This window comes from Corapipo altera, unplaced genomic scaffold, assembly GCF_003945725.1.
Source record: "Corapipo altera isolate COAL_440 unplaced genomic scaffold, ASM394572v1 249, whole genome shotgun sequence".
Taxonomy (NCBI): domain Eukaryota; kingdom Metazoa; phylum Chordata; class Aves; order Passeriformes; family Pipridae; genus Corapipo; species Corapipo altera.
Genome location: NW_020884982.1, coordinates 221721 through 293809, shown reverse-complemented (window position 1 = coordinate 293809; position 72089 = coordinate 221721). Strand labels below are relative to the sequence as shown.

Below are 72089 nucleotides of genomic sequence, written 5' to 3'. Positions count from 1 at the left end.
ATTCATCTTACTTACAAGAGTAACAGCCACAGAACACGTTTTTATGGCATCTTCCTTCTAAAGAGCTGTTTCATTATGTGGCAACAGCACCTGAAGAATGAACATTTTTCACATTTTGTAGTTAAGAAAACTAACACCTTTAAGTGTTAAATGACTGCTGTAGGACCTGCAGTACTTAAGACAGACAAGGATCTGTTGGACACATTAATTTGCTCATTGAAATCCCAGCAAATACGTGCTAAAATTCCTTCCTAACGCTCATCAAGCACCACCTTAACTAAATATGTTAGCTAGACCTTTCTGCCCCCATGCCTCTAGCGTGGCTGAGCCCCAGACTACAGTCTATATGCATTTATATAGGGCTTGGCTTATACACAAAATTAAACTGAACTGCGTTTCAGATTTCCTGCCACGTATTTGTGGAGGTTTAGCCCTGAAGCAGTAGTGTCTCTGCTTTGCTCAGCTTCCTGGAGGTGACCTCAGGACATGGCACTGCTCTCCACCAGCTGGTTGGAAGGCAGGAGGCACCGCACAGCCTCGCTGAGTCCCCCCCGGGTGCGGCTGAGTCACCCTTGGATCCCTGTATGGGTCGTTCCCAGAGGCCACCTGAGCTGCTCCGTGCTCTCCTAGCCCGGCCCTGCTACCTCCTGCACCTCAGCCTTTGCATTCCACACTGCCTGCAAGCACGTGAATAATGCATGGCATTCCTCGGGCTGTTCCCACCCGGCCTCCCCGCTTTACGGGAAATCAAAGCTTTTGCCGTAGGAGGAAATCCTTTGAGATCCAAGGAGAGGTTCCCTTGGCTGGCTGCTGTTAAGAATAAAAGATCTGAGAGCTATTTCCATTCCATTCCAGGGCCCCCGAGTTACACAACACAAAGCAAGTCGCTTAACCTTTCCATGCCTTGTTTTCCCTTTGGATGAAGTGAGATGTAGCATCTCACGTTTTTTTGGGATGGCTGTGGTGTAATACCAGGGCAGGGCTTCAGATACCTCTGGAGGCTGCCACTGATACGTACATAGGCTGGTTACCATCATATGGGCTATGAAGGACGCGCATTTTTCATGATAAAGCACCACCTTCCCAGGTATAATTTCCCAGGACTTCTGGGAAATGAGTTTTGGTGCAAAAAATGAAAAAAAAAGTGAGGCGAGAACTTGGCCCATATAGTTTCCTCTTCATTCTCCTGAGTTCATGTTAAACAGAGTGTTCTGTCTTCCTGTCACTGCTGGAGTCCTAGTGATATTTATATTAAAGAACAGATACACCCCTATCTCCCATCAGCAATGAAACTCTCATGGAAAAGGTATTCCAGTTACCTACGTATTCCTAAATGTCTTCAAAATCCTCTGTTTTTCATATGTGCCCCAAGTCCCCTTGAAGTGTTCCAGTTTATGACACACTTGACTCTCTGGCTAAATAAGGAACCTGTGGCTGCTCTCAAGCCCTGCCACAACACAGGACTGCAGTGCCTTCCACAGGTCTGCTCATGTCCTCCTCCTCCATCTCCTCCTCCTCTTCCTCCTCCTCACCTCCTCATGTGTCTCTTCCTGTAAAGCCCCACATTGCATTTATTTCCTTCCTATCATAGTAGAAGTTCATACATCCAAAGCAGAGCAGGCAGCAGGGGAGAGGGGGATTCTGCCCCTCTGCTCTGGGGACACCCCCCCTGCAGTGCTGCCTCCAGCTCTGGGGGCCCAGCACAGCAAGGACATGGAGCTGTTGGAGTGAGTCCAGAGAAGAGACACCAAGGTGATCAGGAAGATGGAGCAGCTCTGCTGTGAGGAAAGGCTGAGAGAGTTGGAATTGTTCAACCTGGAGAAGAGAAGGCTTTGGAGTGACCTAATTGTGACCTTCCAGGACCTGAAGGGAGCCCACAAGAAAGATGGGGAGAGATCATTTGCAAGGGCCTGAAGTGACAGGACAAGGGGCGATGGCTTCAAACTGACAGAGAGAAGGTTTAGATTGGATATTAGGAAGAAATTCTTCCCTGAGAGGGTGGGGAGGCCCTGGCACAGGTTGCCCAGAGAAGCTGTGACTGCCCCATTCTGGAAGTGTTGAAGGCCAGGTTGGATGGGGCTCTGAGCAACCTGGGATAGTGGAAAGTGTCCCTGCCCATGGCAGGGGGGCTTGGAACAAGAAGATCATTAAGGTCCCTTCCAACCCAAACCATTCCATGATTCTATGACTCCATATCTATTTTGCCCTTATCACTCTGGAGTCCCTCAGCATTGGTTGCTTTCCAAGTTCCACCCTCCTGCTGAGTAGTTAGATTTCTGAGTGTTTTCTCCCAGATGTTTGAGAAACTTATTTTTGCCTAACAGTATTTCCAGTTCCCTCTGTACTGTCTGTCCATCCCCACCACTGTGCAGTTGTATAATCTGCCAACATTTTGATCTTCTTACTCATTTCAACCAGCAATTACTTGCAGAAGTTTCAGCAGCTCAGGCTGTCCCTCTGTATCCATCCTGCACTGTAAGAGCCTGTAGTACTGTTTATCCCCCCACACCCCTCTTTACAGATACAGATAAAACCAATTTTAACAGCAGTCCTACTCTGACACTGTCAGACTCCCCTACAGTCTAAGTACCAGCCTTTGCACAGCAACTTTCAGTTCCCCCTATGTATCTGAATACTCAACTAGGCTGAATTTGGTTTTCACATTTCATTTCAGGGCTCTGCCACTCCTGCATCTTTGTTCATTAATTAGTTGAACAGGCTTGGACAGGCTGAGGCTTTTGAAAATTGAATTTCGATTTGGAGTTTTGAATGACTTGAAAACTCTCAGTTGGGTGAGACTTTCTTTGGGATTTGTCAAAGGAGAAATAAGCCAATAGAGAGTTTCCCATAGCTAGCCAAAGTGCAGAGGGGCTGGTTTTATGGGTAGATATTCTCACTGATTGCGGAAGGAACCCAGGAAGGACTACTAGGAGTGAACTTCTGCATGCCAAGCACCTTGACACCTATCCTCATCCCCTTCATGATCACTCTGCAGGCACCAAGGCAAAGTCCCTTGCAGTCCTGCATTTGAAGGCCTGCTGTTTAATAAGAGCATCCTTTCTTGAGCACCTTCAGGGATGGTGACTCCACCACTTTCTTGGGCACCCCCTTCCAATGCCTGACAACCCTTTATGTGAAGAAATTCTTCCTAATGTCCAACCTGAACATCCACTTGCACAGATTGAGGCCATTTCCTCTTATCCTATCACTTGTTACCTGGGAGCAGAGCCTGACCCCCACATGGCCACAGCCTCCTGTCAGGTAGCTGTAGAGAGGAATAAGATCCCTTCTGAGCCTCCTTTTCTCCAGACTAAACACCCCCAGCTCCCTCAGCTGCTCCTCATCACGCTTGTGCTCCAGACCCTTCCCTGGCTCTGTTGCCTTTTTCTGGACATGCTCCAGCCCCTCAATGTCCTTCCTGAACCGAGGGGCCCAGAACTGGACACAGGATTTGAGGTGTGGCCTCACCAGTGCCCAGTACAGGGGGACAATGCCTGCCCTGGTCCTGCTGCCACACTATTGCTGATCCAAGCCAGGTGTCAATGGCCTCTTGCCCCCCTGGGCACACCTGGGCTCATGTCCAGCCGCTGTCACCAGCACCCCCAGGTCCATTTCATCTGAGACGGACTTCTAAGATATGAATACCATGGGCTGGAGAAGTTTGCAGCACTTTCCCAGCAAATACATGCTTTCTTCAGTGAGTGAGGAAGCAGCAAAGCTGTGTTGCCATTCCAGAGGGTACTCTGGGATAACTGCAGGACACAGATGTGATGGAAGCTCAAGCTCAGCCCTCTCAGTAAGTGTTTCCATCCCTGCAGAAGCCTTGACTTCCCTGCTCTGTCCCTGGACTAGAGGCACACAGAGCAGTGTCCAGTTACGACAGAGCCCAGCGAGCAGCGAAGGTGTGTCTGTTCTTGCCGTTCCTGCGGATTGCTGGAACAGGCGAGTGCCCGGGCTGGACGCCCTTTCGGGCGGCAGCTCCCAGCAGAGGGCAGCGGTGCCCACACTAACGCACCCCCGTGACCCTTCGCGCCCCCTAAACCCTCCCAAAAAACACCCTGCGTTGCCTCTAGTCTGGCAAGCAGCCTACACGTGTAAACCTACTCTCCTTCCCTGAGCGACTGTAAGGGCGACCACCCAAGCACCGATATCTGCCAGCACTGGCCGGCCACGAACTGGGGTCATGGCTCGTGGTTGTACAGTCATAGAATGGGAGGGACCTTAAAGATCATGTCATTCCACTCCCCTGCCATCGGCAGGGACATCTTCCTCTACACCAGGTTGTTCAGAGCCCCGTCCAACCTGATGTTAGTCCTCCTGCCACTTGGATAGCCGTGGGTAAGAAAGATTCGAGATGGAGGAAAATGTGGTGGGAGTGCTTCTAAATGCCATTCCCATTCTGGGAAAATTGGTTTTCTCAGGGAAAAAAATAAGATGGTGACCCAGTGGTTAATGTACACGCAGAGGAGTCAGAAGCCAATTTTTATGTGGTTTGAACTGGTTCATTCGTATCTAATTAAAACCGAAAGGGGAGGGTGGCTCATTTTCTGCTCAGTTAATCAAAAGACTGCAGAAGCTACTTCTTTTCCTCTGGGGATATTGTTAACTGCTAGAGTCAGCCCTACGGAACAAGATTGGTTATACTGTTTTTCTTAAAAATCTCTGAATCTTAAATCCATTTGAAGTCTGATTCCAACCCTGAAACACATCTCATTCCAGACCTCAAGCCCATCTCTAATAGTTTAGCCTGTTATAGATGACTGGTCCTGTGCCTACCGGCGTATTATAGAATCACACAATGGTCTGGGTTGGAAGGGACCTTAAAGATCATTTAGTTCCAACCCCCTGTCATGAGCAGGGACACCTTCCACTAGACTGGGTTACTCATAGCCCCATCCAACCTGGCCTTCAACACTTCCAGGGATGGGGCAGCCACAGCTTCTCTGGGCAACCTGTACCAGGGCCTCACCACCCTCCTAGGGAAGAAGTTCTTCCTAATATCCAATATCCAATATCCTACTCTCTGTCAGTTTGAAAGACACTCATCAATACTTACCAATACTGGCATATTCAGGAAAATCATTGCATATCGATATTAGGATGTTCAGAAGGTGGCTAGAGAAGATCTGTAAAAAACTAATTTTAGAACTGAAATTAGCTGTGCTCTTAGTGGGGCTTTGGACTTCACACATGTCCATCAACCTAAATTATTCTGTCGCTTCCTGAATTTATGGCCCAGATCCTGCTATTCATGTGTATGCTGGACATACCATGCAGGGAGGAGGCAGTGAGAAAGAGCTTCAGCCCTTCCAGCTCTCTCTGCCCAGTCTCCTCATGCTCACAGTGTAGCCAAGTAAGCATTGAAGACCATTCCTCTGCTGAGCAGCTCTGCTAATACAACATTTAAGGAGATCCTTCAGTGATAAAGCTTAGGATCTTATAAAGACAATCCATCCTTTCTTATAAACTATAACATAGAACAATAAATGCTTAATTACCAGAAAAAATTTTTCTTCAGAAAGATTAGAAAAAAAATCTCTGGGTGCCCAACTTATCTGTTTCTTCTAATGACACCATCTGGGTTTATAAAGCATATTTTCTTTCCTTGTAAAGCTGACCTCACTTATAAGGACAATCACATGCAGAGCAGCAGAAGTGATCAGTAGACCAAAGTAAACTGATTAACTGAACTGATGAAAAATGGGCTCTAAATTCCACTATATTTTCTTAAAAGCTACTTCTCCCAGGCATATGTGAACAGCTTAGTAGAAATAGTTATAGAATCACAGGACCTCATTCTGATTTCCCATCAGAGTAATTCTGAAGTAATTCCATTAAAGTGAGCAGAGTTACACTGATGTGAGATCACAATCAGTCAGAAATGGAAAATTCCTAATTCCAGTTCATAACCCTAGGGCTAGTGTACAGTTATTCCTTGCACTAAAACCACATTTAATTCTTTCAAATATGAATAGTGGAAAATGATGCTTGGGAGGTGTTTTGGTCATTTGGTGGGATTTCTTTAATTCCTCATCCAATTTCTCCTCTTGGGAAAATCCTTGCTTTTGACTGAAAGCCAAAACCTCAGCTACATTGCCCAATAAATGAAATATGAGATAGATATGCCCCATTATGAGAGTGTAATTCTGGGTGCCTCATGTGCCCACTCTCCACCCTGTGCTGATTGTGGACCAACATCAGGCTTTAGAGAATTTATTGTAAAGACAAAGCAACAAGGCAATGCCAGACAGGTTGGGGTATCACCTCCAGGGCTCTATGGCAGAATTTCTTGTGTATTTTGTTGGGATAACACATGGCAGCATGTATCCCTCCATCAGAGACATTTCTTCTTTACAGTGAAATGTCTAAACATTCTGTAGCATGGAGACCTTCCCCAGTGAATCCACTCTTCTGTTAGATCTGCTCTGTCCAAAATACCCTTTCCTGCTGAAGGACAATTTCAATAAAAATGTTTTTATCAGGCCTCATGGTAAAGAGAGTTCAAACAAAACAGAAACTGTCTTTTTTATCTTAGTAATAGTTAAAGATGGCTATTTGTTTATTTTCAGGCCGAAGGGTTTTGCCGATGGTTTTGACACAAGAGCTTTGTGGTAGTGGAGCATCACTTCACTCTCTCCTTGCTTGCTTTGCACCAGAGATGTTTGCTAAGACCCATTTCTGGGGAGGGGCCTGAGGCATCCCATTGTCGGTGTGAGCTGCTTCCTGCATCCAAAGGGGTCTGTACCAGCTGCTTCAGAAGGAGCTACCAATCCCAGTCCCTGAGAACAGCAGTTTTACTGCAGAAATTAACCCTGACTGCTCAGGGCTAATAGACAGACAAGTACCAAGTCACCAGCATTACCTGATGCTGTTTGAAAAATACTTTACCTGACTGTCTGACTCTTCCCGTGACAGCAGAAGGATTCCAGCCCTTTCACGCATGGAGAACCCACATATCCCCAAACACCAGTTCCAGTGTTTTAGGAGAAATACACAGTCATCAAACCCAGGAGATTCTGGCACAGCCTTCTGAACAGTCACAAGGATAAAAACTCTGCCTACCTTTCAGATGAGCTTGATGCTGTTATAAAGAGTTATATTGTTATATAGACCTTGTTATTGTTACAAATAATGCAGTTGCCTCTGACACAAGGGGAGTGAAATCGTTTATCCATTCATCCCTTATCCTCTATACCCATAAACTCCAAAGCTATGAAGTCACATGATTTCTAGGAAAAAAACTCATCACCAGGAAGACTGACATGGATTGAAAAATAAAAATGTTCCCACAGAGCAAACTGCTTAGCAGTTCTTACAAATCAGGACACCTGCTTAGGTGAGAAACAATGTTTCACAAATAAGTTTTTTATGGATGAACCATTTGTCTTCCACGTTTAAAAGCTGGGGTCTAAAATCAATCTGCTTGTGAAAGTCCTTGCTGAAGCACGTGAGATAAACGCGACAGTAAATCACATAAGCCACTAAGCAGAATCTGAAACCATTTCCCTGTGAACAAAAAGCAGTAGGAAATCTCACAGGTGCCGTTCCTGCCCTTCAGCAACTTTTAATTTTTATTGATTGACACAACACCTACGCGCCACATCATCCACAAGAGGCATCGAGTCTGTTTCAGGAAAAGCAAATTATGTGGTATTGTCAACAGCTGGCAGAGGCCACCAGGAACTGCTTCAGCCTTCATTTGTTTTTCTCAGACACCTATAAAGAGCTGTCAGCACACATCAAACAGAGCAAGTATTGGGCAGCATGTGTGTTTCTATGCTGGCATAGAGCCCCTATTACAGGGAGGCACATCCTGAGGCTTGTCAGCCATAAGAAGTGAGCAAAGCGGGTACAAAGTGAGTCCTGGGGGCAGTTTTGGGCACCACAATGTAAGAAAGATCTAAAGGTCTTAAAGAGCATCCAAAGGAGGCTACAAAGATGGTGAAGGGCCTTGAGGGGAAGTCATATGAGAAGCAGCTGAGGGCACTTGGGTTTTTCAGGCTGGAGAAGAGGAGGCTGAGGGGAGACCTCATCAGGGTCTGCAGCTTCCTCATGAGGGGCAAAGGAGGGGCAGGAACTGATCTCTACTCTGTGGTGGCCAGGGACAAGACCCAAAGGAAGGGCATGAAGCTGTGTCAGGGGAGGATTAGGTAGAATATTAGGAAAAGGTTCTCCCCCCAGCGGGTGGTTGGGCACTGAACAGGCTCCCCAGGGCAGTGGTCACAGCACCAAGGCTGACAGAGCTCAAAGAGTATTTGAGCAACACTCTCGGGAACATGATGGGATTTTTGGGGCTGTCTTTGGCTGGGCAGGAGTTAGATTTGATGATCCTTGTGAGTCCCTTCCAACTCAGGATATTCTATGATTATAGGTGAGTTCAAGCACAAAATTTTCAGAGGTGGTTGTCTTCAAAAATCACTTTTGCTGTGGATAATAATGGCAACAGGACACAGAGAGGAATTTGGACTTATTCAGACCAGACACACTGCCTCAGGAGAAGCCACGTGTAGTGAAGGCTGTTGCCTCCCTGACACTAATACTTGCACTTCACCATGAATTTATGTGGCAAAAGGATTTTGCGTGACGAAATCAAGAGCTTTCCCTTGATATTATTGTCCCTGAGATAAACTGGGCTTTGAGGAGTGTGATGTTCTTTTTACCTGTGCAGATTTCCGGTTAACATTTGTGGAAGCACTGTGCATGTATAGCAGGATGACTAGGCTATCCCTCAATATGTATGAAAAATTACATATAAAAAAAGAGTTTTGTAATGTGTGTGCAAGCCATTTTGGCCAATATTAAAGCCAAAAGACAACATGAAATACTGCATGCATATTTATATGAGATACTAATGCATCATACTGCGTTAATGAAGAATAAACTGTTTCACTGAAGCAACAGAGGGAACTGGAAGTGAGTGAAATGCATTTTCCATGCTGGAATGTGATCAAGATAGTTGGTAAATGCCACTGCTGCTGAGGAAGGACCACAGACGTTTCAAAAGCCACAAGTGGTGGAGAGTTTGGTTTCTCAGTTGTGTCCAAAACTCAGCAGCTTTAGCAGAACAACCCCCTCAGTACCACATATGGGTGCTTGAGTCAGTCCTGACTCAGAGGGAAGAATGCTGCCCACTGAGTCACCAGCCCCACTTCCTCTAGCCCTGCTGGTGATCCACTCAAGCCCAAACACGTGGAGGAGACAAGAGCTGACAGGACTACAGCCCTGGAAAGGGTGGGTGGCACAGAAAGCCTTGTCAGAGCCAACAGGTAACCCACACAAGAGTGATGTTTATGAGGTCTCTGCTGTGTGATTTATGGGATGAACACCACACTCACCTCAAGGAGACACACTGTAGATGTGAACACTGTAGATGTTCACCTCCACAAACATGACCTGCATGAGGGTCATGTTGGAGATTGCTCAGTCCAAGCTCATGCCATGCAGAGGGAAGACTGAATCGCCTGAGGAATGCAGCTGTCTCTCACCCACCTCCTCTGGAAATGTCTGAGCCTCCCAGAAAAGATGAGGAAAAGCACAAACCCCATGCTGTGTTTGATCTGAACTGTGCTTAGCCTGTCTCTGTCCCCTGAAACTATACTGAAGTCATTTGGGGTGGTGAAAAGAGAGCTTGCACTAGAAATAGAAGATCTATAATTAACACATGGCCCTAAAACAAAATAGAATCTCAGTGGCCCCTCAAAGTTAGGAAACTTTGCTTGGAAATGCATTCCAAGTTTTATCAGTTTTCTCTCATCTGCAGAAACAACTTCCTAGATATGGTGTACTTGCACGCCCAACAGACTGGACCCAGATACATTCTTTCATTTTATGATTAAAAAAATCCCCCACTGACACATATCATGCACATGTAAGTAATTTGAAGCCTTGAAGTACTAACCCTTCCCAGCCCAAAGCAGGGGCAAGTTCCTGCTGTCTTCTCACAGGCCTGTTATCATTGTGCAAGCTTTCATTTTGAAACCCAAACTCATGTGAAAAAACACAAAGGTTAGTGAAAAGGAAACTCAACCTAAGCAACCCAGATGAAAATGCTGTGTGTCTGTTAACCCCATTCTTTATTTCTCATCTCAGGGAGAGACCATTTGTTCTCCCAGCAGGCCAGCTCATCCTGCCATATATGAAGTTTTCTGCAGGTATGATGTCCTGCACACTTGAACCTGTATCCTTCCATACCTCCAAGGAGGGATGTGTCCGAAATTCAACAAAGGCAAATGCAGGATCCTGCACCTGGGGAGGAATAACCCCAGGCACCAGCACAGGCTGGGGATGACCTGCTGGGAAGCAGCTCTGAGGGGAAGGACCTGGGGGTCCTGGTGGACAACAATCTGTCCCTGAGCCAGCAGTTTGTCCTGGGGCCAAGAAGGCCAATGGGATTCTGGGGGCATTGGAAAGAGCATTACTAGCAGGACGAGGGGGGTGATCCTGTCCCTCTGCTCAGGCCTGGTGAGGCTCATCTGGACTGCTGTGTCCAGTCCTGGGCTCCTCAGGACAGGAGGGACATGGAGCTCCTGGAGCAGGTCCAGCAGAGGCTGCAGAGATGATTCAGGGACTGGAGCATCTCCCTGAGGAGGAAAGGCTGAGGGAGCTGGGGCTGTTCAGCCTCCAGAGGAGACACTGAGAGGGGACCTCATCCATGTGTGTCAGTGTCTGCAGGGAGGGGGGAGAGGATGGACCAGGCTCTGCTCGGGGGTGCCCAGCAATGGCACAAGAGGCCATGGGCAGGAACTGATGCCCAGGAAGTTCCAGCTGGACATGAGGAAGAACTTCTTTGCTGTGCAGTGAGCGAGCACTGAACAGATTGCCCAGAGAGGGTGTGGAGTCTCCCTCACTGGAAATATTCCAGAGCTGTCTGGACACAATCCTGTGCCATGTGCTCTGGGATGACCCTGCTGGAGTAGGGAGGAGGGACCAGGTGACCCACTGTGGTCCCTTCCAACATTATCCATTCTGTGATTCTGGCATTCCGTGGAATGAAGATTCCCGGATCTTCACTATTTTTTCTGTACTTCTCATAGTATGCTCACAAGGAATGACCTCAGATGCTTTCATGCCCAGCCTTCCTCAGGAAAGCTGCTTCTGCTGCTGTTGCCTGGTGATCCAGATATGAGAAAGTTTGTAGGGCAAGTTTTAAGTGATGGAAGATGAAGAATAAAGTAGAGTTGAAGCTTGCAGAAGTCCAGTGTCTAAGTGCTTCCAGGAAGATTTGAAATACAGTGTCACAGCAGTAGAAGGATCATGGCAGCAGAAAGAGCAAGAGTCCAGTAGACTGACCATGGGATGGGATGGATGAAGGAGACATCAGATTTAATGGAGAATTGCTTCTTGACTTTGGCCAAAGTAATCAATATTCCTGCCTGTAGTTTTTCCACACATAAAATGGACACAATAATATTTACTTTTTGTGCTTTTGTAGTGTTATGATTAAAAATTACTTAACCTTTTAAAATCCCTATGGAATATGTGTTATCCAAAGAAACAGATAGGAAAGACTGCCAATAGGCATTAATATCTAGGGAGAAGACAAGGAAATGAAAGCAAGGGTATTAAAGGTGCCAGAAGGCATAAAAGATGAAACCAGGAAGGAACAAAGATATTAGAGACATATAACTGCTGGACAAAAAAGGGAGCGGAGGAATATGATAAGGAAAAGGTATAGGAAAGATAACTGTCCATAAAGATAAATGGAAGAAAACGAAGACTAACAAATATGAACAAAGAGAAAAAACAGTGAGGGAAGAACTGAGGAAGATGTGCTAGTTTCACTTAGTAGGACTTGTTACCGTGGAAGTACCACCAAATGGGCTGCACATGAGAAGGAGAGGGCAGAAAATAGAAAGAGCAGGAAAGCAGATTAGCAGGGGGGGAAAAAAGTGTAAACTGAGCCTAACATTTTAATGATTTTTTTAAAAATTATTTTGTCAGTAGCTGTGGTTTTCTTTGGAAAACCAATGTTTTTTGTTAAAAATAGTTTTCAACAAAAATCTTCAGTGTTGGTCAAAAAGAAGAACATAAAACCTTAGCTTGGTAACCAAAAACCTTTCTGCATTATGCTTAAAACTCCCATTTTTTCAGAGTTTTTTTATGAAAACCTGATGTTTCTGTGGGAAAATCATCACTTCCCAGACACGTCTATTTTTAGGCCTGTGTTCTCAATTAGCCTGGTACTCATTTGCAGAGGGGCTCTTTACAGCACTGCAGCAATGTGGTGTGTCAAAGGGTTACAAAGGGGCCTGCCTGGTACTAAAAAGCCACACCGGTGACTTTACAGCAGCTGCCAGCCAACCTTTCTCCTTCTCTCTCCATCTGGAAAGAGAGGCAAGAGGTGTCAGATGTTCTGGTGAGAATTTCTTGTAGCAGAGGATCATGATGTGAAAGAAAGTGAGTGGTAAAAGCACAATGTACAAGAATCACAGAATGGTTTGAGTTGGAAGGGACCTTAAAGATCACCTCATTCTAATCCCCCTGCCGTGGGGGGGGACACCTTTAAGTATCCCAGGTTGCTCAAAGCCCCATCCAACCTGGCCTTCAACACTTCCAGGAATGGGACAGCCACAGCTTCTCTGGACAACCTGTGCCAGGGCCTCCCCACCTTCCCAGGGAAGAATTTCTTCCTAATATCCAATCTAAACCAGCTCTCTGTCAGTTTGAAGCCATTGCCCCTTGTCCTGTCACTCCAGGCCCTTGGAAATAGTCTCACCTCATCTTCTTCGTAGGCTCCCTTCAGGTCCTGGAAGGCCACAATTAGGTCCCCCCAAAGCCTTCTCTTCTCCAGGCTGAACAATCCCAATTCTCTCAGCCTTTCCTCTATCCCTCTGATCATCTTGGTGTCCCTCCTCTGGATGGGCTACTTAGCAAATCCTGAATTGTGCTTTCAATATGTGATTGATCCCGGCATCAGCCACAAGTAATCCTTTTGCTTCTACTGTTACACGTCTGAATCATCAGCTAAACTCTGCACTCTGGGAGAGAACCTGTGGTGGCTCTGTCAGAACACACAACCACAGTACTAAATGCAAGTAAGTCACTCAAGCGTATCTGTTGCTTTCTGCCCACAGAAATTTGTCTTGGTGGCTCTGTTCCCACTTACAAGCTTTGTGCTTGAGGGGATGAGAAAAACTGTCAAAATGATCATGGGAAAGTTTATACATCCAGCGACTCAGCCAGCAAAGCTCTGGGCGTAACACGCTGCGAGTGCATTAGCTGCCCACGGATGGGCGTTCAGCCTTGGAGCAGGTTAGCTCTCTGGAGCCATGGATCTGCTCCAGCACCTGCCTCACATTGACAACCAGAGCAAAGCAGCAGTCTGAGGGGCAGGAGGGCATCATGCAAAAAATTTGCTGCCAGAGGACTCTGAAATATTTTGATGGACATGTGTATCTCCCTCTGCTGCGAAGTTGAATATTAAGATTTCTGATGGGTCTGGCATCTCTCTTACCTCACTCACTGCACCGAAGCTCTTCACTGGGCAGCCCCCAAGATTTCTGCCACCACTGCCAGAAAGATCACATCCCCAGTAGCAACAGTTCCTTGCTGCAATGGAAACCTAGAGACCTGCCCCTGTGGGCTTCACCGATCTGGCACAAGCAAGCTCTTGTATTTGTCATCAGCGGTGTTGCTATGGCCACGGCACACAGGTATAAACCTTGCCCAGGGGACATTGTTACAGGAGAGCAGGGTGCAGCCTCGGAACAGGTACTGCTTTACTCACATGATTTATTTTCATGACTGTCGGGGTCTCTGGAGTTTATCCATTCAGTTGCTTTTGCAGGAAATCTCCTTACAACAGAGCACTAGTGCATTTAGTAATAATATTTTACATCTATATCGGGCTCTGTGCATTCCAAGTGCAATACACATTCATTCATCTTATCTTTTTATCTCATGACAGTTGCCTGCAGTGCTGAGTTGGTTTGATCCCAGCCTCACAGACTTTTCAACAGTGGAATTGTTACCTGACTAATTATCCATCTAAGTCACGACGACGGACGACGGAGTGGTGGCTGGGCCCCACTCTCAGTTTTAACCAGCAGCTCCTGTCACTCCAGTGAGAGGGCTCTGGGATTTTCTGCTGTTGAAGACAGGGAAAAGAAAGGGTTAGGGTTAGGGTTAGGATTAGGGTTAGATCTTGGAGGCAATTTTCATTTAGTTTGTTTTCACCATGAGGGTGTTCACTAGGGGCAAAGTTGTTTCCGGAAATACAGATGCACTTGCTGTTGATTCACAGGAAATGCAATCAAGCATCTCTGTATTAATTTTACCCACAAGTAATAGGGAGATGAGGAGACTTATATCCCTTCTCCATTTGCTGGCTCCAAAATGATGCACTAATTCAGTTTGAAGTCTATAGTCATGCTTTTAGAGAATATTTATATTAAACTGGTAGGTCACTGGTTGCAAATAGTAATATTTTCCATATTAGAGGTCCTCTTGCATGCTGCAGGCAGCTCAGGTCACTAAAGTCCAATACCGATGAACTCAGACTGGAAGAGCTGCAACAAGGATTTCAATGAAGGTGTATGTGAAGTTGCTGCAAAGGATGGGGGAAAATTGTCAAAATTATCAAAAACTATGAGGTCCTAAGAGTTGGAACCATTATAAGGTGACAATTTTCAAAAAGCTGAACTGATTTAGCTCTATCAAAGGAAATTAAGACAAATGGAACAAATGATCTCACACTAAAAACACAAGAGAAGTGGCTTATTTAGCTATTTTTTAGCCTAGGGAAAAAGAATCTCAGCAGGTATATGACTTTTCTTTCTGAAAATATGTGAAAGAGAATAGCTATTTAGATTAAAGACCATGTTTGCACGTATAAGCTACGTTTAGAGAACTGTAAGCAAGAAATCAGAAGAATGTTTCAAACCATCAGAGGAAGAGGGTTTTAGAGGAGCTTCCAAGAGCAGCAGGAGGAGAAAACTTTTTACCCAATTTAAAAATAAAAAATTGGAAGAACCTACACCCTGTGTTTTCACATGGTGTCAGGGAACAGGACTCAGCTACTTCAGATGCCATTTCCAGGCCCATTTCCCATGTCCCTCCTCTTTCCCTGCCATCCCAGATATTTTTTCAGGTTAAATGTGTGTTTTGGAACTTTGGTGTTTAATATTAATGCTGACCGCTATGACAGATATAAGTGGGGAAAAATGCTCCAAGCTTAAGTTTTCAAAACTTGGTTTATTCTTAGGAATTAGAAAACACCTGGGAAGGCACTCTCACTACCCATCACCTCTCCCATCACGTTGGCTGCCTTCGGGACCCTCCCTCATAGCAGCAAAATGAAACAAATCAGCACCATAGTTACTGTTTTTCAAGTGACTTCCAAGAATTTTCTTATCAGGGTTGAAATGAAGCAAACCATGTTACATAACACTGTGTAGCCTGGATCCAGCAGCTCTTGGGGTTGCCAGGAACATCAGCTGTGTGACACAGACGGGGTTCTGGGTAAGACTGATGCACTTTTAGAAAATGTGTTAGAAGTCTTTTTTTCCTGAGAGGTTTTTTTGCAACCTGCTACCCCCAGTTTTTGCTACCTCAAGCTTCACTCGTAAACCTGGAAAATTGTTCAACAGGAATTTTATGTTCAACTAATGTTTTAAAAATTCCTTAAAACTTACCAAGCTACTTTCAACATAGAATCACAGAATGATTCGGGTGGGAAGGGACCTTGAAGATCATCCAGTATGACCCCCCATCCATGGGCAGGGACACCTTCCACTATCCCAGGTTGCTTAGAGCCCCATCCAACCTGGCCTGGAACACTTCCAGGGATGGGGCAGCCACAGCTTCTCTGGATAACCTGTGCCAGGGCCTTCCCACCCTCACAGGGAAGAATTATAATATTATAATAATATCCAATCTAAACCTACTCTTTCCGTTTGAAGCCATTCCCCCTTCTCTTGTCACTATAGTTCCTGATAAACAGTTCCTCCCAGGTTTCCCTGTAGCCCCTTCAGATACTGGAAGGTGCTCTGAGGTCTCCACACAACACATCTTCTCCAGGCTGAACATTCCCAACTTCCTCAGCCTGGCTTCATAGGGGGGGTGCTCCAGTCCCCTTATCAGCTTCATGGGCTCCTCTGGACTTGCTTCAACAGTTCCATGCCCTTCTTATATAGGTTCACCCAGCACATCACCATTATTCTGTAGTGAAAAAGTAAGTTTGCTATGGAATTTGGTATTTAAGACAGTATTGGATCTTGTGTCATCTCCTGATGAAGTCCTTGTGATCCAAGACAAACATAGTTTTATGCCACTCTTTCCAGTTCAATATCCGCTGCGGTGTATGTTGTGTCTTCTGCATCTCCTTTGTGGCTCTTTTCTACTTTCTTCCTCTAACTGAAAAACTGATCTGTAGAGAGGAACTCCAGCACTAACACTGTACTCTCAGCTCCAAAGATTTGGTTGGCTTACCTACCAAAAAAAAATTGTCTTTCTGACCTTCACTTAGTAATTTCATGATAGAGAGCATGATCAGAAGCCACATTTGTTGACTGTATTGTGTAAGACAATTTGTCAGGTACATCAAGCCCTAGTGCATTTGAGACACAAATGGACAAATTTAGGGAGCTGAAAAAAAATCATTTTATGAAACCAACAAAAGCTGCCGTGATTGACTCAGTATCTCAGTTTGTTTTTTTTCTTGAGAGGGGCGTTATCTTTTTTGCTCAAGCTATTGATTCAAGGCAAGGCTGAGTGCAATTCTCCACTAGGATCAGCTAGGATCAGCTAGAACTCTTCTAGCTTCAACATGGTGCTTGAGGAAGCTTGAAGTTTAAAACTCTAGCAGTCTCCTCTTAAAGGATGATCCACTGCCCCTAAAAACTTCCCATGTCCCACCCTTCTATCAGCATTTGAGATGACTCTTTTAACACCTGTGAAGAAGGCTGATCTCACTGGCATTTGATTTTGGCCTGAGTAGGGGCTGGTCTGTGGGACTCTCTGCCTGTGCTTTCCCAGCCTGGCAGACCAGGTCGGTGACACCTGAGCTTCCTGTGCTGGTCTGAGGGATGGCTTCTACCTGGGAGCCTTCACCACCTAGGTACTGGCAAGGTTTCCCCAGCTGGGGAGGCACTTGCTCTGGTGCCTGTGATGGAAGAGGACGAGGCTGGTACTACAGCTGGGCACCATCTGCTGCAGCCTTCCTTCAGCTGCCAACTGTGTTTGGGTGCCCGCGGGGATGTGAAACTGCTGTTTGCTCACAAGGTGTAACTGTTTGACAGCCCAGCCTTCCACGTCCTTGTTGCTCCATCTAGTACAGTTATTGCTCTCCCAGCCTTTGATAAGGAGAGGGCCTGAGATAGCTACTGTACTTTCAAGTCTGCCTCCACATCAGCGGCTACCTTTCATCTTTGTTTTATTGCCAAGGACAGAGACAGACAGGCCAGACCCACTGGCTGGCTAATAAGTAATAGGGAGCTTTGCTGAGCACCACAGTACTCCTCATCAGGTGGTATATTTTTTATACATATAGATGAATACTTTTTTTTTTTTGTATCTATAGCTTCCATAGCACGAGGAGCACCAGCCCATGGTGCATATGTACATCAGTGGAAACGCATGTCTGCAAAGGGACTCAGCTGCAACTGAGTAACTTGACAGGTAGAAAAAACTCTTTCAGCCCTTTGTTCTTTCCAGTCCTCAAATACGACAGCTTAATAATTTTCTAGACACAAAATGCCACAGAGATAAAGTAAAGTTTATAAAGGACAGCTGGTCACATCACAGAAAAATCTGGTAGTATATAAAAGCAAAGAAACTCAAAGTTCAGGAAACATTTGTTCTCCTCTGAACTTCCCTATTTCCTCTCTCCGAGCACTCACAAAGCTGGAATTTGAGCCTGAAGGTTCCTTAAACAAATATAGCTCTGTCCTGACATCACCATACAGTTCACCATCAATGCCACATTTGGTAAATTGTGAAAGTCAAAACCCAGTTGCTTTGTTCCAGCTCTTCAAATGTACAGAGGCACTGAAATTTTGCTGAAATAACCAAAAGAGGAGTTTCCTGTAATAATTAGCTTATAGCTTTGTACAGCTTATAGTGTCGTCGAACACATTCAAAGTTAGACCTGATTTATTCCCCACTAAAGTGAGAACATCTCAGCACTTTCAAAGCCCCATTTCAGCTGACAGAAGCACTGCCTTACCAGGAGGGATGGGGTCGTAGCATTTCACCTCCCATCACTTACAACTCTGTGGAGGCTCATCAGCCTCTTTGCTTGGATTTCCACCCCACTAATCCAGGTCGTATCACTAAATTTCATCTGGGAAGACAGGGTCAGGTCTTGCCTTTGTGTGTGTAACACAGTTGAAATACCCCACACGAAATGCCACCACACAAAATTCAGCATTGGCAGGGGGCAATTCTGATCTGCCACATTTTGGTCTGGGCTATTTGGGTTTTTTTGTTGCCTGGGCAGCTGTTGTGCCAGGTGCTGTGCAGAGAATACATGACCAAGAGAAGGAGCCCAAGAGGGGGAGTTTCAAGCAGTTCATAGCCTTCTCTCAATAACAGCACATTATTTACCTTGAGGACAAGGGTTGGTTTTTGTAAAGTGTATAATTACGTGTGTCAACTGTACAGAACTGTCCCTGACCTCCAGCATAATTAGTCATGTGGTTTCTTGTAAGTGCTTCTTGGGTGCTTGGATGAATCATCCAATTCTGAGGTTTGTCATCAGTAATTTTTGGTAACACATCTTAGCCAGCGGCATGATTATCCATATTTGTTTGCTTTTTACTTTACATTCCTTTACCAGAAGACCTTTGGGGAGATTGGTGGCCTTGTGCAGCTCACAGTCTGAACGTTAAGACGGGGCACACTAACCATGTTTGTTTGTGATGTCTTAGCGACCATACAAAAGCCCTGGGGCCTTCACAGATGTGTTGGAGGATGCAGTATGAACTACATGGAACTTTCATTCTCAATCAAGTGCCACAAGGTGTGGAAAAGCCCATAAATAAAGTTATGAGAACAAGGGTAAATTTAACGCCATTAACTTTCCAGAAGGATGTAGGTAGCGTAGAATCATAGAATGGCCTGGGTTGGAAGGGATCTTAAAGACTATCTCATTCCAACCCCCTGCCATGCGCAGGGACACCTTCCACTATCCCAGGTTGCTCAGAGCCCCATCCAACCTGGCCTTGGACACTTCCAGGGATGGGACAGCCACAGCTTCCCTGGACAACCTGTGCTAGGACCTCCCCACCCTCCCAGGGAAGAATTTCTTCCTAATATCCAGTCTAAACCTGCTGTTCATCAGTTTGAAGCCATTGCCCGTTGTCCTGTCACTCTAGGACCTTGGAAATAGTCTCTCTCCATCTTCCTTGTGGGTTCTCTTCAGACACTGGAAAGGCACAATTAGATCACCCCAAAGCTTCTTTTCTTCAGGCTGAACAATCCCAATTCTCTCAGCCTTTCCTCACAGCAGAGCTGCTCCATCCCTCTGATCACCATGGTGGCCTCCTCTGGACTTGCTCTAATAGGTCTGCCCCTCAGAGTTATAGAATCACAAAGTACGCTGAGTTGGAAAGGACCCACAGGTCCAGTCCAACTCCTGGCTCTGCACAGGACCACACCCAGGAATCCCACCATGTGCCTGAGAGCGTTGTCCAAATGCTTCTGGAGCTCTGTCAGCCTTGGGGCCGTGACCACTGCCCTGGGGAGCCTGTTCAGTAACCAACCACCCTCTGGGGGAAGAACCTTTTCCTGATATCCAACCTAACCCTCCCCTGACACAACTTCAGGCCATTCCCTGGGGTCCTGTCACTGATCCCCACAGAGCAGAGACCAGTGCCAGCCCCTCCTCTTCCCCTCTTGAGGAAGTTGTAAGTGCAGTGAGGTCTCCCCATTGCCTCAAAGATGTGAATGACACCATGTCTCTCAAGCAGAAACCTTGAGTTTGCTGTCTTGGAGAAGATATTTGGGATGGGGCAAGGGGGAGTGAAGGGTGCATAGTAGGAAAAAGGAAGGGACAACCAAGCTGTTCCAAGCAGGCCCTCACAAAGTCCTTGCCTGTAACAAGGCTTTTAAGCCATGCCATTGGAGGCCCGTGACTCCACAAGGGCTCACCCCCCAACAGGCTCAGGAAAGGTGTTGGAACTGAGACTGACAGATGGGAAATGGCAGGAGGGCTCCGTGTGTGGAGGTCTGAGGCTATGGAGGCCTGAGATATGGAAATACTTTGCTTAGCACGTATTCATGCTGGAAAACCTGCTACAGTATGTCTGTGGCCTCAGTGATTATGAAAGAAGGATAGATCCCACCACCTCATACATAACCAGACTCCTTCTCTCTGTAACATTCTGGTTTAGTTCAGACAGACCTCAGTATTGGCTTAACAGAGCAGATTACTTGGTGACACAGAAGAATGAAAATTTTTCCCCTGGGAAAGGAGAAGAAAACTTCGCCTGCAGAGTCAAGTTGTGAAAATCCAGGTTTTTACTCCAAACCTGTGCCTAGATTGGGTGGTCCAGACTGTCCTTGAAACAAGTCAAAGTGCAGATTGGAGAGTAAGTATCCTCATATCAAGCACTATAAGGCCAATAAAGTGCAGACAATGCTTAAAAACTGTTCTTTCTGGTGCTTTGAGAAGAGAAATGGAGAAGCTACACAGCTAATTATAGCAGGAGCTATAATTGCTCCTGCTGTGGTCCTTGTCCTTGTCCATTTAAATTGATCCATTTAAATTGGTCCGTTTAAAATGGACCAAATCAGGACAAACAGCAAGATGTCACTAGAGGTTGAAACACTGTACTTTCGGATTTGAAATTTCTATAAAAATTAAATACCTTTGTTTTGGAGAAGTTCAGATCACAAAGTAAGTACTTCAGCCACAGAGGCAGTCCCCTCCTTTAAAATCCCAATTTGAAGCAATGAAACTTGCTGTCCACTCAGTTTATTCTGAAGAGAGCCTTGGCAGGATGCAGGACTTGGCCATCCAGCCACTGGCTTTCAGCTCTGGATGCATTCTTGGTCTCTAATAATTCAGTGCTGACCGTATTATTTTACCTTTCTTTTTTCTTTTAAGTATGTGTGGGTGCATATGAGCTGTTAAAAAGCAATTTACATACCTTACCTACACTCAGCCACTAAGCAGCCACAGAACCCAACCCAATAAATCACAACAAGGGGAAAAAAAGAGGAGGCAATGGGGAGGTGCAGAGTGAGGGCAGCAGGGCGCTCACTGCCTTGGCCAGAGCTGCCAGCCACCCTCAGACTCCAGGAGGATGTGTCCACCAGCAAGGGTAGCTACCCTGTTTGAGCATGGCAAAGGGTTTCAGCCCAAAGGAAGGGGAGGTGGGAGTTTCCAGAAGTTTCTAATAAGCAGTACTCACTTATTCAAACTCTGCCCAGTTCTGCTCCAGTGTAGTCTCGCTATCTGGCCAGCTCCCATCAGTAATTTCTTCAGGACCCATGAAAATCAGGGACATAAAAGAAAACACCTTCCTGACATAGGAGCAAGATCTTTGCAGAAAAACAGATAAGAGGAAGAAAGAAATTGCTTTTTTGGAGCATGTTTGCCAACAAGTCCCCTTGTCCATTGTCCATTTCAGTGAACACATGTTGGTTCTTGGTCTCCCTTATCACGGATCCAGTGATAAAATCATAGAACGGTTTGGGTTGGAAGGGACCTTAAAGATTATTTCATCCCAACACCTCTACTATGAGTAGGGACACCTTTAAGTATCCCAGGTTGCTCAGACCCCCATCCAACCTGGCCTTCAACACTTCCAGGGATGGGGCAGCCACAACTTCTCTGGGCAACCTGTGCCAGGGCCTCACCACATTCACAGGAAAGAATTTATTCAGTATATCTAACCTAAATTTCCCCTCTTTCAGTTTAAACCCAACTGAAGGCACCACTGAAAAAAGGTGTACCAAAGGCTGGAGAAGAACTAGGGTGAGCCTGGCCACAAGTTCACGCATTTGCCACCATGTGGGGAAGCATGTCTTTCCATGGGAAAAGCCACAAAAGACTTTTTATCCAGTGTCTACCCTAGGATATAAGAAAAGGTGATTGGAAAGCTTTCCTGTTTCACCAGTGGTATCAGTGTCTAGCAAAAGAGATTGTCATCTCATACTCACCTCTTTAGTATCCTTCTTCCTGCACACCAGGACAGCGGTCTGAGTGAGACATTCCAGGTGCCATCCACCTTCCTGAAGAGTATCAGAGTGCTTCTGTGATTGGTCTGTTCCAGTCAATCTGCCAGAAAGCAAAGGGCAAGACAGTCAACACAACAAAATGCAACATTCTTGGCTTCTGTGTTAAAAAATAAAAGGCACAGAACATGTACTCATGCCTTAAAATAAATAAAAAAAAAAAACAAATATTTAAGATCTATGGAGACCCAAAAAAAAGTGTACTATATAGTGGTCTTCATGTAGATTTTGCTGATCTCATGAGTTTGATGGTGACCAAAGCCTTGAACTTTGGCCTTGATTTTAAAAACATTCTGGTGCTCAGGCTGTTTTTCAGTGATGCAACAAATCAGCTCTGGGGCTCCTGGCATTGGATCAAAAACTCCAAAAGAAATGAGGCATGAAGCTGTGACCTTATACAAAATTCACTCTGCCAATGCATTTTTGGCAAGAAAACCTGATAGTTAAGCATTCCAGGAACAGGCTTTGTGCTTGACCAGGGCAGGCCTGGGGAGCAATGACATTGGCATATCAGATACTCTGTCTCCTTTGGTAGGAAAGGCACTAGACATCCATGCCTAATTTCCATCTCTCAAGGAGGGCTATGAGCAGGGGATGCACACACCTAGTATTAATAGTGGTGGAAAGGTGGTCTTGTTGTGATGGGCAGGTAAAGATGGTCTTGTTGTGATGGGAAAGTGATTAGAGGCAGAGCCGTGGTCCCTGTGGTCTGCTGTTGCATGAATGTTTTCCAGTTAGAAAAACCAACATAAGGCAGTTTGACGCTAACCTTTTCTCACCCAGCCCATTCAACCCTTGTGCTGCAGGTCACCCCACCAATTCTGCCAGTACAAGATTGAAATGAGGTACCTGGAGAAGGGCACCTCTAACAGAAGTGATCATTTATTCATGTATTCATAGAAAACTAAACCAACTTAATTCAAAAATGCTGTTAAAATACTTACTTTTAGTTAAAAAATCTCAGACCTACAGCACCTCAATGCACAATATAGGGGAAGGTAGTTGCTGTCACATCTCATTCCTGCCCCTCTCCCCACATTGACCAGCCTCCTGTGCTCCAGCACTTCCCTCTTCCACCTCTGTGAGCCATGGTGACTAACTCAACAAAAACCACCCAGCTGGGCCCCAGAACATCCCAGCAGCTCAGAGAGCCAGAGAGATGGGCAGTCCCTGCTCAGTATCCCAGAGACCTCTGCCTTTAGCGTACAGACACCTCCTTTAGCCGAGACAGATTGAGAGTAAGCTGCTGTAAGTTCTCCCTAGCCCATCTACTCCCATTTCTCCCACTTGTGTTTAATGTAAAAAGTCTATGTAAAAAGTAATTTTGGTTCCCTAGTGGGAAGGAACTCTCTTATTTGCTGTTGCCTGATGGGTTTCCAGTCAGATAAATCACTTAGAGTGACTCACACAGCAGCCACTCGACAGCTACTTTCAGTGCAAGCTGAGCAGAGGCAGCACCTGACTGTGCAACTCCCCTTAAAAGTCACATCCCATCCTGTCCCCTGAACCTAATTTAAGAGCTTCTCTGGGCCCTGGCTCATTCCTGCCCATAGCTATGCGGTTTTGTTCTTTTCTTTGCACCAGCACTGATGCTGATCCCACACCTAACCATTCCAACTTGCTAAGCTGGAAAACTATTCCATTATTTTTTAGAAGACATTTGCAGACTTAGCAGGATGGACTAGCTTGCCTTGTGGATTACAGGAAGAGAGTGAGAAGGGGCAAAGCAGCCCTGGTTTGGATCAGCTGCGGCCACTGTGGAAGCTCAGCTACAACCTGAGCCTATGGCATGTTCAAAACAAATAATGACACTCAGGACTCACCCCCTTCATATTGAGGGGGATGTTAGTTCTGGAACTGCCCAGTGGTGATACAGATAAGCTCTCTGGCTGCTGGTAGTTTTATTAGAAACATCCATCTAACAGGATAATCCTGAACTCGAACAGCTCTCCCCAGGGTCAGAAGCCACAACTATGCTCAGCCCCTACAGAAGAACCACAGGTTTTCTCCACAACAGCTTCCTGTAAATGCCACACATTTGTCAATACAAAAATCTGCTGGATACTGGAAACAGAGAATGTGGAGACAGTATGAAATTGAACGTAATTTAAAACAAATAACACAGGGACTACCACCAAGTGTACTATTGACTTTTAAACACAACGGAGTGAAACCCACTAGACATCTCCTATTTAAAAGAAGCTGCCCCGCACTTTTGAGTTTGTTGCCCTGTTGCCACATATTTTAGTAATGTGGGAAGAGTCTTTGGCTCTATCTTGTCACAGATCACTGCAATCTTACTGAAACCCCAAATACAAACACAGAATGGGACCAAATAATATGCAAAGGGAAAATGACAAATAACTTAGGCCCAAATACACTTTAAGAGCAACCAGAGATAAGAAAATGGAAAATGAGGGACAGATACCCAATTAATAAAATATCTTCTTGAAATACCATGAGGTTTATGATAAAACTCTTTCACAGGAGCATTAGAAACAAAGCAGAAACCAGGTGGAGGCAGCAAGTGATGTTGTCAAGCAAAAGTGCAAAGAGTAAACGAAAAGTTCAAGGAGAGGATGCAAAGGTTAGTTCAAAATGCTTTTAGCTTTAACATTTCAGCCACACAATGGCCGGAAGCTTTAACTCTCTCTGTGTCTCTCTGAGTGGTGCAAAATTGCACATCTATTTGCATCGGTGCTTTGTGGGTTATTCTGACAGTTAGCTCAGTATGTGCTCGCTTTTCTAACAAGCCAGGGCAGCCAGAGGATGCGCTCCCTGGTAACATTAGAAGAGCAGAAAACCACTTCAGAAACACGTGGCAGGAATGAGTAAGCAAGCCTTCCTAGTTGTTGGGCTGTGATATACTCAGCAATTCCAGCAGAGGAAATATTTATTTTAGAAGGGTGCACAGCTTCCGTCAGGTTTTCACTCCTGCGCTAAAACCTGGTGCTGAAAGCTTTCACGATCAGATGGTTTTCTTTCTTTCTTTCTCTGAGTCACAGCAGTGACTTTTGCTGTATGTTTTACCTGCTTAAGCAAACAGCCAGTGCTATTAGGTGGTGCACTTCAGGGGCCAAGCAGGAAGTTTGTCCCAACGTGCAGTGACAGAGCAAAATGTTTGCCTCCCCTGGAAGCTGGCAACATGGATAAATAGCAGAGCAGATTGGCTGGGTCACAGGTAGGCAACCTCCCCTCCTCCAATAAAATCTGCCTTCCTAGGCTGGGTCTCTGGAATCCTAACAGTGCTGTTAGGCCAAGAGCAGAGATCCTCATGCCTGTGGTATTTGCTCAGAGGGCATGACCACTTTGGGCAAGTCTTTCATGTGAGTCAGCTTTAGCTGATCCATGGGAAAATTCTTTTGTGTTGTCAGGCAGGGTTTGCTCACAGTTTCAAAGGATAATCCGACTGAAAGGAAAATGCATCTAAATTTTAGCATATTTTGGTCAGCTCTTTGATTTAAACCTGGTGCACAGCAAAGGATGCTCAGTTTGCTTTGCAGGTCACTTCTGATTAGAAGAGCCCTCAATAAGGAACATGCACTCCCTGAAATACACCCCCTTCTCCCTGGATCCTATATCATCTCTGACCTCACCAAACACCATCTGTGCAAATACCAATGAAATAGATTCAGATGGAAAGTGTAAATTCCAATAATGATACCTGGAGAAAGTAAAGAGCTAACCCTGCAAATGTTTATTGATTTGGTTACCCTGTGTCCTGCCAGGTTCTTTAGTCACCCAGAAAGGGGCAGCAGGGTCAGAGTAAAAGTAAGGCAGAGTACCTTCCACTTCCATTTGGTGTTCCTGTGTTAGGAGTATCCAGGAGCCTCCACTGCCCCATGTCTGTGGAAGAGCTGTTCATTCAGAACTGGTCAAGGGCATTGGAAATCCTTGTGTCATTTTATTGCCTAATCCATGGCTGTGACAGTCAGGCCTCTCTCAGTTGAATCCACTGGTGACAATGAGGATGGCAAAATGCAGACCTACCTTCTTCCAATGCCTTCCAGGACCTGAAGGGAGCCCACAAGAAAGATAGGGAGAGACTATTTCCAAGGGCCTGGAGTGACAGGACAAGGCACAATGGCTTCACACGGACAGAGAGCAGGTTTAGATTGGATATTAGGAAGAAATTCTTCCCTGTGAGGGTGGGGAAGCCCTGGCACAGGTTGCCCAGAGAAGCTGTGGCTGCCCCATCCCTGAAAGTGTCCAAGACCAAGTTGGATGGGGCTCTGAGCAACCTGGTCAAGTAGAAGGTGTCTTTGTCTATGGCAAGAACGAGTTGATCTTTAAGGTCCCTTCCAACCCAAGTCATGATTCTGTGAATACACACCCTGTGCATCCTTGGGATCCAACTGCCATGTAAGCACATGATGGTCATTCTGCAATGGTGAACACATCATGGGCTTTCAGAGTCAATCTGGCTGAATTTTCCTCTAGTTCAGTTATTGCTTCCCTAAAAAAGCCACATCCCTTTTCCATGGTACCTCATCCAAAGGCAAGGTCAGGAACTAGAAGGGCTTCATATACAGGTCAGAGAGAAATCTTGATCTTCTGGGACAAAGAACTTGGGGACAAATGCAGGGAAGGAAGATCTTGCAAACTGGGTGCATGGACACAGTAGTTTAGTCTGGACTCTTGGCTAATATGAACTGTCATAGTCTATTGACTTCAGTGGACCAAACTGTGTTGTTCTACACCAGCTGAGAAGGGCAATATTGTAATTGTAACTGTATTGCAATCACTCAGCCATCAGTCACGTCAAGAAAGAAGTTGCTAATCACACATTTGGTTTTGTTTTTTTTTTTTTCCAGTGTAAGTTGCCAGTCCTTTTTTAATGAAGATAACCTTCAAAATGCCTTCAACCTCACTACTGCTGAAAGTCTGTCAAGGTGAACTCTCTCACAGAAATCAGATCAGTCACAGCTCCTCTTACCTTTCTCACAGCAGGCTGTGAATCTTCAGGAAGTCAAAACACAAGATCCACAGCCTGAATCACAGTCCAGCCCCAGCATCGTCATGAAGTAAAGGATTTAGGGGCTGCTGTGAAGATGCACTGTTCCATTACCAGACCTCAAACAATGGCATTGGAGAGGTCATTGAAGGCTGACACGTGGTCAACAAGTTACTGGAGATCCACAAAGCTCTAAGGAAGAGCGTGTTTTCCTAAATCTTCTCCATGTGAACTTAAAACAATTCACCTCATGCTTGCAGGGAGCTCTTCCTCTTAAAGATTTTGACACTGTGTCTCAGAGCATTCTCCTGGAGAAACTGGCTGCCCATGGCTTGGATGGGTGCACTCTTTCTTGGGTAAAACACTGGCTGGATGGTCAGGCCCAGAGAGTTGGTGGTAGATGGAGTTACATCCATCTGGTGACCAGTCAGTGGTGTTCTCCAGGACTCAGTATTGAGGCCAGTCCTGTTTAATATCTTTATTCATGATCTGGATGAGGGCATCATGTGCACCCACAGTCAGTTTGCAGATACCAAGTTGTGTGGGAGTGTTGATCTGCTGGAGGGCAGGAAGGCTCTGCAGAGGGATCTGGACAGGCTGGATCCATGGGCCAAGGCCAGTGGGATGAGGTTCAACAAGGCCAAGCAGTGGTCCTACCCTTGGGTCACAAGAACCCCCTGCAGCTCCAGGCTGGGGCAGAGTGGCTGGAAAGTACCCATCAGAAAAGCCCCTGGGGGTGCTGGTGACAGTGGCTGGGCATGAGCCCAGGTGTGCCCAGGGGGGTAAGAGGCCAATGACACCCTGCTTGGATCAACAATAGTGTGGCAGCAGGACCAGAGCAGGGATTGTCCCTCTGTACTGGGCACTGGTGAGACCACACCTCAAATCCTGTGTCCAGTTCTGGGCCCCTCAGTTCAGGAAGGACATTGAGGGGCTGGAGCAGGTCCAGAAGAGGGCAACAGAGCCGGAGAAGGGTCTGGAGCACAAGTGTGATGAGGAGCAGCTGAGGGAGCTGGGGGTGTTTAGCCTGGGGAAAAGGAGACTCAGAAAGGGATCTTATTCCTCTCTACAGCTGTCTGACAGGAGGCTGTGGCCATGTGGGGGTCAGGCTCTGCTCCCAAGTGACAAGAGGAAATGGCCTCATGTTGCACCAGGGGATGTTAAAATTGGATATTAGGAAATTTTCTTCACATAAAGGGTTGTCAGGCATTGGAACACGCTCCCCAGAGAAAGAGTGGAGTCATCATCCCTGGAAGAGCTCAACAAACGTAGATGTGGCCCTTGGAGATGTGGTTTAGTGGCAAACATGGAGGTGCTGGGTTAATGGTTGGACTCAGTGATGCTAGAGGTCTTTCCAACCTCATCAATTCTATGACTCTGTGATTCTAAGTGTTTAGTCACAGGTAAGGTGAACCCCATGGGAAGATTTCTGATGGCCTGCAAATGCAGAAAGAGTAGAAATCCCACTAGATGTCCCTCTGCCCCTTTATGCCATGGCATGGTCTTGACATTATGAACTGTCACAGCTGTGTTCAGGTGCTGGACCTGTAAAATGGGATCAACAGATCCCTTTTAGATGGAGATTAAGGAAGAAGCAATACATGAACAGCTAGGAGATGCTTCGATACTGCAGTAATGGAATTCATAAATGTGCCCGATGCCTGATGGCTGCCCATGAAAATAACTACATATTACTTGATTCTGCCACACTTGTTTCTCATAAGAGTCTTTCAAAGAAGAATTAAGAGCCTCTGGTTCTCTGGAGCTGTAGAGGATATCTCATGAGCACTGGAATTCTCCATATGATCCAGCCCATCTGGGGATACATGCTGACTATAAAGTCTTCAGTGTCTGCTGATATTTTCACCATTTAACAAAGGTTTTATGAAAATCCATTTCAGCCTCTTGGCTGTTTATGAAGATTTCTTGTGGCTACTGTTTGCATGTTTGGTGTTCCCACAGATGTTTGCAAACATTTTGTGTGTTTGTGTGTGTATGTTACTTACAATATGAAGAACATGCAAAGTAAATACAGTGGGAAACTGAGGACGTAACATTCCTCAACACAAGTCACTGGAAAATCATTTGAAGGTGGTGTATCCTGTATGCAGAGGTTTCTACAGGTGTTATCCATAAACTATGTACAGAACCAGTCTACAGCCCTGCACACTCAGACCCTCACAGTTGCATGAGGCTCCTCTGAGCCCCATCAGACAATTATTTCAGTACTATGGCCTGTCCACTCAAATTTTAGATGACTGAGTCACTCCTGAAGTGCATAGGCATCCAAACCCCCTTGAAATTATTGACAGTTAATTAGACATTTAACCACACTAAAGAATAGGGGGTTTGGGTAGTGCATCAGGTGGAAGAGGGTACAACATTCACATTTACAAACAGTAAATGACAAAGTGACAGCTGACTTCGGTTCTATCCTAGAATCAGCATCCAAGTGATCAGTTGCACAACAAATTAATTTGCAAACCACCAGGGGCAAAGCCCCTAACAAATAAATGATTTCTGAATCAGATACAGTTTGGAACTAGGGCAAGGGAGGGGATTCTGCCCCTCTGCCGTGCTCAGGGGACACCCCCCTGCAGTGCTGCCTCAAGCCCTGGGAGCAAGTCCAGAGGAGGGACACCAAGATGATCAGAGGGATGGAGGGAAAGGCTGAGAGCACTGGGATTGTTCAGCCTGGAGAAGAGAAGGCTTTGGAGGGATCTGATTGTGACCCTCCAACACCTGAAGGGAGCCTACAAGGTAGATGGAGAGAGACTATTTCCAAGGTCCTGGAGTGAAAGAGCAGGGGGGAATGGTTATTAGGGAGAAATTCTTCCCTGGGAGGGTGGTGAGGGACTGGAACAGGTTGCCCAGAGAAGCTGTGACTGCCCCATCCCTGGAAGTGTCCAAGGCCAGGTTGGATGGGGCTCTGAGCAACCTGGGATACTTAAAGGTGTCCCTGCCTATGGCAGGGGGTTGGAACGAGATGATCTTTAAGATCCCTTCCAAGCTGGGCTATTCCATGATTCTGTGATTCTGTGGCTAGAGTCGCATGTGCAAGAGTCGTGGGACAGTGTTGTGTGGGAATCTTTTCCATAGCATTTTTCTGAGATGCTGTTGGAGTAGGAGGGCTCTCCGGAAGATATAAAGAAGTCCCAACACCACTCATCAAAAAATGAAAAATCAAACAGCTCAGCCAGAGAACATTAGCTTTGCCTCCAAACCCAAGCTCAGCTCTTCTGAGGTTGCATCCCCCACACCAACCATGTTACAGGGTTCACCTGCAGTATTTCAAAATGCTGTGCTCTGGAATCTAATGCTGATCTGTATAGATCTGAACTTTTGGTCTTCCACACTTTATGTCCTCCTTTGGCACTCATCCTTGGCCATCTAATACAGTCAACTTCCTGAATTTCATGAAGCAGCCCCCCAAGCCCTGAGGGGAGCTGCCTGCAGCAAGCTTCCCTCCCTCCACCACTGGAGTCCAGCACCCAACTATTCAGCATCTTTGACTCTTCTGGAAATGAATGCAGGTTTTTGCTAAAGATAGGAATTAGAGAACAAGCAAATATCTAATCATCTAATTGCATTGTGTTCTGAACGAGTCAATTGTTTTATGGAAAAATAACATAGTCAGACAGCTATGAGCTGTATCGAAATCACACTGGAGTAAGAAAAGAGCAGAATTAGGCTTGTGTCCATGGTCTTGATTGAGACATTTCCCATCTTTTCAATATGAGGCATTCACTAGATAAGTTGTTTTCTCTGATTACTTAATTCCTTACTGAAGGGACCCATCTCTTCCTGGGCAATTTCATGTCACATATTGTACTTTTGATGTCTGTTGAAAAATATTTGGAAGGGACCTTTGTCATTATGAAAACACAATAACTTGCCTACTAATACTGCAAAGTATTTTATGCATTTAATACTGGGCTGTATTAAATGTACTCTTCACCTGGAGTAGAGGAGACTGAGGGAAGACCTCATGGCTGTCTGCAGCTTCCTTGTGAGGGGAAGAGGAGGGGCAGGCACTGATCTCTGCTCTGTGAGGACCAGGGACAGGACCCCAGGGAATGGCTGGAGCTGCGTCAGGGGAGGGTTAAGTTGGATCTCAGGAAAATGTTCTTCCCTCAGAGGGTGGTTGGGCGCTGAACAGGCTCCCCAGGGCAGTGGGCACAGCACCAAGGCTGCCAGAGCTCAAGGAGTGTTTGGACAACACTCTCAGGGGCATGGTGGGATTGTTAGGGTATCCTGTGCAGGGCCAAGAGTTGGACTCAATGATCCTCATGGTAGAATATCCTTCCAACTCCGGATATTCTATTATTCTATGGTTCTGTGATTCTGTATTTCATGTCTGATACATGAAATAATTTTTGAGTGATATTTTCAGCCTTAGAAACTATTAGTATTAGGAGTACACTTTCTTCAGTCAGTAATTCAGATAACTCGACCTACCCCCAGAAGCACATCAAGTGTAATTAAAGCTAAAGAGTGTTTAGGTATACGTACTTATTGGTATTTTTGATACCAGGGCTAAGAATAATTTGCATATGAGACAGAATCCAGTACTCAAGTTTGTGCCTGTAGAGCACAAGACTTTTGCCTTTAGTTTTGAAAGCAGGGATTGCTTTCTGGGGTACTGGGACTACATTCACAGAGGGTTTCTTGAAACTAGAAAAGCTACCTGTGTGCCAAAGCACAGGTTCTTTTCCACACTTTATTTGCACACAGTGCCTTCCAAAAGCCTGGCTATAAGGCAGAGCCTGGGGCTTCTGGACCCAGTAGTGAAAATGAGACCTGGGAGGCAGGGAAAAGGCACCATCCCAGCACCTTGCAGGAGGCAGAGGAGAAAGAAGGAATGGAATCCAGAGTCTCCCTTGTGGGAATCTGCTGCTAAAGAGCTGTAGTCAGTCCTGAGCTTGTCACTCAGCTCTTGGCACAGCCTTCTATTCCTCAAAAACTCCACAGAACATCTGTATCAAGCCATCAAAGTACCTGATTGCAGTTCACTGATCCTTCTGCAAGGTACCCAGCCCCACAAAGGTAGTTGCAAACAGAGGCCATTTCACCTGAGTAGAAGAACAGAGAGCAGAGGACAAGCTTCTGGCAATAATAAAGAGCTTTCTGGAAATCTGGAGCATTTTTCTTTCCCCCTTGCTTTTTACTTAGGTCACAGCTTGGGCTTTTCTAGCAATGGCTGGGAGCCAAATTCCCTAAAACTGCTAGAAAGGCAGTTCTCATACTATTTACAGCATAACTGGAAGCCAGAATTAGCAGATATCTCATGAGTAAGCTCATTCTCATGAAATTTCAGGTCCAACTTTGCTCAGTGGGGGAGATAGAAGTGTTATGGCAGGACCATGTTAAGCTCCATACAAATATTACACGCCCAGACTGGTGTATTGCTTTAAAGTGAAGGATTTTAATAAAAGGTGTGCCAGCACCCAAGAAACAGAAGGAAGGGAGTTCCCTAATGACTGGGTTATCTCATATTCTGACTGGGAAAGATTGTCAAAGCTCCTTTTTTCAGGAGATAGGGAATATGGTTCTGGTTTCTCCACTTTTTCCCAAACAGACCTTTTCCTTTCTCTAGATGAATAGTTAATTATTTGGCTGCGAGGAAAAAGAAGACACGTCCCACAAAGGTCAGCCCATTGGGCTTCTCCTGTACGGCAACTTTTCTGAGGATCCTTCAGGTTTGGACTCAAGCAGTGAGACAAGTTGGGGTGAGAAACTCCAGGATGTGGGATTTGCTGCATGTCCCCCAGTGTAAAAACTTCAGTGCCAAGGAAACTTCAACCAAGCAATGCACCTGGAGAGTTAAGGTGCGCTAGGAATGAGTATTTCAGAGCCTCAGGGTGGCCAGCGTTGGACTTGAGGAACAAATAATCATATTTTAATAGCTTTGTACCAATGTGTTCTTCCCTATTCTAGTTTCTGGATTTGCAGATTGGTGTCTACATTTAGTTTTGTTCTACTGTCAAGTAACAAAAGTGAATACCACACAATTGTTCTAGATGAACTCCCAAACTAAATTATCTCTTTCTTTAATCTGAAAACACAAGATAAACCTGAATTCATAAGAGCATCTTTTTGCTGGATAGCTATTTATTTCATAATTCAACAGCACTTGAGGTTCTCATGTCAAACTTTAAAGCAATTTAAAATGATGATTTATGAACTAAAATGGCATGGAAAACTTGTCAAGAGACACAGGACTTCATGAGCCTCCCTCTACAGCACCAGCAGGACTTTCATTTATTTCAATGTGTTTAGACCTAACTTTTAAATTGTGCTCAATGAAGAGCCCTTTTCTGTTTCTGGTAGAAAGGAAGATCTGTTCCTATGTGCCCTGGACGCAAGGCCAAAATTAATTTTTTAGTATATATTTAAGAGCAGGATCAAACCTCTATTTATTTTTACACCAATTAAAAAGTTCCATCCTTCCAGCTGGGAAAATGCTGTCAGACCAGATTTGTTGCGTACTGTACATTTTATTTTTGGAGCAGGGAGCTAACAGTAAGTTGAGAGATATTTTTTTTCCCAGGAGAAAATATATAGTGAATGTTTTTAGACATTCCTAGAATTAGATCAAGTTTTGAACTGAAGGCAAAATCAGTGGCTCATATCATGAAAAAAAAATAGAAAAAGAAAAAAGAATATCAAAACCTGTGCAATTATATCAGGTACACCACTCACAACAGCAATTATTGTTACTGTTATTTATTGATCAATACCCATGGCAACCGACATTTGGGAATCAAGACTGATTTCCATCTGCCTAATGTAATCCATGGTGGGGGATGAACAGCTGGAGAGCAGCCCTGGGGAGAAGGATTTGGGGGTGCTGGTGGGCGAGAGGCAGGACATGACCCAGCCCAGAACCCCTCGTGCCCTCGGCTGCACCCAAAGCAACGTGGGCAGCAGGGGAAGAGGGGATTCTGCCCCTCTGCCCCGCTCTGGGGAGACCCCCCCTGCAGTGCTGCCTCCAGCTCTGGGGCCCAGCACAGCAAGGACATGGAGCTGTTGGAGCGAGTCCAGAGGAGGGACACCAAGATGATCAGAGGCATGGAGCAGCTCTGCTGTGAGGAAAGGCTGAGAGAGTTGGGATTGTCCAGCCTGGAGAAGAGAAGGCTTTGGGGGAACCTAACTGTGGCCTTCCAGTGCCTGAAGGGAGCCCACAAGAAAGATGGGGAGAGATCATTTGCAAGGGCCTGAAGTGACAGGACAAGGGGCAATGGCTTCAAACTGACAGAGAGTAGGTTTAGATAGGATATTAGGAAGAAATTCTTCCCTGTGAGGGTGGGGAGGCCCTGGCACAGGTTGCCCAGAGAACCTGTGACTGCCCCATCCCTGGAAGTGTTGAAGGCCAGGTTGGATGGGGCTCTGAGCAACCTGGTCTAGTGGAAGGTGTCCCTGCCCATGGCAGGGGGTTGGAATGAGATGATCTTTAAGGTCCCTTCCAACCCAGACCATTCCACAATTCTGTGATTCTGTGTTTCCAGGGAAAAAGAGGTCACTTTTCAGCAAATTCTTACTGTTTCCAGCACATGAGTTTCACTTCTTCATCTCGCTCGTGCTTGGTCTTCATAGCAATCAGCACAGTGAACTTTTCATGGTAAGGCTTTTCTGTTGCAGGGTAAATTCTAAGCAAATTGTGCAGAACAATTCCATGAAGTGGATGGAATGCACATTTGTGATTTGCTTTAGAAACCTAACTGCAGAATTTACATTCCTCAGGGAACAGGAACATTAGCTCTAATGACATTTCTTCCAGTAAACCAGCTTGAAGTTCAAATATTTGCAGCAAAATATTTCTGATGGCCATTAGGATATGTGTATGAACCACAACAGTGCCACAAATAAATTTTAAGTAGGTCAATGAGACAACTTCTAGAGCTAGTCAGGAATCAAGGATTCCATTCCACACCTAAGAAAAAATTGGCACCACTGAAAAAAGCATTTCCCAACAGAAGCTAAAATTCAGCAAAATTACGTGATCACCATCTACAAGTCAGTTGAATGAAGGTCCATCAATTAAATTATTTCTTTTACCTCAGTTAATCTTACTGGACACAAAATTCAAATCATGGTTTTTGAATCACAGTCCAGAAAGACGTGACAGGTCTCTCTTGAGCTCAGGACATGAAGAGAATGGGGATAGATAAAGAAAATATTCCCACAGAATATTGTCTTTAATAATACAGAATAACACAGAAAATATTCTTTTTCTCTGAAAAAAGGCAATTATTTAATCTTCTAATTTGCTAGGGATATGGCAGGAAGGGTATCCCATGGTGTGGGAATACCTGGTGCATGAACAAGTGCTCAGAGGGAGGGATGCCCAAAGTGTTTTGTAACACTTACAGTAAACCCACCTAAACTCACTCCTCTGGCTCTGACTTCATTAAATTGATACATTGGGCCACCACATAAAGAACTTGACACAGTAAATTTCTGAGGAACTCCCATATTGCTCATTGGGACATGTTAGAACTCATGAACCTTGACAAAAATAAGAACACCTTTCATTTTCCTCACTCAGCAAAGCTGAGAAGGGAAAACTTTCAGCCAAGGACAGACAGCAGGACTCTTCAAAGGTAACTCATGCTCCGTCAAAAACAAGTCCTGAAGGAAGAGTTTGGACATGCAACTAGCACATTTGTATGTATTACATCTGTGCTAGTAGCAGGTTAGTAAAAAGAAGGCATTGCACCTGAGAATGTCTGTATTATGAAATATTTTACATCTTGGCTAGTTTTTAATATTCCCAAAGCAAAAGCAGGTCATCCCTTCTTTTAATTCAGGAAGCATTTATTTTCCTTTTTGTACAAAAGCTTCTAACCAAATTACATGTTTGGGATTCTAAACTTCTGATAATCCACTTTTTCCCAGGATAAGATGGGAAAATATCCTCCTCAAGAAAGAAAAAAAAAAAAAGAAAAAAGAAGGAAGAAATAAAGGAAAAAGAGCTTGAGAACTTGCTCAAAAATTTGGTCATTAAGTTTTCCCAAAGTCTAGCCTTGGTCTGAGCAGGAGTCTGACTCTGCTGCTTTGCTAGGATGGAATGATAGTTCCATGATGGAATGATAGATAGAAGAATGGATAGTTTGTGATCTGATATATCATAAGGAAGCAACAGAAGAGTTGCTTAAACATCCCAGCCCCTAATGTGTTGAACCAGAGTCCTACTTTTCCCCTTCCATCTGTTCCAGGAGAAGCCAGAGCACCACAGAGTTCTTCTTTCAGCCTGACAGATCCAAAGACACTCTTATCTGGGAGAAAAGTGTCCTCGGGGGGAACAGTATGACATTAACCTTCTGCTAAGGCTGTGCTTGCTCAAGGGCTGGCATTGGGGACATCATTCAGAAGAGCTCAGGAGAAGTGGGATTAGAGCAAAAACTGCTGACATGTGTTGAGTGAGACCTATGCAAGACTGTTGGTCAAACAGCACATTCCCTAAATTTCCATCTATTCCAGGTGCATGCTGTGATTGGTCTCCACAGGGGGTAGGGACGAGCCAAAGGGAAGCAGATCAGAGGGTTTGGTTTTGGCATCCACAGATTTGGGTGCACAGCCACATGTGAGCAGGATCTTAGCCTGCCATATGGATGGGGCATCTTTATGAGGGAGAACCTTCCAAGCCTGGGTGGGCAAATGGAGCACCAGGAAAGGATGCCAGAGCAGGAAGCCAAGCCTTGCTCTGCTTTGTGTCTGCAGGAGTGGCTGCTTCCATCCTACAGCCCCAGCCTGAAAGAACCAGTGTTGGGCAGGGAAAGCTATTCCTGGAGCTGCAGCAAAGCTGGTTGAAGGACAGAGCTGGCTCTCTGTCCATTCCACCATTTCCAGTGCAGATTTGTGGAAGCAGCAGAAGAGTGTTCCCTTTGCACCCATCCAGCTGCTTCCCAGACCCCAGTGCAAACACCCAGCTGTGCCCCAGCCCAGCTCAGCTGGGTGACCTTGTATCTGACTGCTGGGAAAGAGCTGAGAAAAGCCTTACTGGGAGACTCTCCTCTTCCCTTGGGAGCCACCTTTAAGCTCAGTCCCTCAGTCTTTGTATGAGCTACAGAGCAGGTCACCTCAGTGATCCATGCCAGGGTCCTGACTCATTTTTCCAAACTTTTCTGGCCATCAGGGATCTTCTGGCTCCTCCTGCTCTCTGGTGTTCAGGTCCTATGACATTTTGCATTCAGATAGCACCTGGTTGGTGAGGGTTGGAGACACCACCCTCTCCAACCTTGTGGTCTCCATCAGCTCCCAGATTGCCTTCCCATGGGAAGCAGTTCCTGATATCATTAAACTCTCTGCTGTAGCTGCTTCATCACACCAGTGAAGACTCAGGAGAGATAGATAAGCCATGTTTATTTACCACCTCTTTAAATCAGCTGGATTTAGGGACCTGTTTCTGATGTTTGGTGACCAGAAGAGAGCCCCTGTGTGTCCCTTAAGGGTGGGAAAGGGTTCTGCATTTGTTTTTGCTATCAGGAAAATATTGTCCCCTGCAGTGCTTTCCCCAGAGATGTGTCCTGCTTATCTTCATGTGACTGAGAGACTGGAAAATTCATTATTTCCTAGAAAGACTATCATGCAGCCTAAAAAAAATCTCAGCATTATGAAATACTAAGAAAGAAAGAACTTTGTGACCTATGGACCACTGAAAGTGTGGCCCACAAAAATCCCAGAGAAATCAACCAATATGTCCCAGGGAGCAGCTCTCCCATTGCTAAAGGCACCAGAACCACCAAAAGCCATAGGAACTCAGATATCTGAGATGGCAGGTCTTTCCATTCCCCACCCATTTAAAGACTCCCATGAGCTCCTAAGCACCTTGGGGACCTCTGAGGATCTCCCTGTTCCCTCGTAGTTTGTTGCAATTATGGCAAAGCTGTGTTTCAGGCAAGATGACATAAATGTCCATAAGGACAATTTGCTATTCAGGGAGAGCTGTCTTTGTGCAGTTCATGAAGACCTGACCTACCATGATTGTTCCTGTGATTTGACACTATAATAAAAGAAATAAAGTCCCATGCAACCATTTGTTCTCCTTTTTCAGTGACCATCCCAGCCTGACACAGCTGTCCTCTAATATCCTTCCCCTTTAGATTTATTATTTCCTAATCACACAGTACTTTTTAAGCATTATGAGTGAAAGAAGGAGAGAGGAAGGAGATTCATTTTAAAGGCAGTGCAGTGCCTGCCTGGAAGCCCCTTTCCCAATCCCTATCCAAGTGTGGGAGGGTGTGTTTCTTTAAGGCTGGTTGTGTGTTCATGTAACAGGGCAAGTGCATACGTGAAACAAGTTTCTGATGAAGCTTTAAGTCTGCAGGGAATTTTCTAATGATCGTTTTTAGTTAATAGGCACAAGTCGTTAGCCTGAGCTGGGAAAGCCTTTTTTTGTGTGTGCCAATTCCACCCCCTCTTTTTTTTTTTGTCATGGATTTAGTTCCCACAGCTAATGCACCTAATAATGAGACTGGGCAAGCGAATGGCAGTGTAATGATATGGAGCTTGTTTGGCCCTGACAAAGAACACAGAGAGCGGCTGGACGGCCTGAAAGACAGGCCAAGGGCTCTTTTCATCCCAAATGATCTCTCCCCTTGCATGCCACCGAATCTCTCAGAAGGAAGGCTGCACCTCAGGATGGGAGAGGTGTCCAGCAAGGGCTCAGCTGTGCCCCACAATGCCCCCCACAATTCCCCCCGAGCCCTTGTCACAGGACTTTTCACTAAACGGGAGTCGAAACAGAGGAACAATCAAGGGTTAAGCCCTCGACTGGATATTTTAATTGCTGTTTCCTAACACACATAGGCACCAACCAGCTACAGGGAGGGAAAACATCCTTTAAAACCCACCAGGCAGGTTACAAGGACCTTGCTCAGCCACAGCTCCCCCAGCTTTGGTGGAGAGCAGGGGATGGCATTCTGTGTTTTTAACCAGCATTTCCCCTGTAGTGGTTTCACAGAATCATGGAATGATAGAATCAGCATCCCTTTCCCCTTCCCCTCCCTTTTCCAGGCAGTTAATGAACACCCAGCAACTCACTCCATGGCGTCTGTGTGCAAACAGCTCCCACTGAGCCAGTGAAAGCTGCTCCTGCAGGAATTCCATTAGTGCCTTTTGCACCCTGGCCTCCCAGAGCACTCCACAAAGGAAGGTGATGCTCCTGCATATCCTGCCCAAACCCCTTCCCATGGTTCATGTTCCATAAGTTCAGGCACCAGGACTCCCAGATGTCCTCTGTTGCTGCGGATTTGGCTTCATTTTTGCACTTGTCACAGCCTACCAAATCCTCCTCAACTCAAGGAATGGGAGAAAAGCAGGTTAAAATCACTGTGGGCACAAAAGACATTGGGGTGGGATAGGGCTGGCAGCAGATGGAAGCTTAATCATGTCCTAGAAGACCCTCCTAGGACTCCTTCCCTTTAATAGGGATCCAAACAGAGGAAATTATCATGAGCTAAGCCTTGATAATCATAAATACGAGGAAATTATTATGGGCTAAGCCTTGGTAATTAGAAATATTTAGTATTACATAAAGTATTTTATGAATGGTACATTTTCTGAATGGTACCTTTTCTGAATGATGTATTTCAATTTTTTTTCCTGAAAATGTTTCTTTTTCCAGAAAAAATGCCTCATATTTTAAGGAAAGAAAAAAACAAAAAAAGAAGAAAAATACTGAAATTTTTTTCATCATCTGTGAATCTTTTATCAGGAAGGAGAAGTAACAGATGAAAGTCCATCTAATACTCTCATTTTCGTTCTGTCAACGTTGTTCATTGGAGTGAACAAGATCTTTTTTTAAGTAGCTCTCTGGATAAGTAATTTGAGTGAAACTACAAGAGAAAATAAAATTTACTTTATTGTATTTTACTTCTTACAGAATATCTGCCAGAAAATGGTCATATTCTCTGTACTGTACAAAAATATTCAGCACCAAGGAGATTATTTTTAATAATTTACATTCTATTGCATTATTTTAAACAGATTTCTCTTGTTGCTAGAGGAAATAACTTGCTTTTGTGTAGCTGAGTCTATGACATATGTTTCTTGTCCTGAGCTGGATGACCATGAACATGAATGTGGAAATATTGACCTACCCAAGGCTGAAATCTGTATAGACTGGTTGTTTGGGATAAATAACTGTGTAAATGCTCCCAGACAGCTGAACTGAGTGGAATATTAGTATGGTAGGAGCAAATTCATGGCTAGATTTTAATGAACGCTCAGGGAAAAATGTTTGCAGAACCAGTTTGATTTGAAAGTGTCTGATGAGACGCTTCTCCAGTGCTTGATATATTGACAAGACCGCCATAAAACTGCCTTGGACTCTCTTTATGATCTTGTAATTAGGCACAGGGTAGATCCCATTACACAGAAATCAGGTTCATTGCTTCTCTCTGAAGAAAAATACTGATTAAGCTTCGCCTTGGTTACGTCAGGCAGGTAGATGGCACATGAGGTTATGGATTCTGCTTTGCTGCTACATGCTCTAGAAGGAAACTCAAGATGCAGTAGTCTGGGTTAGAGGTACTACTGGGGTGTAACATTAATATTTTTTTAGCCAGAGCCTTTTACTGTGCACTATAAAACCCCCCATTAGCATTTTCTTTTCAGATGCTTTGCTGCATCACAGCTGCTGTGACTCTGCAGTCAGGAAAGCAGAACCGGTGTGACCGCAATTCAGGAAAGAAGTTGAAAAGAGAAAAGGAATAAAATAAGGCTTTCTAAGGCAGCTTGAGGAAAGCATGCCAATTAAATTTTTAACGAGAGACAGAGGATGGGAAGGGAAAAAAAGAAAGCTAAAAAGCTGGACAAACCTGAGGGAAACTGCGGAGGGGAGAGGGGAAGGAGCACAAGGGAACCATAGAAATGAGAAATGGGATGAAGGATGAGGTGAGGAAAGTTAAGGCATTGAACAGCAGAAGCACATGCATTGAACCAAATTACTGAGGGAGGAGAAGGAATGGGAGACCAAAAGAGGACATATGATGAAACAAGGAAAGAAAAGTCCTTGCAAGGAAAGAAGAATCCTCACAGAAACAAGGCAGAAAGCAAAATGGAACACGATCAGGACAAGAAACCTTTCTCAGAGCAGTGTTGTCTCACCGAGCAGTAAGAAAAAGGGAGAACTGATATGAAATGTGTGCTACTAATATAGTGGGTTGGTTCCCTGCATTTGCTCAGCCTCTGTACCTCATTGCAAACTTCAGATGTATTTCTTGGAGTTGGTGGAATGTTTCTGAAAATGAAATGTAATATTAAGGGCATTTTTATTGACCATCCTTCATCATAATAATTTCAGAATGAAAACTATGGCTTATGTGACAAGAACACACAAATGTTAATATTCCATAATAATAATATTCTAGAAAATCCTAAATAATTTGCTCCAACCTATCAAGCTAGAACAGTGAGGAAACACAACTCATTCTCTTCTTAGGACAAGCCTCATGTATCATTCAGCACAGTGAGACACTTAATTTGACTAGTAAATAATTTGATTTCTTGTGCACATGTAGAATACTTGGCCAAACTGGAACTTGGACTTCCTGCCACCAAATCAGCCACTTTCCAATAAAACCATCAGAACTGCAGATTAATCCTCAGGCACTAAATGATGAATCACATATAAATACTCTTTTTTCTAACTATACTTCTGTAAGACAGTCTCAGAAGTTAAGGCTGATAAATATAAGACTGGAAGCTCATTGATGCTGGCAAGCTGCACAGTTGTGCTCAAAGCTAGGGAAGGCTGGAGCTTTACTTCGTTTTCTGGTGATTAAGGAGCAGTATCAGAAGCAAGAAAACAAATATATCCCAGGGACCATACTAATGGTTAAATAAATATATCCCAGGAACCACATCCTATAGTCACACACATTTCCAAAAACTGCTGAATTAGAATACAAAGTCCCACTTTCAAAATTCTTTATCCCACCAAAGATATTAAATTCTAATGAAAGTTAAAAAGAATTCCTCCTTTTCCGTCCCTTTTTTGCAGAAATATAATTAACATTTAGGAATTCTGTTCTCCACATATACAGCATATTTTACTCAATTGTTACGCCTGTATTGCAAAGAAACTTTGCCTTTGGCTTGTTTAAGCTGATTTTTTTAGCTGTGTAGGTGCTTTAAAACAAACCCCGTCAAACAGAGACCATCAGAAATTATATACTCTTTCTGGAACCTTCCTACGCTCTGATATCTTTACAGAGTACAGACACATGATCCATTTCACTTCTGTGGCACAAGAATCAGAAAGTTTGGGGTTTTTTTTAACCTATCTCCTACTTTCACTGTTCCTTTTTTTCCTGTCTTCATTCTATTCTGACTTTATATATTTTGACTACTGCAATACAAGTAGAGGATTTGTGTTAAAAGACCTGTGCTGAATAGCAAGCTTGAGAAGTAGTCCCTGGGAACCTCATGGGGTTTAACAAGACCAAATACAGGATGGTGCAGCTGAGGAAAGGCTGAGAGAGTTGGGATTGTTCAGCCTGGAGAAGAGAAGCTTTGGAGTGCCCTAATTGAGGCCTTCCAGGACCTGAAGGGAGCCCACAAGGACGACAGAGAGAGACTATTGACAAGGGGCAATGTCTTCAAAGACAGAGGATAGGTTTAGATTGGATATTAGGAAGGAATTCTTCCCTGGGAGAGTGAGGAGGCCCTGACACAGGTTGCCCAGAGAAACTGTGGCTGCCCCACCTCTGGAAGTGTTGAAGGCCAGGTTGGATGGGGCTCTGAGTAACCTGGGATAGTGGAAGATGTTCCTGCCCATGGCAGGGGGTTGGAACTGCATGTTCTTTAAGGTCCCTTCCAACCCAGGTCATCCTGTGATTCTATGATTCTGCACCAGTCTGGCCTCACCTTGATGTCTACCTGGGGGCAGTTTTGGGCATCACAATATAAAAAAGACATTAAGCTATTACAGACCACTCAAAGGAGGAACACAAGCATGGTGAAGGGTCTGGAGGGGAAGCCATATGAAGACCAGCTGAGGGCACTTGGTCTCTTTGGCCTGAAGAAGAGGAAACTGAGGGGAGACCTCATTGTGGTCTGCGACATCCTCATGAGGGGAAGCAGAGGGGGAAGTACCAATCTCTTCACTCCCATGACCAGTGACAGGGTTGGAGGGAATGGCCTGAAGCTGAGTCAGAGAAGATTTAATTAGGTATCAGGAAAAGTTTTTTCACCCAGAGTACTGGAACAGGCTCCCCAGGGCAGTGGTTACAGCACCAAACCTATCTGAGTTCAAGAAGCATTTGGACAACACTCTCAGGCCCTTGGTGGGATTTTGACGACTGTCCTGTGCAGAGAGAGGAGTTGGACTTGATGATCCTGATGGGTCCCTTCCAATTCAGCATATTCTCTGATTCTATGACTGATGTTTCTCAGAGGACATTGAAGCACTCGTAAATGAGTCATTACCTTACAACAGTATTAGGGAAAGAGCTACTTCTGTTGGTTTGAGGTTCGTTGAGGTAAAGCACATGTTCAATGGAAGCAGGAACTCTGAATGGGACATCTCAAACATAGCTGGAATCACAGTGTAGTCATGTCAGTGATTTGCACGCTGGTACCAAGAATAAATATTTATTGAGCCTTCCTTAAAAAAAAGTAACAATTGTTTTACTTATCATTATTGTAGATTGCAGGATGTCGTGTACAAACATTTACATTTTCTCATCGTTCCCAGCAGCCACAGTAAACAGTGTCTTTGCACTTGGTGGGGAACATCAAGTGTCACATCACAAATTTGGGGGCAGTGAAGAGCCCTCTCGCAATACCACAGGTCAGGTGAGGAACCTCTCCAAGCAAAGGTGTCTCCAGGTGTGGGGGAGTCAACCTTGCAAGTTTGTTGCGATGCTCATTTCACTGCTGTGTGTTCCACATGGATAGGACACTGTGCAGCCCCTCACACAGTAACTCCTAGCAGAGTGGCTGTGCTCTAATGCCATTTAAAGCACAAGATTCAAATTGTACAGCCTACAAATGACATTTCTGAGGCTCCCTAATATTTCCCACCCAGCTCAGTTTAGCCAGATCCTGAAAGGAGAGAAACGGAGGCAGCTTCTGTGCTCTCCATGCCTGTCTCAGGGGCCTTCTGTGTTATAGCTGCTCTGGAGACCTCTCTTTTGGCCAGACAAAAACATCTTAGGGACAGGTATGTTGAAGGTATGTATGCATCCAAAGGTACAGCCAAACACCCACAGAATTTTTCAGGAACACCTTGGTGCTTTTCCAGGACCAGTCTGCATCTTAAGGTGCCCACATGCCTTTGAAAAGTTGGCCTTTGGCCCCTTATCCCTATAAAACTATTTCCCTTGGAATAAATGACAGGCAATCAGTTTAAGAATGAGGCACTCCCTTTTAAATCCAGTACAAATAGTGAGAGAAGATAAATCGCCACAAGACCGGTGACTCCAGATAGACATTTTGCCAAAGTAACTCATAAAAATATAACTTTTAAGCCACCTGAGTATGTTAACGAACAGATAAAGTGGTTAAATCCTGTTACAGACAGTTTTTTAATACAGTTCTCACTTCGCAACTGTTTTCCAAAATTAAGATACTAATGTCAGAGTTAAGGAATGTTAAAAAGAGGTTTCCTGAAAGCTGATTTCCATACTGATTTACTGAGATGCAGATGTGAATGAACTATTAGATGTTTTAAATAATAAAAATCTTATAATATTGAAAAAAACTAACACAAAATCCCTCAACTATCTGGAGCAAGGAAGAAAATTCCTTCATGAGCACAATGGTGTAAAATTCTTCATTATAATGTAGGTGATCAGCTACTTTCAAAGATATCAAATTATACAGATACAATGAGATAATCCCCCAAGAGATGTTTTTCACATGTGCTTGAGTTGCATCTGTGTGTTCTCTTTGCTGAGCTGTAACTGTCCAAAGTGATGAGGTTTCAAAGTCCTGAGACCTTTCTACACATTACCAGTTTCCTGCAGCTGAATGAACGGCCAAGAGTTTGTACTGGCCTTCTAACCACTTCTGGTGTTCTTCCTAGTATCTAACCTAAATTTCCCCTCTTGCACTTTGAAACCATTTCCCCCTTGTCCTGTCACTCCAGTTCCAAATGAAAAGTCTCTCTCCAGCTTCTTTGTAGGTCCTTCAGGTACTGGAAGTTGCTGTGAAGTCTCCACACAACCTTCTCTTCTCCAGGCTGAACAGCCCCAACTTTCTCAGCCTGTCTTCATAGGGGACATGCTCCAATTCCCTTGTCATCTTTGTGGCCTCCTCTGGACTTGCTCCAACTGTTTCATGTCCTTCTTATGTTGGGGGCACCAGAACTGTGTGCAGTATTCCAGTTGTATCCTTTCTGTGTCAGCTCTGTATCGTTTGCTATACCCACATGTCAGCCTGTGCTTCGTTTACACATCAGGGCAATGATGCCTTTCCTGCCCATCTAGAAGGAAAGAGAAAAGATATCTATTTGTCTCTTCCCCACAGTAACTGGGAATAATAATAGCAAAATTCATTTAGAAACTTCTGGACAAACAGTTGTGTGTGCTAAGAAATGAGAAAATCTGTGCTTTCTACTGACATTGCAAAGTCCTTTGAATTAGAGAAAATGTTTCTCCAGCCAGAAATCACACTGATTTTCAGAAAGATATTTCTGATTCAGTTAGTGTCATAATGGTTCTGGCTCACACATCTGTAAAGGGAAAAAAAAGACACACGTATGTCAACAATTCTTATGAAGAGGTGGGGGAATAGAGAAGGTATTGAAATACACTAAATATACTAAAGTATCTTCATATTTTTGTGATCTATCATTAACTTCTATCCAAACACTCATTCAGTGCACCTTTACTTAAAGTTTATAATAGCTGTGAAACAATATATAGAGTGAACTCTCACTTGGGGGAGCTCTCTTGGCATTGTTGCAGGACAAACTTTATTAATAAAACAATAGTAATAAAAATACTGGAGTTTACATTCATCTCTATTAATGCTCATTGACAAAGATTCTCAATGACCACTAGTTATTAAAAAAAAACCTTCCAGTAAATTCAGAAACTCAGGGATGACTGACTGCTAGGGAGGAATGAAATCCATTAACAAATGAGGACAAGGAGGAGGAAAGTTATTGTTGAGTTAAAAAGAGCAACAATGAACTCCTTTTCAAAGTGTATCATCAGTTCCAGAAGAAGGACAATAAGCCGGAGTTGTCTGCAAAGGAATGAATATCCTGTGAGTATAAACTGTTGGTAAATGGCAGGAAAGAGACCTCCTGGCACTTGTGAACATGTAAGAAACATCTGGCATCCCAAACCTCAGCTGACATAAAGTGCACAGTGACACCCTGGACTTCAGAGGGCAAGTAGCCTGACAAAATTTCAAAATCACAGGATGAGAGGTTGTGGGACATATATTTGGGTTTTAGTTTGTTGTGTGTTTGTCTAGTGAAATAATAATTTAAAAATAAATAAATAAATAGTTCTTGAATTTTGCTGAAAATTAAGTGGTCTTGCATAGACAGAAAACCCAATGAAACCCATGGAGATTGTATCTACTTTGCCATAATTTTAATCTCTTTGGCTGCAAAACTTGATGCTGATTTACATCTTCTGAGGTAGCATCTCCCTTTCTAGAAAGTGTTCAAAGAAATAGAAAAATGTTCAGTGTGGGAGAAGTCTAAAGGGTTTGGGTTTGGTTGCATTTCAAGAGCACCCAAGGGGGCAGAGGAGCAAAAAAGATGCTGTAGTCTGAGTTGTGAGTCTCTCCACATTAGGAGAAGAAGGGATAAGTAACTGAGGAGAGAGGAGAGTGACACAGTCAGAAGAGATGGTGCCATTAAAAACAGAGATAGGAAATAAAATAACTTTTTTGGAAACAGGTTTTTTTTAATTGAGAACTTTCCACATTTTATTTTGACTGATTATGAAGCAAGAAGAGAAGTGATGATGGGAAACCAACGTGACAAAAAAGGCATTGGGAGAAGGAAAGGGAGAGACAAGAGGACATGAGATGCTGCAGGCAGGAGTTGTGACAGTAAAATTCTCTTTACTCATCCATGACTGTAATGAGATCCAATGGCTGGAACAGGAAACAAGACCAGCTTAACAAATAAGAAATAACAACAAGGCTAATAATAATGGCAATCACCCACCAAGGGAGTTGCTAGAGGCTCCAACACCATCAATATTTAAGTCAAGAACGTTTTTCTAAGAGCTTTGCTTTCAGTTGTCTGAATGAAGTGTGTGGGCTTTCTGCAGAAAGCTCTAAATTCTGCACCATACAGACAATCCAAATACTATTTTCTGACCTTGTACCATGACCACAAGACGTTTAGCCCTGTTGCTGGGAATAGCATCCTGAGGTAGATCCCTCCCAGTGATCAGTCACACCTCCCAGACCCATACACTAGATCTCCCTGAGAGCACCACCAGTGTAAAGCATGTGCAAGGGAGAGAGAAACCAGACTTCTTACCCTCAGTCTTCCCCACTCAGAAAACAGGACAGCTGCAGAGGCTCAGCTTAAAGATGTGGTGTGTGCGGTGGTGGCCCCAAGCCACAGATGCATATTTCAAATGTAGAACAGACCACTGTTTAAGAATTTTTAAGTTGGAAATGTACTTCAGCCTCATAGCAAGACAACAGCCTCCTGTGAACCCCAAATATAGATTTGAACTTCACTGTTCCACCAAAGCGTGGGTGTGTTCAGTGAGCTCCACATTTAATTTTCTAGCTAATCTGCACTGAAAAGGAGATATGCTCATGTAATACATTGGCTACTTCTCTGCTGCTACCTTAGGAAAGACATTTTGGCTTATTTATTTATTTTTTGTGTGTGAGAAGTTGTGTCCCCAGGCATACCCATATTCTTTAGGAATACTGATGTTCAGCCCTTCCTTAACTCCCAGCAAGCAAATTTAACTCCAACATTAGCAACTGCAACATTTTTTCTGACCTTGAGATCACCTTTTTACCAATTTTGTCCAAAGCAAGACATACCCTTTGCATTTGTACCATGTTTGTGGTCAATTAAACACCATGGCCACCAGCAGAGCCACAATTCAGAGCTCTGGAGGCACAGATCCTTATCAGTCAGGTTGGGGAATAACCATGGAATGGTTTGTGTTGGAGGGGACCTTAAAGATCATCTTGTTCCAACCCCCTGCTTCCAACCTTCCACTAGACCAGATTGCTCCAAGCCTTGTCCAACCAGGCCTTGAACACTTCCAGAGATGGGGCAACCACAATTTCTCTGGTCCACCTCCTCCAGTGTCTTTATTGCCTGGATAGTAAAGAATTTCTTTCTAACATCTATTCTGAACCTACTCTCTTTCTGTTCGAAGCCAGTCCCCCTTGTCCTGTCATTACAGTTCCTGATGAGGAGTCCTTCTTCAGGAATAATAATAATAATCATGAGGGAAGGACTTGCATCCATGTACACTTCTAACATATAACAGGGCCACTTAAGATTTTCAGACCAGAAAGTTTCACTGTGATCATCTGAGACTTCAGAATCCAGGCAACAATGTCAATATTAAGGTCAGAGCTTCTAACTGAGTTAGATCAAACCATTACCCTAATCCAAGAAAGCACTGAAGATCCTTTCAGCACTCCCCTGAGAAGCCATGCCAACAGTTAGTACCTGTCCTCATTAAAAATGTGCATCTTGTTTCAGACATGAGCTACCTGGGGAGGTTTATAACTGGATTTTGTTACATGTTTGTCTACACTGAGAAAGGGGATTGTCCTGCTCTGCTCTGCCCTGGGGCAGAGCACGTGGAATATTGTGGTGGTTTTGGGCACCACAATATAAGATAAATATGAAGCCATTAGAGAGTGACCAAAGGAGGGCAATGAAGATGCTTGAGGGGAAGCCGTGTGAGGAGCAGCTGAGGGCACTTGGTGTGTTCAGCTGGAGGAGACTGAGGGGAGACCTCACTGCAGTTACAACTTCCTGGGGAGGGGCAGAGAAGGGGTAGGCACTGAGCTCTGCTCTGTGGGAACCAGTGACAGGACCCCAGGGAATGGCCTAGAGTTGTGTCAAGGGAGGGTTAGGTTGGATATCAGAAGGAAGTTCTTCACCCGGAGGGTGGTTGGACACTAAAGGCTCCCCGGAACAGTGGTCATAGCACCAAGGCTGTCAGAGCTCAAGAAGTGTTTGGATGATCCTTTCAGGCCCATGGTGTGGCTCTTGGGGATGGCTGTGTGCAGGGCTAAGGGTCGGACTCAATGATCCTTGTGGGTCCCTTCCAACTCAGCATATTCTGTGATTCTGTGATTCAGTGAAATGGTTCCTCTCCAGCTATAATTATCCCCCCTCACGGAGTTGCTCTCAGTCAGATCACAACTTCACTTGCAGTGGGTGGCTTGTGGGTTTGACCATTCCAGATCACAGGCTGGCACCAGCACCTGAGTATTGCACCTGAAGCACCTTCTTCCTGGGCTTTTCCCTGCCTGCCAAACCTCCAGCTGTCCAGCAGCATCAACACACAGATCAGTGCCAGGCTCTGGACACCACTGCGGTTTAATAGGGAAAACACATGTGTGTGTGTGTGTGTGTGTGTGTGTGTGTGTGTGTGTGTGTGTCCCTGGGATCTGCTGATTAAATGTTTTCCTTTCCCAGGGGATATATTTGACATCAAGATAAAGGGGCAGCGTGGAAAACAAACTTACTTTCCACCACCCCCCCTCCCTGGAGCTTGGTATTGTAAAACAAGCCGCTCTGGCCGAGATTCCTTTTGAAAGCTCCCAGTTATCTTAGCAGCTGCAATATAAACTGCAGTCTCCTTGAAGTATCTCCCTGCCACAGATCCCTTCCTGGTGTGGGGTGGAGGGGCAACAAATACCATAGTATTCACTGGGAATAATGTATTTTATGGTAAGTTCAGGCATTTTTTGAAGCTGGCTAATGCAACACCGCAAGTTTTCTTTTGGAGCTCTGCTAAACCGACTCATGCAAAAAGTGATAGCGTCCATCTCTCTGCACCTCATTAACAGTATCTCCCTTGCCTTTTGTTTTGGTCATGATGAACTAGAGTGGGAAGTAGAAGGGGTGATGGTTATGAAGTGTGGGGGTGAATGGCATAATCAGAGTGGTTCTGCATGAGTGTTGCTTGTTTTGGTATTAAGGCTGTTTGAGGTGCCTCCTGCTGAACCAGATCCCATGCAAGCCAGCTCACATCTGTGTGCTGTAGAAGAAGCACTCCTGTCATTCTGACACCCTGTGAGGATGATGCCTGGAGTACAAGCACCTGTGATAGGTACTCACAAGACTTTCAGTTGCTACCTCCTGTGGTTGCCCAAAAGCATCCTTCCTCCTCTTGCAACCTCTGGCCTTTGAAGGGGAGGGACCTGGCTCCGTGAGGAGGCTCTAAGAGGCGTCTGGGCTGTCTGGTAGGCAGTGATCTCCACACTCGAGTTCCTTAACCCATTCCATTTCCCCCCTCTCTCCCCCCCCCCTCCCTTTCTCAGTTTCCTCCTTTGTGGGTGTGAAAATGACTCGTGAAAAAAGGGAGGACATTGGAGGTGCAAGGCTGGAGAAGACATGGGCTCCCTCTTCTGCAGCTGATTTGCCACTACAAGCAGTAGCCAAAAACCTTCCCCCTCCTCCGAAAGCCCCGGGCCCCCTGCCAGGCTGGGGACGATGTTCCCAGACGTGCAGCGGCGGAAACCCTGCGCCGGGTCAAGCCAAAGGCACGGCAATAAAGAAGGAGCAGGTCATGGAAACCTGTTTCCATTATGGTGCCTTGTAAATAGCCTTCCAGATTATCTTCTCGATTATCGTGCCCTACCTGTGCTGTTTCCAACTCCAAGGAGCCGAGTGCTTAAAAGCAGCTTAAAGCTGCACCGATGTGGCAGAAAGTACCTGCCGGGGCAGAGGGCCAGCAGGAACCCTGTTCAAGGGGTTCAATGTCTCTGGCAGAGGCTTTTCCCCCCTTCTCAGGCAGTTCCTGGCTTCCTAAGAACGCTCCATGGAGGAGGGGTGGCAGCCCTGGAGACCACTACTCAACCGCGTGCATCATCCGTTAAACTCTTGAGAGCTCTGTCTTATCCCACCTTTCACCATAACTTGAACTTTAAGCTATGTCCTGAAGTTGAAATCCTTTTTCTCTGGAAAACAGATTTGCCACTCTTTCAACTCCCTCAAAGAAGCAAATAAATGAGTAATGCTTCCAGGTAACTCAGGAGATTGTATCCCATTGTTTTTCATGCTAAGCAATTCTGATTAATTTTTAAAAAAAAAAAAAACTTGGCCCAAAATCTAATTTCCCAAAATAATTAAGGCACTTTGGAGCCACAAAGTCTAACTGTAAATTGAATTTGGTTTCATAAGTAACTTGCATGCTTTGGAAACACTCACCTTGATGTGGCAGCCACAGTGTGACTGGCAGCACTCGTTACAGGTTGTTGCTTTCTTTACCTAGTTCAATGATGGGACTAGAGGGCTTGAACAGGGAGGTGAGACCACATCACCCACTGTGGTGCCTTCAAACCTTACCCATCCTGTGACTCTATGAAATGAAGGTGAATTTGTCCTTTATTATGTGTAGCAATGGCTTCTCTTTTTTCCTTTTCTTCAAGTGCCCCGAGACACCAATAAATGCAGCTGCACTGCATCAGCAGTGCTCCAAGACCTCAGGGAAGGGGCAACTCCTGCTGCAAATATTGGTCAGCTGCCATGGATGGGAGAGGTGAGGATGCTGCAGATGTCACAGCCAAGAAAACAAAGAGGTGACAGCAGAAAGGTGAAAAGTTCCCCAGCTTCCTCTTGATGATCATGGTCAGAGTCACTGAGAAGCTGAAAAGTCTACAGAAAAGAGTGAGCAGCAAGGGCTGAAACAGAGCATAGTGAGAGGAACTTCAAGAAGAGGACAGGGGAGAAGAAAGAGACACAATGTAGGGTAATCACCAAGCTGCTACTGCTGGTCTTTATCATGGTGTAAGCCAGCAAATATCTCTGCAAAATCAATGCAGATATACAGGGACACCACACCCGTAAACCAAAACTGAGCCCACAAAATCTTCACTGTCGATTCCCAAATTTTATTTTATTTATTTGGTTTTAAGTGAGAACTTAACAGCTAAAGCTTTTATTTTTGTTACCTGCAGAGAAGATATGTAATGTTTATGAATTTCTTTATTAGTATAGTTCTGAAATTCCTCCAGTCATAATCGCTTCATGTGGTTTGCATGGAAAAGTGTTTCACAGAAGTTTCACAGTGTGCCACATCCGCACAACCCCATAGGTAACACTGAAATGCAAAAGGCCATGGGTAACTGCACAAAGAAAAATTCACAAAGTGAAGAGATACTCAGCTGCTAAACCAAAATTGCTGCCTTGGGTTAGTCCATTGTGCAGCATATCAGAACAAGGCATAGGTGATGCTGACTTGCGTTTGCACCTTCGGTGTTGATGTCTCTGCAGCTCTGGACAGCTTTTTAAAATTCCCTCTCCCTCAGTTAATGTTTTAAAATAAAAAAAATGTGAAAATTAGAATCATTATTCTAATGACCTCCAAGATCATCGAGTCCAACCTGTGACTGATCTCCACCTTGTCAACTAGACCAGAGCACTGAGTGCCACGTCCAGTCATTTCTTGAACACCTCCAGGGATGGGGGCTCCACCTCCGCCACTTCATAGTGATAACACCACTAAGGACTTTTTTGAACAAAATAATCATAGTTACCAATACCCATACCCAAAATTTGTTTATGGAAATGCCAAAGTTTTGACAAAGCCTTGGGAATGGTTCTAGGTTCTCAGATGGAGCCTGTTGAAGCAAGGCAGACCAAGAGCAACAGTGAGTTGTGCTATCCTGTTCCTCTCCCCAGGGAGCCATAAAATCCCACCTTCTCCCAGCAGACCCTCTTCTCCTGAGCTAGCCACTTCCCTCTCAACTTTCAACTGAAGCACCTCCACAGGAATTTTCAGGCTGAGGAAGCCAGGTGACCTCTCGGTAAATGGTGACTTTAAGTTTCTTCCATTACTCCCAGATGAATCGAGGAGTGGAATCAATTTTAGTACAGGTGGTGATTTGGTTGTTGCTTTTTTCTCACTCCAAAACAAAACACTTCAAGTTGCACTGAATAAAGAACTCCGGGCTTGAAACAGGATGTTCTCACTCTCCAGTTAAAAAATAAACAACCAAAGAGAAAAACCCAACTGAACAGAAAAACAGATAAAATGAATGGTGAAAAACATTGACCAGGAAGAGAAAGTAGTTATGTCCCCTTTTTCCAGCTCTGAGTGCTGAGCCTAGTTTAGACCACCCCTTTTGCCTTAGGATACTCTCATCTCTGGGAAGTGACTTCACCACCTCCATTCTTTCACCAGGAGATGAGGAGTCAAAGCTACTCTCAATTCCTTGGCTGACCTGAGTCCTCTTTGCCTAAATAAAGGTGCAAAAGATCAGAGCCTGTGACTCAGATGCTCCCTCTCTTTGGTAAGTGTCCTGAGGACAGGCAGGCAATCAATTTATTCTCATTCCCAACCCTCCCTCCCCACCCCTGCTCCACAGCTTGGTAAATATTTAAGTATTCTACACAGAGCAGGATGGCTCTCATAGGAGCAGCCACAAATATCATCAACCAAAATACCCCAACTATAATGGAAAGTTAAAATCATGTTACATCAGGAAAAAGAGAGGCTTGAACTTGTCTCTCCCACATCCTTGATGCTAAGAGATAAAAAGAGAGGCATAAATTTTTCCTTTGGTTTTCTTTTTTTTTCTATATTTTTTATCCAACCAACTTTTCAACAAATACCACATTCGTGAACAGTTTCCAGACAATAAAACCAATATTTTTCTCAGCAAAATTCCCATTTACCACCAAGAGGGAAGAAAAATCACCCAGCTCTGTTATACTTACATGTACCCGAGCTACAACTTCACGTGAACTTGAATCCTACCCTGAAAAAAATCTGCAGTTCACCAAGACCAACATATACACTTGAGGGACCTCAGCACCATGGTCTGACTGTCCAAACATACCAATCTCATTTTAAACATTTCCTGTGATGAAGGGTGAGGATCCAGGGCAGGGAGAGGGTTGTGTCCCCCCCCCCCATTTTACCAGAGCAGTGACCAGCACCTCCCTTGCACACCCCCATGTATTATATTCCAGTTCTCCTTGTCACGCTTTGTATAGTGTTGATTCTGTGCTGTGAAGGGTGTCTGGCTCTCCCCTTGACTAATCACTGGGTGCTGGAGGATCCTCTCTGGAGCTTGAGAACTTGACCTCTGATGACACAAGGCTGACAGGGATGCAGATACATGTGGCTCCCCTCATTCATCCCCACTCACCCCAGGAGTTCTCTTCTGATGCCCTGTCAGCACAGGCTTTTAGACAAAAGATACTGGTGAAATCAACACAGGCCAAAGGAATGTGGCCTTCTGGCCTAACTGCCTTTGATTGATATTCTTTATTTCAACAAGACCTTAACTTGGTTCAAAATACAGTGTACAACCTGTTTTGGCATTTCCAGACAGGACATGTCTGCAGAACTTGCAGGGTCACCGAGGCAATGTGTTTCAAAACAAATAATGGGTCTCGCTTTCAAAATCGCAAGGTCACTTTATCTGTACATATTTCTTCTGTAGTCTGCCAAGCTGTCCCTCTAAAAGATTATCATACCAATACTCTTATTTACTATCTGCCTTACAGTAATGCCCAGAGGCCTGGCAAACCAAGGGTTTCCCTTTAATGAGACACATCCCCTGCCCTGCAGAGCTTCCCATCCCACCGGGCTGTTTACAGACAGGGATTTGGGGAAAGCTGAGGCCTTGGCGCTGAGACAAAGGCTGAAGTTTATTTTGGGAACTACTCCATGCCCCTTGTACGTCCCTCTCCAACACAAGAGTCCCCTTTGGCAGAAGGTGAGCCCACTAATGCCCTCCTGTGTGGAGCTTTCTACACATGCCATGGGAGCATCCTACCCACTGTGCCCAGCTTCTCATCCCCCAAGAAAGGGGGAAGACAACACCAGCCGGGAACACCAGGAAAGCAACTACGATGTCAGACCGACATCACACCCTTCACGTAACAACCCTTATGAATGGCTCCTTCCATGCTTTTCCTGCTCTCCACAGGAAATTTCATGGTCCCTTCCCCTCCTAAGAAAAATTGCAACTCTCTCAGACAAAACTGGAAGCATTTAAAAGCTCATGCTATGGTTGGCATCTACTCTATGCCAGATTTTGATCCCTTTAAATGAAGAAGTGACAGAATTTCCATGAGAGGTAGGGAGTCAGGAGAAATTTCATGTGCAGAGACCTCTGTCCTACAACAATATTTTACTGAAAAGCTAACTATAACATGGAGGTATTTTACAGCTCCACCCTTTGGAAATGATTTTCTTAGAGAAGAGGAAAAATGTTTAATGCCCTGGTTTTCTAACAGCCATTCAGCCCCTACTTGCAAACAAAATTTTTCAAAATATTTTCCTTTCCTATCACGCCCTCTCTCATTTCTTTGGGTGTCAGCAACTTCTTCCCTCTGATGCAGCAGCCCTGCCTTCCACCAATGTGCCTGGCTCCTGCTGCTCTCACATTAGGAAGGAATCATTTGTTGTCCTTTGCAAAGCCTGCCAGGTACTCCTACATGACAAAAAGCCCCAACTGTGCCTGAGGCAGAGCAGCTACCCCCCTCTTGCACAGTTCTAGTTGGTTAATGAATAGAGCAATACCAGGATATCCCAATATTTGAAAAAGACACTTCCAAAGAAAACAGACAAGTGCAGCAAAATGCAGTTGCAAATCAGGAAGGTGGAGGAGGTTTCTTTACAAGTCTGTCTTTAGCCCATCCTATCTAAGAGAACCTCTCTTCAATGTTAAAAAATAGGGTGCTGATGATCTCACACTTAGACCTTTATTTCTGGAAATGCTGGTACCTTCACAGAACCTCACAGAATCACAGAATCATTGAGGTTGGAAAAAACCTCCAAGATCATCATGTCCAACCTTTGACCAAACACCACCTTGTCAACCAGACCAGAGCACTGAGTGCCACTTCCAATCTTTCCTTAAACACCTCCAGGAACATTGACTCCACCACCTCCCTGGGCAGCCCCTCCCAGTGCCTGACCACCCTTTCAGTGTAGAATTCTTCCTGATGTCCAACCTGAACCTTCCCTGGCACAGTTTGAGGCCATTTCCTCTTGTCCTGTCACTCACCTGAGAGCAGAGCCTGACCCCCACCTGGCCACAACCTCCTGTCAGGCAGTTGCAGAGAGTGAGAAATGTCTCCCCTGAGCCTCCTTTTCTCCAGGCTGAGCCCCCTCAGCTCCCTCAGCTGCTCCTCAATCTCTAAGTCATCTTCACCATGTGACCTCTCAAGCTGCTGCATCAGGGACTCACTGCTAGTGCTACTTGCATTTATCTTCACAACTTGTATCCTGGTGAATTCATTATATATGTGAAAGACACCTCTTTCAGACAAAGTTTGCCCAGTCCTCTCTGGAGACTGAGAATCCATGAAGAAGCATCAAAGGAAACAATTAAGAATTTGTACTTGGAGAATTTTACATCACAAACACAAAGAATTTGTCTGCCTGTTTTCAGACTGGAACACCATTAAATACTGAAGTGATGAACTTAGCCTTTCTCAGTGAGATTGTATCTGCTCAGCTGCTCATAACATGTTTTAGGGGTGGTGGGTTTTGTCTGGAAGGACTTTTTGCCTGCATTGGTACCACTAACCATAACCAAGCTGTCTCTTAGCTTTCTTTTGGGTAAACTAGACTTGGTCTTCTCAAGTATAAACATTACAACAGATACCAGGAATCACAATGCTCATTAAGACACAGTAACTAAACTGCTTGCACCGATGAGAATCCTATCTGAGAATCTGAAGAAAACAACAAAATTAACATGGGAGAAATATATCAAAGGAGATAAAAGCTGCAGTTCAGTAACAGCAACCTAGATGTTTCTGCAGTTTAAGATCAATGAAGGCATGACCAAGATCTTCAGCCAGTGCAAACTGCTGCTGATGGGGCTATAGCAATTTGTATAATTTGAAAATGATCTGGCTCAAGGTGGGTTATGGCAATTTGTATAGTTTAAAAATTACCTGGCCCAAGGTAGACATCACCTTTTAGCACTTCTAAGAGGAAAAAAAACCCCACACTTATTAGTTAAGCTATTCCTCAAACATACTACTAAAAAATGAAGCCTGTATTTTACCTTGGACTAGCAGATCTTAACAGCAGTATCAAGGCATAAAAATGGCCTTCTGCCCAATGTAACCTCAACCTAAACATGCTCATGGCCTACTCTCTCCAGACAGGTAAGTTATTGTTTAGTTAAATACACTGCCCCACAGCCCCAGAACCAAAAAAACTGAGAATGGCACCCTATGTGGAATTGAAAAAACAAAGGTTCAGCATCCTGGAATGAGCACACCCAAAATCAATGCACCCTCAGGTTATTTTGTATGTGGAATATCACAGTCTTTCAAGTAAATCCACATTTAATATAAAAGAACAACAAATCACTCTCCATTCCTCTTCTCAAGGTGCTTAGGAACAGGTGGGAGGTGTTTACTCACACCTATGTATCTGCTCAGCTTTGGCTGTATTCCGAGAATTGTGCCAACAGTCATGACCAGGCTGCATCTCACTGAAAGATCTTTGTTATCAGGGCTACTTATTGTCCAACACCATCCTCCCCCCAGAGCTGAGCAGATGAGATATGACTTCCATTATTAGAGTCCCATCTCTGATCAGATGGCATCTCACAAGCTGCCTCTCCTTGATTTCCTGTGCTACACAAATATCCTTGCTTCCTTGAGGCTGTAGGAGATGTGGGATTGTCCAGTCTGTTCAGCTGAAAGCCTCTGGACACAAAACAGCTGCATGGAGAACCATCACTTTTACAGAGATAGATGGTCAGGAGCTGCTGGAGGCTGAGGTCCAGAACCACTTTGTTACCAGTGATTTATGTGACACCCATAATTTCTAAAAGCCAGCTGCTTCCAAAAACAGCTACAAACAAAGAGGCCAGACTCTAATCTTGGTTATGGCAGTTTATCTCTGCAGTTACTCCCAATTTACACCAGGTAAGCAGAGATCTGGATCGAGCTCTGTCTCGCTTTGCCTTGGCCATAAATAAGTCTGTTGGGGTTTGTCTCGATGATGTAATGCAAAACCCCACATGTATTTGTGTCAGTGGAGCTGCCGTGGGGGCAGACAGAGCCAGGATTAGCTATTTCCCATGTTTTTCAGACAGGGCAAATTAAAGTTTTATTCCTAGCCACCATCCCAGCATCCCAGCATCTGTCTTAACTCCCTGCTCCAGACAGCTGCTTAAATGTTGTTCCAAATGTGGTGTTAGGGGCAAACAACAGGGATACATCCTGCCACTGAGTCTGGAAAATCCCAGGATGAGACAGCAAGGGCAGTAGTGATCATGCTCTTCAGTACACTTTTAACTATAAGGCCCTAGGATTACAGGGCAGGAGGAGTTTGTCACTCTTGGTAAGGCAACCTGCAGGGCGACTGCTTTTCAGACAGAAATATCTTAAAGGCAGTTCCTACAAATCTGGACTGTAACCGGCAACACAGGAATTTGCCTGAATTAAGGCCTCCGTACGATCAAAATATTAAACAATCATTTAACCATCTGCAGCTAAAAATATAAATATCCAAACACATGAGGAAACAGGCTAGAGTAGAAGGAAAACACAGGTTGTAGTAGAAGAAAATGTGGTGCTTGCTATTAGGAAAAGTCAACTACCTTCAGTTTCTATCTCTGTGGGGAGAGAAAGGCATATCATGCTACACTGGGTAGGATCTACATAATACCTGTATGGAGAGGTCCTTGATTTAGCTCTAAAACCAAAATACTGCTGCTTCCCATCACATGCTTGTAAATCTCATAGTAGTGTTTAGGGCAGTTTTATCTTGAGCTCCTGGGTTGCTGTAGCCCAGTGTGAATCTCAGCTCTCCTATTCAAAAATGTTTGTATTCTGTCCCTCAGTTGCAAGGAAATGCTTGAAAACATATACTGAGTGATAACTACTAGTGAAAAAGAGTGAAAAAAAGGGAAATAATAACTCAAAATTGGAGCAGGGCAGGGTTTGGGACAGGTCCTCAGAAAGTGGAAGCAATGCCCATGTCACTCTGTCACTCTCTCATGTGCACCCAGAATGTTGGTGCAACCCACCCCACCCTCTCTGGCACAGCAGCCCTTTGCCACCCCGTGATAATTTGGGGAGATATCTGAGATTCAGGTGCAGGCACTGAGAGACTCAGCAGCATTTTACAGACTGCAGCCCACCCTGGGTTTGCATCAACACTTACAGTTCTCAACGAATCAAAGAGTGGCTGTGTTAGAGAAACCAGAATAAAACACTGGGCACAACATTTGCAATGGTTACAGAGAAGGAACACAACAACCCTTCCTAGACTGGCCCCTGTGGGCAGACCAGAGCAAGAAAACAGGCATCCTACTGGGATACTTCCGTCCCAGTGCCCTGCCTGCAAGCCAGTGTCTGGTGTTCTTGTGCTGCAGCTCTGGCCGGTCCCCTCTGGGAGGGCTCCTCTTCCTTTCAGGGTCTTCTGCTCCCAATCCTCCAGCCTCCATGCACAGCCAGCCCCCAGGCTCTGCACCTCTGCTCCTGTAGTTTCCGTTGGCTGGGGCCCCTTTCTGTAGCTGGAATTGGTCAGTAGGAGCAGCCACCTCATGCAAACCAAGTATCTTCAAGGAAACACATCTGAGTCAAGAAAGCCTGACCCTGGAAATAGGGTGAGTGTCCTAGAAAATAAATCATAGAATCAAAGAGGGGTTTGGCTTAGAAGGGACCTTAAAGCTCATCTAGTTCCAATCCGTGCCACAGGCAGGGACACCTTCCACTATCCCAGGTTGCTCAAAGCCCCATCCAACCTGGCCTTGGACACTTCCAGGGAAGGTCTCTGATTTTCCTGTCATCATCACCTATACAAATTGGGTTTCCTGCACAGAAGCAGATTCTGCAGACCACCAAACTCTTCCCTTTTGCTCATCCTTCATTAAAGCAACAAACATACACTACAAATTAGTAGATTTCAAATAATTATAAAACATATCCAAAATATATAAATAATAATCCCATACATCTAAATATTTTTTTTAAAAAAAAAAAGAGAAGGGAAAGTAAATCTGACTTCATTAGAGACAAAACACATCACTTGTTCTGGGTACATTTCACCAGTATGTGCCAGCACAGCAGGTACATACCATGAAATAGGCACACATGATTAGGGGGGTTATTTTTCATAGAATCATGGAATGGTTTGGGTTGGAGGGGACCTTAAAGATCTTCTTGTTTCAACTCCCTGCCATGGGCAGGGACACCTTCCACTATCCCAGGTTGCTCAGAGCCCCATCTGACCTGACCTTGAACACTTCCAGGGATGGGGCAGCCACAGCTTCTCTGGGCAACCTGTGCCAGGGCCTCACCATCCTCATAGGGAAGAATTTCTTCCTATTATCCAATCTAACCCTGCTGTCTCTCAGGGGATAGTCCAGTAGTCCTGTTCCTCCTGCCCTTCTCTCATATAATATAAACCTTCTGCCACATTTTGTGACAGGAAGGTAGCTGAGTCCAACAGTTCTCGTGGATATTTTGTCTGCAACTGCACAAACCAAATAAGAAATACTTTCCAAACTCATAACAACTCCTCCCAAGAACACTGGGAAATGAAAAAAAATCTACTTGTGAGTTACAGCCATAATTCCCTGTTCACCCTCGAGGAGCCTGGGGGTCTTTAAACAGCTGAACTGAGAAGGTTCAAAGTGACACAAAAAATCAAATTAATGACCCATGTATGTTTCCAGACACATTACCTTATCCCCTCAGTCTCTGTATTGGGCACCAAGCTCTGCTGGAGGCTTTAAAAGCCCTGCCTGGCACTGTCCTTACTGTCATCTCATTCCTGAAAGCCACAGTCTCCCATGACAGCCAGATTGAGCAGGAATAAAAAACTGGTGTGCAATACATGGAGGCTTATGAACTCTGCCAGAACTTCCATAGGAGATAACCCTGCTGCATGCAGAGATAAATGTGCACAGAATCTGTATGTGCAGTTGGTCCCTCACTGGTGATCATTTTGCTCCTGTTCCTGTATTCTCTCATAAACTGGAGAGCAGTTACAAACACAGCTGAAGCTGAAAATAATATAATGGGGAGGGAAAATGTGTTTGAAAAGAGTTTTGAATGAAACCTTATCTTTTATAAAACTATTTTCATGGATAAATCAATTTTATTCGCAGTTTGACAGGCAATATTCAGAAATTTATGCTGATCACAGAACAACGCCTGCTTAGTTTTCTGATAAGGCGCTGAGGAAAACCAGCTTTATTTTTAAATCAGCCAAAATGTTTGTGTCACTCTGGTATTTCCCCCAGTATTGCCACTTGATGATCATTTGAGCAAGTTTCCAATAGGAAAAGGTGTTCATTACTCCTTGAGTTCAAAGGGAGTCCCCACCTGCCTCACATCACCTACGATTCCCCACATCATGCCATTGCCCCTCCAAACTAGCACTCCAGAGCTGAATGGCTCTCCTGGCAGATTGCTGGGAGCCTTCCCTTCGGACCTCTGAGTGTGCAGCAGCCAACTGGCCTGCGAGGAGCAGCAGAAAACAGTTAAGATAAAGAAAGCACCCAAAAGTTTGGATGCCTATCTGAATGCTGGCTGCTTCCATTAGTAATAATCCATTGTGCAGTAAGAGAGCTGCTGCTAATGACCCCTGTTCAGGAAAGCATTTAAACAGAGGCTTAACTTTGTCCCTATTCAGGCTGGCACTTATGTCTCAGTTTAAGTGCTGTGCTGAATAGACTTTTTTTCCTGAATTGGGGCCAATTTCAGTTCATCATCCCTGAGGAACAGATGCATTCTTTTCCCCCTTTCTAACAAATGTGGAAAAACATGTAGCTAATATTTAACATGGAAGAGAGGATAGTCTGGGACAAAAAGAGGAACCTTTTGGCTTCCTATCAGCACACCTGTGTTCCCCCGACTCTCAGTGGTACTCAGTTCTCTTGGATGGACGGTGGAGGTCACTGAGATCCAAAAGTACATGCCACATCTGGGTGGGTTGATGGGTTGCGTTCTTAGGAAGCAGCAGTTTGGGGTTTTTTGCAAAATACTGTAAGATTCACGGGAGAAAGAGCTACAAAATGCAAAATATTATTAGTCATTATTTGAAGAGTCATGATTACCCCAGTAGTAAGAGTACGTCTCATTTCCTAAGGTTCAGCTATGGCCTTATGAACAGGGGAGGGGAGGGGATGCAGCAGCTCCACTTATCATAGAATGGTTTGAGTTGGAAGGGACCTTAAAGATCACCTCATTCTAATCCCTCTGCCATGGGCAGGGACACCTTCCACTAGCCCAGGTTGCTCAGAGCCCCATCCAACCTGGCCTTGGACACTTCCAGGGATGGAGCAGCCACAGCTTCTCTGGGCAACCTGTGCCAGGGCCTCACCACCCTCACACACAAGAACTTCTCCCTAATATCCAATTTAAACCTCCTCTCTGTCAGTTTGAAGCCATTCCCCCTTGTCCTGTCACTTCAGGCCCTTGTAAATAGTGTCTCTCCATCTTTCTTGTAGGCTCCTTTATGGCTTGACATTGAGAAAGAACCTCTAAAAGGTATAAAGGGCTGTTAAGCATCAAGTTCCTGCATCAGTCTTTCAGATGCCCCCACCAAAAATTCCAGAATTGTTTTTTTTTTCCAGCAGTATATTTGCAGGCAGGGGCAATACCCCAACCATTGTCCTCTCCTCTGTAATGCAAGGGACTCTCATGCCAGGAGACACTTCTCTTCCCAGAGGAGAAGGGCCACCTGAGCCCCTGGTAGGGATGTCCAAGTTACCTGAGCATTCAGCACAAAAATAGGCATATTTCTGCATGAGTTCAACCCAAGGAAAGAAAAGAGACATTGAGACTTTTGACGTTGTGATGGAACTGATGATGCTCACACAACACATCCTGCAACTTTAACAGTCAAACAGTATTGGCAAACAAAATGCTGTTTATATGCAACACAAGCAGTGGAGGAAGGAAGCAGGAAGACTAATTAAAAGTTTTCTAGGTGGTAAACACGATGACTAGAATCTACAGAGCAGCCCTTGGTCCCGCTGGGAAAACAGTATCCTGATGTCTTTAGTCCCCATACAACTCACAAGCATTCCTGTCACTAGGATGCTAAAAACAAGTTAAAAGAGATGTGGACATTTTCCTTTAATTTCATTGAGCTCATTTTTCACGTGAAAGGGCAGAAAAAGAGGAATATGAGGAAGGTGACTCTAAAGTCCCTGGAAATGTTTTGCCAGAAAAGCTTCAGAATCTGTTGCAGGGAACCTGGAAAAGTGAAATCCACATTGAACTATGACAATATTCTCAATACATTCAATATATTTCACAAGCTCCAGATATGTAAATACAGGGACTGCTTTTTCCCTCAACACAGGGTGCAGCTTGCAAAGCCTAAGGAATTTCTGCTTGCATTTTCTTATATATGATCTAGTAGCCTTCCTTTCTCTTTCATATTATAAACATATTATTACAAACAGGCAGTGAATAGACCTTTTTTTTCCCCTTGTATTACTTTTTTTAAAAAAATGAATTGTTATCAGATTTAATGATATGATAAGCTTTAAAGTTCCCCTGGGAAGCTACCACAGCCATACTGATTTACATAAGCATTTTCCTACACATAATACAGCATACAGGCTCTCTGATCTCATTATTCATTAGAAAATTAATGATAACTCTCAAACGTGAAAGCAGAGCAGTTCTGCAGAGAGTGCTGGAAATTGGCTAGTTCTCGACGCGGTAGTCATTTTCAATTTACTGCCTTGAAAAAAAGATGCTTTTAAGCAAATAAAAGGGTGCTGACATCAAACAGATACTTGTCTTGCTGCCAGGGAACGAGATGCCTTTTAAGGCAGGAAGGTGGGACTTGAGTGATGTGAATAGGAAGAAAAGAAAACAAGCCAGTCAGAGTTAAGCAGCTCTACCCCATTCATGAAAAATGTCTAGGCTCATTTCCTCATTGCCAGAGGTCTTTTTTGCTTAAATTCTAAAGCCCGTGCTCTGTTCTTGCCAATAATAAATAGCAGCCTGTTGTTAGAAAAAGTGCAAACTATGGAGTTTTTTAAGTGCTTTTCCCCAAGCTACGCAAATTGTGACATCCCATAGACCAAGAGACAATGTTAATAAACCCCTCAAAACTTTGCTGATAACTATATCCTGAAACTGAGATTGCTGTGGAATGAACTATGGCATATTCGCTCCTGGGGAGCAAGAGCTGATAATCAAGGATGGAGTGAATTGCCATATGACTGAGTAGATTAAGATCTGATTTTTATCTTGGCTCTATTTAGATGACAGGACCAGCAGTGGGAAAGGATAACTCCTCTATGCAAGTCTGCTAGTTTTGGATATGACTAACAAACAGGATGATTGTTTCTGTCGCTGTAGTAACACAACTATCTGAGCATTGGGAAGGAGGGAGGGCTCTCTCACAGTGTCTCAAAGTGGAACACCTTTGTGTTCATCTCTTCCAGCAAAATGGATGAAACCTGTGCCTGCTGCTTGTTGAAGCAGATATAATCTTTCTTTGTGGGATTTGATTGCTGCTTTTTAATGCAATTCATAGCTCAGATAGCAACAGAAATTGCTCTGGGGTGTGGTAGAAAAGGGATATTAGACATGCACTGCAACATCCTGTTTTGGAACTAGTTTAGTATGAGGCTTACAGGCTCAACATTACAAAATTCTGCACTCAAGCTGTCACTTGCCAAATTTTTTGCACATTAGTTTTGTGTTTTTTTCTTGCCTGTGATCGGTAGCAATATAAAAGGAAACATCTGGTTCTGCAGGGTCTGAATTAGGGGATGCCACAGGAAAAACATTCCAGAGAGGCATCAAGTTGGAAATAACCAGGCAGCATTAAGAATGTGTGCCCCTTGCAAACTCTTCCAGTAGGGAACAGAAATCTGTCGCTGAGATGGAAATTCCACCAGCGCAGAAAATGCACCACCATTGTACTGATGCTTTGACCACATCTTCAACCATTAGAATATCCAACAAATAGAGGATGCAAAACAGTTACACAAACTAAGAACCATCCAGTTATAGCTGTCCCTGGAGTGTCAGCTGTAGTTTGGAGGAAAAGACTTTCACACCTTTTTCTGAGTTGAGATAAATGTCCTCCAAGGGAAGCAATGGTCCTCTCTGAGAGAGAACATTTCTATGGAGGTCTAATCATAGAATCATAAAATGGTTTGGGTTGGAAGGGACCTGAAAGATCATCTCACTCCAACCCCTCTGTTATGGGCAGGGACACCTCCCACTACACCAAGTTGCTCCAAGCCCCATCCAACCTGGCCTTCGACACTTCCAGGGATGGGGCAGCCACAGTTTCTCTGGGCAACCTGTGCCAGGGCCTCACCACCCTCATAGGGAAGAATTTCTTCCCAATGAGTATATACGTATGGGGTTTAGATTAAAATCTCTGATGGTTCTTTATTAATAATTGGAGCTGTTTGGCTAAAATTTCAAGACACAGTTGCAGAGACAAAAAGAGATTTCCAGTCTGGAAGGAAAAGAAAATCTTAGTTGTTCTTAGGTGATTCATCAGCTGCAAGACTCTTACATGGAACCCCTCAAATCTGCACTAGGAGCTATGGAACACAAAATAAAAATATCCACAGCATAAATCTCTGCATCCCCAAACCTGCAGCTGAGAACAATGTGATCAACATGTACAAATATCTGGAGTGGGCCTGAATTCCAGAAAAGCAAAGAAAGTGTCCCACTCAAAGCAGACAAGGGCAACCACTGGCACACAACAAAAAGCACTAGATACAGCAACTAGAAAGTCAGGACAGAGATGAGATGAGAAGTAATTTAGCAAATATTTCCCCTTGAAGTTGCAGTTCAACAAATCCTTGAGGTTGACAGAAGACAACACTGAAAGTAACAGATCTGGTCTCCTGTGCCACTCCTCCCTTCTGCCAGCATGGGTATTTCTGCAGACAGGTGAAATGTCCTGGGGAATTGAAAAAAAAATAATATTTTTCTTTAATATGTTGGGTTTAAGCCAATTTTTTCTCTCCACTAAGACTCAAGAAAAAGAGTAGATAGCTGACACGGAGCAAAAGTAGGACTGTTTCTTTAGACAGCAGTGCCGGCTGGTTTTAAATATCTGTGGAACCATACTCTGCCTGGGCAGCTACTGATTGTATAGTTAGACTAGGAAAGTGATGAGCATGCCTTTAAAAGGAGTGTTATAGCTAAGGATGCTCCCAGGACTACTGAAATTGAGGCCTTCCTCTAGAAATCTCAGACAATGTATTTGAAAGAAGTATGCATGGGATTAGTTGCGCCTTCCATGACGGCAGGAACCAACCCTCCTCTATCAGGGAAGATTAAGAAGCAAAATTCTCTTTAAAAAGCTCAAAATGCCAACCAGGTATGCCACATATAAAATCAACAGGACATGCTTTGTCTCTCTGGGAAGAAGTCATGAGTTTTGAAGGAATGTTATGGATACTGAACACAACTCACCATAAAATGGTGGAGTGCTGTAATAGTCTTGAAAAAGTGAACAGCGAGAAAACCATGCAAACTCCAGAGAGTTTGCAAAGGAAGGTGAGCAGAAAGGACCATGGGATGATAGAAGGCCATGAAGGGGAGAGGTGGGTGATCCATTCTGCCCGTGAACTGAGTGACCACAAGAGTTGGAAACAGCAATCTTATGTGACCGGATTAAGGCAGAGAATTTAAGGTGAATTAAGCAGGGTATGGAAAAGGTGTAGGAAGCTTCAGAGAGATTCACTTGTGTCCAGCAAACCTAGAGCTTAACTGTGAAAGATAACCTTTAAGGTATGAGATGACCCTAGGTGGATAACCTGTAAATTTCTGCAGCTCAGGGAAGCCTCAAGAAAAACTCACTCTGAAGACCTGAAGACCGTGCCCAATGAAAACGGCTCACTGCAGTCTGGGGAAAATCCTAGAGGACAACTGAGGGGATGAACTGAGGCCAGGGATGCTCTGAAATTGGAATCTTCTCTTTTTGTAGGAGTTACAAAATACCCCAAAGCTCTAATCAAGTCCCAAACATGCGGGTTTCCTCCAGTGGGCTTTGCTCTGTTCCTTGTAGGTAATGTCTGCAATTAATGCAGGAGGATCTGGTAAACCCAAAGTATTTCTAATTATTATGGCTTTGCTGGTAAACACAGACAAACCCTTGAGTGACCACAGCCCAAGGCAAGATGGAAAACTGAAGGCAGGGGGGCAGATTTCTCACCAAACTACAGCCACCAACTTGAGGGCTAATACTGCCTCATACTAGTTTCTGTGGAGACATTTTCTTATGGAAGTGTGTAAGGTCTTTGGTAGTAAGCAAGCCATGGAGAGACACTGACACAGGACAAGTGCACAGCCTCATACTTCTAGTTCAGCCCCCAAGTTTGGAGCCTGGATAGCAGTGCATTGCTGTGGGCTACATTTTTAAGATGGGCGCCTAAATCCACAGTTCTGCTTCTAAAAGCAGGTACTTAAGAATCTAAAAATAGGTCTGCATAATTATCCTTTGGAAAGCAGTTTTTAAACTGTGCAGCTGACACTTGGGAATTCCAAGTGGCTGATCAAACTGAATAGAAAACTGTAGCTATAAAGTGAATGAGACACCAGACTAGATTGAAAAGACCAGCTTATTATGACTAGAAAAGCCAGTAGCACTTTTCCCATGATCACCAGCACTCTCATTTCCACAGCACAAAGTCTAAGGAAGATGAGAATTTAGTCCAGTATCCCACATCTGGACATTGCCCTATTCTATATTTTGCCTTGTGCTTTTATCAGACTTGAATTTTATTTCAGTGAGATGTTCTCTTTAATTGGCAAAGTTTGTATAGGCAGCCTGTGTATCCAGGAAGTTATTAACCGCAAACCTCTGAATCTGGGGGAAGAGAGGGGAGGGCAAAATTACTGGAAATTGAGATTTTTAGAAAAAAAATGGTGTGGGTACTAGCTGAAGAAAGCAGAAAGTATTCCATATGAATCAAACTGAACAGAATAAAACTGTGGGTGTGGAAATCTATACTCAGGAGTCCCTCACATAATCTCACTCTCTTTCAAGGCAGTCATACCCAGGATGTGCACCTGGTACCTGCAAAGTGACACACAAACAGCAGATGTTGGACTGCAGGATTAGAACTGTAGAGTTGCTTCAAAAAATAACAATAACATCAGTTTTAGTATTGCTATTCCTGATGTGAGCACTGCTTTAAGAAGCTCCTTGCCTTGAGTATTAATGTGGTGCTACCACACGTACATGGTCCAGCACAAAGCACACCTGGTGTGGCACAAACCCTGCTGGAGCGGGACTGACCTCTCAACAGCTTCCTATGCCCTTGGACCAACAAGGTGAGAGGACACAATGCTTATCTTGGCTTCCCGTGGAGGTGACATTTGTGACCTAAATTAGATTCATCCTGGTCTCAAACTACATCCAGAAATGTATCATTTCAGATGAGCTCAACGGTGGAGAAAATTTTTCCTTTCAGAACAAAGATGTCCTAAGAGACATCAGAACACTAAAACTGGGAATCCATGTTTCTGTCCTCTGACTGGTGACCCTGCCCATGGCAGGGGGTTGGAACTAGATGATTTTTAAGGTCCTTTCCAACCCAAGCCATTCTGTGATCCCATGATTCTATGAGTCCAAGGGAAGCCTACATGGCAAGCTCAGACGGATATGCCCAGAGACAGGCAAGACAGCTGTCATTCTTCTGTTGCCTTTAAGCAGCCATATCACCTTGGTGTTAGGTGAGCCTAATCCTAACTTGGATTTCCAGAGAAATATGAAATTGTATAAGACTTTTTCTGCAAATCATATAAACTTCTCTTTGGCTCCTGGAAGGTGTTTCCGTTACATGCTGGTAGCAGGTAGCTTGGGATAGAGATATTCCAGAGAGGCAAAAAATGTCTGATATGATGGTCCTAGTCTGCTGCAGATCCTGGAATAATAAGAAGGTCAACTAGATCTGAAGCTCATCCTTTGGGACAGAGGAGACAAAGAAAATTTAGTCTTCTCCACTGGATCTGTGCAGGAGGTGATCTGTAGAAGATCCCTCACAGTTTTTTTCTCCTCCTCTCTGCAACCTAAGAACTATTCAATGTTTTTATTCCAGTAGACATGCTGATGTTAACTCATACAATTCTAAATGATCATTTGATGTATTTAGATCCATATTCTATTATATTTACAAGGTGCTTTGCACATTTCACTATGAAAGTTTATGCTGTGTAGCAAGATGAAGTTCACCATGACTGATCATTTCATGTGAATATTAAACATAATTCAAAGTGATGGATCTCAAATAAACAAATGCTGGAGTGTTTTGATAAGATCAAACTCCTTCAATACTGGAATAAATGTTATTTTTTCCCTTTAAATGCTTTAAAGGGATTTTTATTTTTGCAGTGTAAAGAAGTAAGGAACACAAGTAAATGCTTACTTTTGATTCCTCAAAGTTTGAATTACTCCAAAATATATTTTTATGATTATTCTGGTCTAAAATACTTTTTTTTTTAATAGCAGGGAGATAATCAAATACTCAGTGCAAACATGGCATGTCCTGGATGATGGAGGTTATGGAGTCTGACCAGCAGTGTTTCTAAGGCAATACGGAAAGCCAGAACCACACAGCTCTTCCTCTTTTCTCATCATGTGCTGCTCCTCACTGATTTTAAGGACTCATTCTATCAGGAGAAGCTCAGAGAAGATACTGGGAGGCCAGGAAACTTGAAAAACCCTCAGAGTCGACAGTCAGTGTAAATCTGTGTCAGCTCTGTGCCTCTGGGGTTTCATGGCGCCTGACTCCCAAATATTCCCGTGGAAAAGGCCAATCACTGCAACAGAATTAAGCTCTTTGCAAAGGGTCCACATGACATCTGTGCTAATCTCTGTTGTATCACACCTTTTGGAACTTTTTGAGCTCCTAAAACTGAAGAGGAGAGTAAAGCTACCCTTTTTCTAGAGAGTAAGTCCTGTGAGGAGCAGCAGAGGGAGCTGGGGGCGCTCAGCCTGGAGAAAAGGAGAGGGGGCCTTCTCGATCTCTACAACTCCCTGACAGGAGGTTGTAGCCAGGTGGGGGTCGGGCTCTTCTCCCAGGTAACAAGTGACAGGACAAGAGGAAATGGCCTCAAGCTGCACCAGGGGAGGTTCAGGTTAGACATCAGAAGGAATTTCTTCACTGAAAGGGTGGTCAGGCATTGGCAGGGGCTGCCCAGGGCAATGGTGGAGTCCCAATCCCTAGAGGTGTTCCAGGAACACCTGGATGTGGCACTCAGTGCTCTGGGCTGGGTGACAAGGTGGGGATTGGTCACAGGTTGGACTTGATGATCTTGGAGGTCTTTTCCAACCTTAATGATTCTGTGATTTGTTTTGTGGTTCCTTATGGTCCGTACCTGTCCTGACAGCTGTGCTATCTTATTTCAGTGGGATAAATCTGCACAGCCCTGTAATCCATGACATTAGCCTTTCCAAGACTCCTGTGCCAGTATGAAGAGTACTGGACCACCATCCCCACCCAGGCACTTTGGCACAAACAGCCAAGAAGATAAAGCAGTAGATCTTGTCACATGGAATAGGGATGACTGCACTGCATTTCTTTTTACTTCTCTGCATCTGATAATGATGTCCTTTGGATGAGAACTCTTACTAACCCCATGGCAAACACACATTGTATGATTTGTGTAGTGCTCTTGTAAAAGCGTTTTTGTGCTCAGTTTGACAGAGATGAGTTTATCAGCTGCAGCACCAATAAAACATAGATGCTTTAAACAATGTTACTGATGGACATAACATAGTTAACACTGATTGTGTTCCTAGACACCAGAGGGACAGCTTCTTGCAGTAGGTTGTAATCAGTGGGGGTTAGACCATGCTTTAATTTGTTGCTTAGTTCTTCCATGGAATTGGTTCCTTGGGACACATGAGAGAGGAAAAGAAGTAACTGGAAAAGATGTTTCCCAGACTTTTATTCCTGTGACTTGCCCTGCTGGAGCCAATGAAAACATCCACATCAGTAGCAGACTTGTGAAATAGGTTTCTTCCTTTTGACTAAATTGCGCAGAGAGGAACTTAAGTTGCAGGATGATAATATCGATCCCCCAAAGCCAGGCACTTCCTCCCAGTCCTTTACATCTTGGATTAGTATTTTTGCAAGATTTCTTATCTCCATAGCAAGCACTGGGAGCTGGGAACAAAGACAACCAGGGAAGCTAGTGACACTGCTGTTTCCCACCCTGCAAGCCCAGCTGATGGCTCAGAGCACGGAGCTGAACGGTGCGTCGCCTCCTAACAAGGACAGCAAGCCTGAGAGTGTTTGCCTCCACTGCAATTCAATCAGGGTGCCTTGCAGCTCGAATTGCTACTATTTTGTGGGTCACTACCTCCTCCAATATTCTGTGCCCTCTCTTGTTTTCTTTTCATTTGCTATGCAGGCTCGCAGACCTTCCTGCTAGATTTCACTTGGGAGGCCCAGAACCCCGGTACTGCAAATCCTAACAGGACCTTGATGGATGTTAATGTCTCTGCCTTTCATATCATTTTACCAGTGGAACCTTTGATCTATCAGCAGTCTTTATATCAATGCAGTCATTGCATAAAACGGAGAATATGACAAAAATATCTGCTGTGCTAATGCAGAGTATTTCCCCCTACCCCTCATAAAAACACAGTACTGGCGAGTTTATTTTAACCTTCAGATGTGCCATGAGGGTAGAACTGGGAGCAAAAACTTTTTTTCTTTTTTCTTTTCTTTTTTTTTTTAAAAAAGGCATTCTGGTAAAGGAAGTTGTAAAGCAACAAGTACTGTACATTATGATTCAGAGCAGCAAGGGACAGCTGGAGAGACTCGATTGGCTCCAGCCCAAAGAAACAGAGGCTTCTTGTGACCAGCTGCT

General features: G+C 44.5%; 1 long non-coding RNA gene across 1 annotated transcript; it reads right to left on the bottom strand.

Moving 5' to 3' along the window:
- Window positions 1-13905: 13905 nt before the first annotated feature.
- On the bottom strand, window positions 13906-22381 carry LOC113957999. The gene is made up of 3 exons (XR_003531367.1): window positions 22105-22381; window positions 21354-21483; window positions 13906-14086 (listed from the first exon to the last, which is right to left on the bottom strand). It is a non-coding gene; the product is annotated as an uncharacterized LOC113957999 (long non-coding RNA).
- Between the last annotated feature and the right edge of the window lie 49708 nt (window positions 22382-72089).